The sequence below is a fragment of the Nicotiana tomentosiformis genome, chromosome 9 (assembly GCF_000390325.3).
Source record: "Nicotiana tomentosiformis chromosome 9, ASM39032v3, whole genome shotgun sequence".
Lineage (NCBI taxonomy): Eukaryota > Viridiplantae > Streptophyta > Magnoliopsida > Solanales > Solanaceae > Nicotiana > Nicotiana tomentosiformis.
In genome coordinates this window covers 57,822,760-57,894,848 of record NC_090820.1, presented here as the reverse complement: position 1 = coordinate 57,894,848, position 72,089 = coordinate 57,822,760, and the positions used below count along the sequence as shown (strand labels likewise).

General features: G+C 39.9%; 1 protein-coding gene across 1 annotated transcript; it reads left to right on the top strand.

The window, feature by feature from the left end:
- The first annotated feature begins 45,788 nt into the window (after positions 1 to 45,788).
- Positions 45,789 to 46,558, top strand: LOC104104500 (uncharacterized). Its single transcript, XM_009612606.2, has 2 exons — positions 45,789 to 46,059; positions 46,248 to 46,558. The coding sequence occupies exons 1-2, from the start codon at positions 45,789 to 45,791 to the stop codon at positions 46,556 to 46,558; spliced, it is 582 nt and encodes a 193-aa protein (XP_009610901.2).
- Positions 46,559 to 72,089: the final 25,531 nt, after the last annotated feature.

Genomic DNA, 72,089 nt, shown 5'->3' with positions numbered 1-72,089 from the left:
TTAGCCTTTCATGGGCGCTATGGAATATCCTTGATACAATCTTTTAACAAGTCAATCCCTTGTCTATGACCTGGGATCAATTCTTTCTTTTAACTTATACCGGAGTCTTCTACGGCTGTATGATTGTCAACGTATATGCTGCATGGATAATACTCCGAAATCTTAAGTGCGTTCATAACGTAACTAATTTTGGATCATTGATCGAATAATTCTTTTCGTGCAACTCATATGATCTCGAATCCTAATGTTACTTTTACTTCTCGTTCATTAGCCACGGTAGGTGCCACTTTCTTATAGAGTGCATACGATGTTGTACTAAGTCTGTTTTTACATTACCATTTCCTCTTTAGGTCACTGAGCTTAGGTTGAAGCCTTCTTCCTTATTTCCTCAACTAGTCTTTCATTGTAGTACTTAGGGAGGATCCTCTGATTCTTGTAAAGTTGTGAGCTTATTACATTGTATACTCAACGGACCTTTTGATGTCCTATCCTTGCCTATAATTATTCGTAGTTACTTACCTCCACGCCCTTGTGCATGTAGGGTTGCTTTTGAACTTGATATTTTGACTATCTGCCTAGTGGCACTCTCTATTATTTCCGTAACACTCATACGATACCTTTAACTACCCCAACTCCTATATGAACATTCCTCAAGGGTCACAATATCATTATCTATGAGACTGGATTCACTATGTTAGGGGTTCACTATGTTTATCTTGCACGATCTATTGATTTTCCTGTATCCTCTTGTCTAGCCATAACTAGGCTCTTCCTCGATCAACTACTAACTGCTCGTTGGTCCATTATCATATTTGTATTCCGCGTAATCCCTCTTCGGTTATTCCCTTTGTCTTAACTTATGTCTCACACTCTCTCCTTATTTATCAATAACATCTCGGGTAGAAACCCTTACTTCCTTTCCTTGACATCGTGTTTGCATAATATTCCGCAATCATAGCATATCGGTAGGATTTGAATAAGTGCAATCTCATCCCTTTCTCATTTTTATCGCATTCTTCCTTTACCATTCCATAGTTACTAGAACCACTTAATTCTGACTTAATGCCACATAACTCCATATTCCCCCTTTAAGGAGTACTAAGATTTAGTGCTACAATGATATACGTATAAATGTTTTACCTCTTTATATTTGGCATCTTTCCACACCATCGATGAGGGTGACACTTAGTGTAACTGGCACATACAGTCCCTTAAGCTTAACTTTTCTCTCCTTTCTTGCTTTAGGGAAGCGTCTTACTAAATGACCTTCAAAGATTATTCTTCTGTCATCCATTCTATTATCACCGGAACGCAAATCTGAAATTCTCATAATGCCGACTATTATCAAATCACTCAGTCCCAAATTCATGTTTAACTTATCTTTTTCATCAGTCCATGCTGATTTCTTATTACTCTAGGGTCTAACTTTTACTTTTGGTAATCATGTTGGAGTCACGAACTTATTTCTCGAAATGAGGATATGAATTTATGGCCTATAATCTTTTGTTGTCTCAAGGCCTGTCACCTCTCATCTTTTCCTTCACTTGACTATAGACTCTGTAATACTGTCATCTTTTTGATCTACCGTTGTCATCCATGTATCACATCTTACTTATAATGCTTCATTAACTCTTTTCTTATTTCCCGCTAACATTTATGTCTATTACTTTATTCAGAAAACTTCAACAAGACATCCTTTTGCTTTTAGCTCCCCTTTGCTCTACATCCAGTGGCTCTTCGAGTTGCTTAACGTTCTCACTCTACTAGGGATGCGAGCCACACTAAGGTAATATTTATCCATTCCAGGCTTTCAGTGCATATCTTCTAAATTTTTTTGATCATGCTAGTATTCACATCTAATTATAATATTCTAGAGTGCACCATCTGGGTGCCTCATATCCTTCTTCATCTTGCTTCTTTTACTTGTTGAAACTTGTATCCATCTTCTAAATCTTTCATTGCCTTTCACCATAGAGGTGGATAGATATTCCTGCCTTAAGGCTCCTTATCAAAAGGCTTACACGCTTTAGTACACACATGATCTACTGAAGACCTTACATTTACTCATCATAAGCATCATGCAAAATCGAGTCCCTCTAACTCAACTCTTTCACAGCCACATGCAATCTCTTACCAACCGTCTTTCTAGATGTAGGCATCGTCGTATTATGAATAAGATAGAGTTTAGGAAATTGAGTTCCTACAACTGAGCTATACCACACGATCTAGAGTAAGAAGAAAGAATGACAGTCCTAATGACCTGTAGCCTCCTGCTTATAAGTGTGGTGCACAACACACCCATAAACAAGATTCTACTAGACACGTCTTGTAGACTCCCGAGGACAGAACTGCTCTGATACCACTTTTGTCACGACCCAAACCGATGGGCCGCGAAGGGCATCCGATACCTTACCTAACCGAGTACCAACATAACGTATCTTTTTGTATCATACTATCATAGATAACTGAGTCGGAGAGGCAGATGTGAGATAAGTAGAATACAACATGAAATACCAACTTATACACAAGACATACGGCCTATAAGACCAAAATAAACACTCGTACACTGAACATAGTCCGACAAGGCCATACAATCATTTACGTACATGATGTCTATCTACAAGCCTCTAAGAAAACATAATTGTCATAAAGGTCAGGACGGAGCCTCGCCATACCAAACAATACACGTCTAAATCATACTAACCAAAAAAGCAACTCCGGAGCAAATGGAGCGCACCAACACCTTCCGCTGAGCTGATAGCCTACTTGGAGGACTCTTGGCCTGTCTATCGAGACCTGCTAGCATGAAACGCAGCATCCCCAGGCAAAAGGGACATCAGTACAAATAATGTACCGAGTATTTTAGGAATGAAAATTAGTAAACAATAGACATGAGAAAAACATGGTGTAAAACACTCAACTTGTATATCTGAATAGCTCTATGAATAATTTATATTATAATGTCATGCATATGCATATAAATTCCATACCATGTATAGGTATATGCGTTCATAACATCATCAAGCCTCTGAGGGCATCCTATCATATCATCTCGGCCACTGTGGGAAAATCATCAACGTATACTAGCTGATCAGGTGGTAGTGCGTGTATAACGCCGTAACCTTTTCCCATATCCCATATACATATTATATACATATATACATGTATATAACGCCATCTGATCATGGGTCAATGTACATGTATAAATGCATAAAATGCATAAGAAATACGTTAATAATATTTCTCGGAATGTCATAAAATAAATATGCCTTTCGGATAAACTTTGTCAACTACGTATTTTTTTGATACCCATGAGCAGAAGATATAATAAAAATTCAAATGCGGAATCAAGAATATTGACACCCCTAGTACTTCTATGAATAGAGTCATTTATGAAAATTGTGCGTTTACTTGTTTCGTTTGTACTGTATGGATTATTCCAAAAGGAAAGAAGGGATAGCCTTAACATACCTGAGCTGATTCTCTTGACAATCCTTCCAACACATGTCTTTTGCGACAAATCACATAACGGCGGATCGAAGTATGGAAAAAAATTGCATGATATTCTTGAGAAGGATTGCACCGTACTCCCTTAGAATCGCAAAATCCCGTTGCTATTACATAGTATAACTTCGTATGAAATCTCACATTTTTGAATTCTTGAGGATCCATGAAAGCTCACGTTACTGAATTCTTAAAATCTCACGTTATTGATTTATGCAAGCTCACGTTATTGATTTATGAATAACGTTCGAAGGCTTCACGGCGGTTGAAGCATAATCTGATCGAGTACCCAACTATTACTTGGGCCGACGTGCATAATCGGTACTAGACAAAAATTAGAGTCGAAGACGATCAGTTTTGTTCTGAACCTACTGCGAGAAGGGACACCAATCGAGAACAAGGTCCGATCAGGGACCGATACCGACCATATAGTAGAAACCACAGGATCAATGAATCGAGACGTAACCCCGCACAAGGAAATAATAGAAGTGATCGAGGTCAAGGGTCCCGGGGGCTAATGAACAGAAATGGGTTCGACAGGCCTACCGAACCTAAGGAAGCACCACGCTTATCGGAGTATAACTTCAGCATTGATGCATCCGCCATCGTGTCGGCTATCGAACACATCAAAGACACTAAATGGCCTCGACCCATGCAGATCGATGATGTCTAGAGGAATCCCAATCAAATGTGAGAATATCATGGCACCCATTGCCACAGAACAGAAGATTGCAGGCAACTAAGAGAGGAGGTAGTCCGGTTATTCAATAAAGGTCACCTTCGAGAATTTTTAAGCGAAAGGGCCAAAAACCATTTCAAAAACAGGGATTTCGGTAAACAAAACGAACAGGAAGAACCACAGCACATCATCCACATGATCATCGATGGCTTCGATAGCCCTCAAGGGCCGGTACTTAAATGCACTAAGACATCGATTATGGGAGAAAAGCGACCCCAAACTTAGGATTACGCACCTATAAGAACATTGTCCTTTAATGATGAAGATGCAGAAGGAGTCATGCAGCCTCACAACGATGCACTGGTAATATCCGTACTTATGAATAAAACTAAAGTTAAGCGTGTGTTAGTTGATCTAGGTAGCTCAGCCAACATTATTAGGTCGAAGGTTGTAGAATAGCTCGGTTTACATAACCAGGTCATACCAGCAACCCTAGTTCTAAACGGATTCAATATGGCATGTGAAACCAATTCTGTCGATAAACGTGGCCGGGACCATCCAGGAAATAAAATTCCACGTAATCGAAGGCGACATGAGGTACAATGACCTTTTTGGAAGACCATGGATCCACAATATGAGAGCCGTACATTCGACCCTCCACAAGGTTCTTAAATTCCCAACATTGGAGGGAGTCAAAATAGTGTACGGAGAACAATCGGCCGCGAGAGAAATGTTTGCCGTCAAAGAAGCAATTTCGATGTCCTCACCTTCGTCAACAAAGGGGTCGGACTCAGGAAACGAGATGCCAAATAGCAATCACAGACGTTAGCTTCAACCCAACTAGAAAATCAGAAGATCGACGAAGATGATGATCAAAGGATCCCTCGATCCTCCATGGTCCCCGATGATTCCGACGCTACCCAATCAACGGTTGAAGAACTGGTGCAAGTCATACTAATCGAGCATTTGCCCGAACAAAAGGTATACCTGGGAATGGGATTAACCCCCAAACTCAGGAAACGACATATTCAATTTCTTATCGATAATATAGATTGTTTTGCTTGGTCCCATTTAGATATAATAGGGATCCCACCGGATATAACGACGCATCAGCTAAGCCTGGACCCTAGGTTCAAACCGGTGAGGCAAAATAGAAGGCCCCAGTCCGAGGTAAAGCATACATTCATAAAGGACGAGGTAATTAAACTTCTTAAAATAGGGTCCATTCGGGAGGTGAAATACCCCGAATGGTTAGCCAATGTAGTTAGTCCCTAATAAAGGGAACAAACTTAGAATGTGTGTAGATTATAAGGATTTAAACAAGGCGTGCCCCAAAGATTCTTTTCCGCTGCCCAACATCGATCGCATGATCGATGCCACGGCCGGCCACGAGGTCCTTACTTTTCTCGATGCTTATTTTGGGTATAATCAAATCCAAATAAACCCAGAAGACCAGGAAAAGACTTCATTTGTCACCAACTATGAAACATATTGTTATAATGTGATGCCCTTTGGGCTAAAAAATGCAGGAGCTACTTACCAACTCCTAGTAATTAAAATATTCGAGGAACAAATAGGTAAATCAATGGAAGTTTATATTGATGACATGCTAGTTAAGTCCCTGCGCGTAGAGGACCATTTGGCTCATTTCAAGGAAACATTCGAGATTTTAAGGAAATACAACATGAAGCTCAACCCCATGAAATGTGCTTTCGGGGTCGGTTCGGGCAAGTTCCTCGGCTTCATGGTATTGAATCAGGGGATCGAGATCAACCCTGATAAAATCAAGGCCATCGAAGACATCGCCATCGTGGACAGTGTAAAAGCCGTGCAGAGGCTAACACGATGGATTGCAGCCTTAGGCCGATTCATTTCAAGGTTGTCAGATCGAAGTCACAGATTTTTCTCTGTACTCAAAAAGAAGAATGATTTCGCTTGGACCACGGAATGCCAACAGGAATTAGAGGAATTAAAGTGATACCTATTGATCCCACCACTGCTTCATACTCCAAAAGAAGATGAGAAACTTTGCTTATACTTGGCAGTATCGGAAATCGCGGTAAGTGGTTTCCTTGTTCGAGAAGAGCAAGGTACGCAATTTTCCGTTTATTATGTAAGTGGAACCTTAGGGGAAGCACGAACTAGATATACACACTTAGAGAAATTGGCACTTGCGCTGATAAATGCCTCTAGAAAGTTAAGACCATACTTTCAATGTCACCCCATATGCGTATTAACCACTTACCCACTTCATAATATTTTGCACAAGCCCGAGCCAATCGGCCGTCAAACTCAGTGGGTACGATATCGAATATCAACCCCGGACGACTATCAAATCTCAAATTTTAGCTGATTTTGTGGCCGATTTCATGCCAACCCTCGTACCCGAAGTTGAAAAGGAAATCTTGTTGAAATTGGTTACATCATCGGGGGTATGGACCCTTTTCATAGATGGGGCTTCGAACGTGAAGGGGTCCGGGCTAGGCATCATTTTAAAGCCGCCTACAGGTAGAACTATTAGGCAATCTATCAAAACTACTAGGTTGACTAATAACGAGGTCGAGTATGAGGCCATGATTGTAGTTCTCGAGCTAACTAAAAGTTTGGGACCAGAAGTCGTTGAGGCTCAGACTCTTTACTGGTGGTAAATCAAATAAACAAAACCTTCGAAGTTCGAGAGGATAGAAAGCAAAGGTATTTGGACAAACTGCATGTAACTTTGCACCATTTCAAAGAGTAGACTTTACAGTATGTACCTCAAGAACAAAACAGTGAGGCCGATGCACTTGCAAATTTGGGATCATCGGTCGAGGAATATGAGATCAGCTCGAGGAGTGTCGTTCAACTCTCGAGATCCTTGATCGAGGAAGGTCATGTCGAGATAAATTCTACAAGCTTAACCTGGGATTGGAGGAATAAGTATATTGAATACTTGGTGAAGGGAAAGCTCCCATCAGACCCTAAAAATTCGACGGCCCTACGAACCAATGCTTCTCGATTCACATTAACTGCAGATGGAACATTATACCGAAGGACATTCGATGGACCATTAGCGGTATGCTTAGGCCTAGCAGACACCGACTACATCCTACATGAGATTTATGAGGGTACTTGTGGAAATCATTTCGGTGCTGATTCATTAGTTCAAAAAATAGGCAGAGCAGGATATTATTGGATCGATATGGACAAAGATGCAAAGGAGTTTTTTTGAAAATGTGACAAATGTCAAAGGTTTTCACCGATGATCCATCAGCCCGGAGAGCAACTTCACTCAGTCCTATCCCCATGGCTATTCATGCAATGTTGAATGGATATCGTCGGCCCTCTACCATCGGCCCCAGGTAAAGCTAAGTTCATATTATTTATGATTGACTATTTATCTAAATGGGTTGAAGCACAGGCGTTCAAAAAAATAAGGGAGAAAGAGGTTATAGACTTTATCTAGGATCATATCGTATGTCGATTTGGGATACCTGCCGAAATAGTGTGTGATAATGGTAAACAATTTATCGGCAGCAAAGTGACGAAATTCCCAGAAGACCACAAAATAAAAGGGATATTATCAACACTGTATCACCCTAGTGGGAACGGACATGCCGAATTGACAAACAAGACTAACATTCAAAACCTAAAGAAAAGGTTGAACGACGCTAAGGGAAAATGGAGAGAAATTCTACCCGAAGTTCTTTGGGCATATCGAACGACATCAAAATCTAGTACGGGGGCAACCCCGTTCTGCTTAGCATATGGCTCCAAAGCCTTGATTCTAATCGAAGTCAGGGAACTTAGTGCCAGGTTTCGGTATACAACAGAAGAGTCAAATCACGAGGCTATGAATACTAGCCTCGAATTATTGGATGAAAAATGAGAAGCTACTCTCATCTAATTGGCCGCCCAAAAGCAGCGGATCGAAAGATACTATAATCGAAGAACCAATCTTCGCCATTTTAAAATCGAGGACTTAGTGCATAGGAAAGTCACCCTCAGCACCCGAAAGCCAAATGAAGGAAAACTGGGTCCAAACTGGGAAGGACCATATCAGGTTCTCAAAAACGTCAGTAAAGGATCCTACAAGCTCGGTATTATAAATGGCAAACAACTACCAAGCAATTGGAATGTGTCGCACCTAAAACGATACTACTGCTAAGGTACGACCCTCTCATATTCATTTGTATTTCGAAACTAACCCATGCAGGAGTTCGATCAGGAACAAGGATGGATCATTCAACACGAAGCCCTAGGATTGAAAGTACGCGTTACACTCTTTTTCCCTTAGACCGGTTTTATCCCAAATGGGTTTTTCGGCAAGGTTTTTAATGAGGCAACCATTGATCGTGCTAACTTAGAACAATTCAACAGTATCTGAGTCCACTTTACAATCGACCTCAAATAATGGGGGTGCATGTTCTATGCAAGAAAGTTACTTCATAACAACAGGGTTCCGATAGGAAACATTGTAAGAGCCAAATGGTCAAAACAAACCATGCTCATGTAGTTGGCCCGAGCCCTAACGCAAAACATGAACACATGTATAATGACTTATATCCATGAAAATTTCCTCTATTTCGAGATTTATTATGCAAACAGGCTTAAGGGCCGACCATTACCCCATAAATCGGGGAATGCAAATTGAAAAATCAATGAGTTTGAGCAGCACTTACTCGACTACTAAGCCTATGGGTTACTATTATTTTGAGTTCGAGAAATCACTCACTCAACCATTAAGCCTATGGGCTAGTTACTTCGAGTTCGAGCAAGCACTCACTCGACTACTAAGCCTACGGGCTACTCTTATGTTGAGTTTGAGAAATTACTCACTCAACCATTAAGCCTATGGGCTACCTCACTTCGAGTTCGAATCACTCACTCGACTAATAAGCCTACAGGCTACTCTTATTTTGAGTTCGAGAAATCACTCACTCAACCATTAAGCCTAAGGGCTACATCACTTCGAGTTGAATCACTCACTCGATACTAAGTGTACGGGCTACTCTTACTTCAAGTTCGAGCAATCACTCACTCGACCATTAAAGCATACAGTAGATACTTCGAGTTCAAAATACTCACTTGACCATTAAGCCTATGGGCTACATCACTTCGAGTTCGAGAAAGGACTCACTCAACTACTAAGCCCACGTGCTACTCTTATTTCGAGTTTGAGCAAACACTCACTAGACCATTAAGCCTACGGGCTACATTACTTCGAGTTCGAATCACTCACTCGACTAATAAGCCTACGGGCTACGCCACTTCGAGTTCGAGCAAGCACTCACTCGACTACTAAGCCTATGGGCTACTCTTATTTTGAGTTCGAGAAATCACTCACTCAACCATTAAGCCTACGGGCTACATCACTTCGAGTTTGAATCACTCACTCGACTACTAAGCCTATGGGCTACTCTTATTTCGAGTTTGAGCAATCACTCACTCGACCATTAAGCCTACAGGCTACATCACTTCGAGTTCGAGCAAGCACTCACTCGACTATTAAGCCTACGGGCTACTCTTATTTCGAGTTCGAGAAAACACTCACTCGACTATTAAGCCTACGGGCTACATTACTTTGAGTTCGAATAACTCACTCGACTAATAAGCCTACGGGCTGCGTCACTTCGAGTTCGATCAAGCAATCACTCGACTACTAAGCCTACGGGCTACTCTTATTTCAAGTTCAAGCAAATACTCTCTCGACCATTAAGCCTACGAGCTACATTACTTCGAGTTCGAATCACTCACTCGACTAATAAGCCTACGGGCTATGTCACTTCGAGTTCGAGCAAGCACTCACTCGACTACTAAGCCTACTGGTTACTCTTACTTCGAGTTCGAATCACTCACTCGACTAATAAGCCTACCGGCTACGTCACTTTGAGTTCGAGCAAGCACTCCCTCGACTACTAACCCTACGGTCTACTCTTATTTCGAGTTCAAACAGTCACTCACTCAACTATTAAGCCTACGGGCTACATTACTTCGAGTTCGAATCACCCACTCGACCAATAAGCCTATGGGATATATCACTTCGAGTTCGAACAAGCACTCACTCGACTACTAAGCCTACGGGCTACTCTTATTTCGAGTTCGAGCAGTCACTCACTCGGTTATAAAGGCTACAAAGTCCAAATTCGATCAAAATGACTAAAGCTTTATGAAAACCTTCATAAGGCATGAATGAAATAAAATCTTTGAAAGGCAGAGAATAAAACAGAGGCAAATCGGGAAAAGAAAAGATCTTTATATATATATACAAGAATGTTTACAATATCCGAACAAGACCCTACACAAAAAACCAAAATGGAAACTAAGGGCTAAGTTTCTTGGTTATCTCCGGGGGCGGTCTCTTCTCCATCGGGCTCCTCCCCGCTCTCGAACCCGCTCTTACTCCTGTCATCATCATCATCGGAACCCAAGGCTTCAGTATCAGCTTCGAACTCTTTAGCCCTTTTTATTTCTTCGGCGAGATCAAAACCTCGAGCATGGATCTCTTCGAGGGTCTCCCTACGAGATCGACATTTAGCAAATTCAGTAAACCAATGTGCTCAAGTGTTAGCGGTTTCGGCCGCCTCTCTTGCTTGTACTTGAGCAGCTTTAGCATCACCCCGATTGACGACCACGAATGCATCCGCATTAGCGTTTGCTTCCTCGGTATAAGATTTGCCCTTGGCACGTTCGAAGGCCAATCGAGCCTCGAGTTCCTCTATTCTTCTCGCTTGAACCAAGCTCTTCTCCTTCATGCCTTGAAGTTGGCTTGCAGTCGATGATAATTGGGCCCGAACAGTTTCTTTTTCTGTAGCAAGACGGTCCATGCCATCTTTCCATCCCATGGTCTCTGCCCTTATTATATCAACTTTCTCACGAAGCTGCTCGATCATCTCGAGTTTCTGCTGCAACTGTGAGACCAAAATATTACCCTCAAATCCTGAATCAAGCCCATGAGTTCTTACGATTATCATTACCTGCTCAGTCAGGTCGGTCTGGTCTTTATGAGCCTTGGCCAACTCAGCTCGAAGGCCTTTGATTTCTTCTTCCCTTTGCCCGGAAATGAGTCTAAGGGCGTTCCTCTCCTCCGTAACCCGTCAGAGGTCGGCCTCAAACTGATGCAGCTCAGCTCAAGACCGAGAACATGCTTCTTGATGAACCGCCATGGCCTACAAAGAAAGAAGAAAAAAAGTTAAAAAAGAATAGCAAACATAAAAGTAATATCAACTAAGAGAGTTAAAGCTTACACGATTCAGAGCTTGTTGCACTTCCCAGAAAAGGCCCGACACATTACTAGGGACAGAAACATCCTCGACCCCAGTAAACAAATCACAGAAGGGGTCCTCCCCTTCATGAGACCGGTTTATCTCGAGGGCCCCCAAAGCTTGGGCTTCCCGAATCGCCCCTTCAGAAAAGGCAGGGAGAGTGGGAGAGTCTCCGATTACTATTGCCCCAAGCGCTTGGGGTGTTCTCCTCAGTTTGAAGAGCTTCAGGACCGACCCCTTCTGATATACCCACCGTTTGTTGACTTCGGTGGGAAGCATCCTCGATCTCTAATGATTCGGGGACTCTGCCCGAACCTTCATCCGATATATCCTCAGTTCAAGGCGGAGCTTTATAAATCACCATCGATTCAGCTGCCTTTGGGGCATCGATGGTTTTCTTCATTTGGGCCACCAGCACGGACCCGTCATTTTCTTCTTCTTCTTCTTCTTCTTTTTTTTCTTCTTATTCTTCGTTTTCATCCCTTAGACGCAGAGCTGATTCTATGGTCAAATGGATGGTATTCTTCCTCGGCTTATGAGTCATCCTCGTCTTCGGTTTTGGATCTTCAGAAGCGGAGGCCCTTTTTCGCTTATTATCCTTCACCGGTTTTGGGACAGAGGCCGAAGCCTTTTCCTGGACGGTCGGGGGCCTCAAAACTACATCTTTGCCCACACCTACATACAGGAAAATTGATTTAAGTATATGGAAAACATCTCATTCGAATTACCGAAGATAAGAGAAAAAGGCTTACCATGATTTTAGGCTGCCCATCGGCCCTTTGACAAATCACGCCATGAGCGCTCGGCATATGTGCAGGTCGAAGCTAGATCCCGTACCAGTTCTTGAGGTCGGGAATGACACCAGGCATCCAAGGAACTGCTGCATCACAAAAAGGGGATATCGGTGAGAAATGAAATAAAGAGGCAAAATAATAGGAAATAACAGCCGAATTACACTTACGCTTCATGTTCCACTCCTCGGGAAATGGCATCTTTTCGGTCGGAATCAGGTCCAAAGTCTTCACTCGAATGAACCTTCCCATCCAGCCTCGATCCCTGTCCTCGTCTATGCTCGAGAATAGAACATTGGTAGCCCGGCACTGAAGTTTTATTAACTCACCTCGAAAGAGGCGAGGGCAGTACAATCGAATGAGATGGTCGAGGGTAAAAGGTATCCCCTCGATTTTGTTCACGAAGTAACAGATCAAAATATTGATCCACCAAAAAGAAGGATGGATCTGGCCTAGGGTTATTTGGTATTGATGGCACAAATCAATAATAACAGGGTCGAGGGGACCTAACGTGAAAGGGTAAGTATACACACTTAAAAACCCTTTCACGTAAGTGGTGATATCTTCTTCAGGAGACGAGATTACTATTTCTTTGTTCTCCCAATTGCTATCTTTCTTTAGCTGTTCGAGGTATCCCTGGGTTATCAAATACATATACCTTAATATTGGATCACGTCGATCGGGAATCGACGAGCCTTTGTCAACCTTAAAATCAGAGGTAAGAACACACGCCCCAGGAATGCAGTCCTCAGTTTGTAGGTCCACCGGTGTTTTGTCGGCGGCAGCCTGTGAAGAAGAAGCTTTTTCTTTCTGAGGAATGGTTTTTGATGTTTTCGCCATTTTGGATTTAAAGATCAAAAATAGAAGGAGGTAACAAAGATTTGGTGTTTTTGAAGAAAGATTTTGCAGTGAAAAGTCACTAATTTACAGATAAACTCAGAAGATGTAAGAAAGAACTTTTAAAATTTGGAGATTAGAGATGCAAAAGTGACAAATGGTAAAGACAGAGGCTATTTATAGACTAAGCAATGTCAGTTCAGTATCAACAGTGGCCGACCATCATCTGACACACATTAAATGCCTTGGAAAACTAAATCAACGGGACAGCGATCACATGCGTCATGATCGAGCCCGACGTAAACGTCAGATTATATATGATCGAGTCATTGGGAAATCATATTGTTTCTCGCCACATCCTTCTTGAGAAACGAGGGGACTATCTGTATACGGTCGAAATCGATTTTGGCCTTCATACGTCTGATTGAGATAGGAACATAATGGACCGAAGAATGTCTTCATAATATTGAGGTGAGATCTGAAGAAGGCACGAACAAACTTTGAGTTTCAGAGTCAGATTAAATACCGAGCTCGACGCCATTATCGAGCTCGAGTCCAAATCGAACTATATTAAGAAGTGGCGGAATTGAGCTTAAGAACCAGAGGCCAACCAATACCGAACCCAAAACAATACCGGACTCCCGAGTCAGCATCGAGTTCAAACCCGCATCGAGCTCTAAAACCAATACCGACCAACACCGAGTCCGATCAAGATCGAGCTCACAGACAATAGCCGTTGCAACCGCACTAAGGGGGAGAATCTCGGCGAGAATTAGACAAAAGTTAATTTATCATGGGTTGCCCACTATGTATTTTTAATTATATCAAAAGAAAGATCCCCTACTATAAAGAGGATGGCTACATTTCTGTAAAGGAGAAGTTGGGAATACATTGTAACTCAGATATCATATACTCTCATATTAAAGAATTATCCTTTTTTAGCTCTATAGATTGACTCATCTTGCTCAGTCCTTAAACCATCCTCTTTTCAACTTTGCTTATAAATCATTCTTTATAGTCAATATTCAATATTTGTATTTACTCTTACGATTTGTGTCAAATTATACCACATACCCTTAGAACTACGTACAAATTAACCTCTATCTATTTTTCGGGTAAACAATCCCACACTAACAACCTTCAACGAAACTCATTTTCTTTGATTCGTTTACCCTATCACTTTCACGAATTTACTTATCACTTGTTTGAAATAGCATAATGCTTAAAATCTCAAAATAATCTCATTCCCGAACTTAAGTCGATTAACTTATGACGAAACTTTAACGTACGAAAATACGGGATATAACGTCACATTTATGAGCTTTTATCAATTTACTTATGGCTTACTTTCACGTATGAAAACATGGGGTGTAACAGTTCATTTGCACTTATTTATCAATAACATTCTAGGCGGGAACCCTTACTGCCTCTCCACAGCGTCGTGCTTGCATAATGTTTTGGAGGTTTGACATCTCTGTAGGATCTGAATAATTGCAATATCATTCCTTTCACATTTTTACCGTATTCTTCCTTTACTATTCCACAATGACCTGAATCACATAACTCCAACTTAATACTATATCACACCATCTTTCTCTCTTTAGGGGAGCACTAACATTTAATGCTATGATGATTTACCTATAAATATTTTACCTCTTCATCTTTGGCGTCTTTTCACATTTTCACTGACTCTTACTCACCTTGCGTTAATCCTTCTATACCAGGGATAACTGAATTTATTACGCTCGAAGGTGACACCTAGTGTAACTAGCACACTTAGTCCATTAAGCTTAACTCTGCTCACAGTGCTTGCTTTAGGGAAGCGCCTTCATGAATGACCTTTAAAGGTTATTCTTTTCTTTTCCATTCTATTATTGCCTGAATGCGATCTATGAATTGTCACGATGTCAACTATTATCAAATCCTCTGATCCCTAATTCATGCTCAGTTTTATCTTATTTACTAGACCATAATAATTTATGTTACTACAGGGGATCTAACTTAGCCTTCTGGAAATCACGTTGGAGTCACCAACTCATTTCTCGAAATGAGGATATGACCTTTGGCCTACACTCTTTTATTGTCTTAAGGCCTGTCACCTCTTGTCTTTTCCTTCACTTGACTATAGACTCTGTCGTCGTGTCATATTTTGACTTACCGTTATCACCCATTTAGCACATCTTACTCATAATGCTTTATTTAATCACTTCTTATTCTCCTGCTAATATTTCTATCTATCACCTTATTCTGAAAACATCAACAAAATATTCTTTCACTTTTAGCTCCCCTTGCTCCATCCACTAGCTCTTCGGGTTGCCTAACATTCTCTCTTGACTAGGGACGAGAGCCATACTAAGGTAAATATTTATCCCTTCTACGACTAGTGCCCATCTGCTGAATATTATGAACATGCTAGTATTCATATCTAACTGTACTATTCAAGACTACACCATCTGGGTGTCTCACAAGGAAAAGTATTACCACATTTGCAATATCCCTCCATCTGAATTATGGACTATTCACAACCTTTTGCACTTCAGTATCTCGTACCTTTTTCAACTTGCTTCTTTTACTTGTTGAAAGTTGTATCTACCTTCTGATTCTCTCATTGCTTTTTACCACATGGGCGGATAGATATTCATGCCTTAGGGATCCTATTAGAGAAGCTTACACATCTTAGTACACACATGATCGGCTGAAGACCTCACATTTACTCATCATAAGCATGATGCAAAATTAAGTTCCTCTGACTCAACTCTTCCACAACCACATTCAATCTCTTACCAATGGTCTTTCTAGACGTATGCATCATTGTATTACAAATAAGATAGAATTGAGGAGCTTGAATTCTTACAACTGAGCTTTACTACACGATCTAGAATAAGAAGAAAGAGTGACAACCCTAAATGCCCTGTAGTCTCCTGCTTATAAGTGTGGTGCATAACACACCCATAAACAAGACTCTACTATATACAGTTTGTAGACTCCCTAGGACAAAACTGCTCTGACACCACTTCTGTCACGACCCAAATTGGAGGGCCGCAATGGGAACCCAGTGCCTTACTCAATCGAGTACCAACGTAACGTATCTTTTTATCACACCATCATGGGTAAATGGGCCAGAAGGGGAGTCATGAGATAATCACAATAAAACATATGGCAATACTAGACATAGGACGACCCAACATGATATAGAAAGTTATACATATGACATAGAAGCCTATAAGGCCAACATGATTATTTGTACACTCAAAACATAGGCCGACAAGGCCCTACAACTATCCATATACATGAAATCTATTTACAAGCCTCTAAGAGTACATAAACATCATAATGGTTGGGACAGGGCCCCGTCATACCGATCAATACATGTCCAAATCATACTGACCAAATAGGCAACTCCAGAGCAAGTGGAGTGCACCAACACCTTCCGCTGAGCTGATAGCCTACTAGGAGGACTGCCAACCTGTCTATCGGGAGCTGTGGGCACAAAACACAACGTCCCCAAGCAAAAAGGACGCCAATACAAATAAAGTACCGAGTATGTATGGCATGAAAGAAGTATATAAAGACATGAAAGTAATATGGAGTAAGACACTCAACCTATAAGTCTGAATAGTTATGTGTATCATGAAACATTTATAATGTCATGCATATGCGTATAAATGTCATATCATGCATAGGTATATACGTACATAGCATCATCAAGCCTCTGAGGGTATCCCATCATATCATCTCAGCCTATGTGAGCAAAATTATCAATGTATACCAGCTGATCATGTGGTTGTGCGTATATAATGCCATAACCTTTCCCCATTACCCATATACATATAATATACGCATATATAATGCCATCTGTTCATGGGTCAATGTACATGTATAAATGAATAAAATCCATAAGAAGTAAGTGAATAAGATCTCTCGAGATGTCATAAGATCAATATTCCTTCGGTTAATATCATGAAATAAACTTTATCAACTTACGTATTTTCTAAGACCCATGAACAGACGATATAATAATAGGACACATGGGGAATCAAGAACATAGGCACCCCTAATACTTCTAAGAATAGAGTCATTTGTGAAAGTTTCGCGTTTGCTCATTTCGTTTGTATAGTATGGATCATGCCAAAAGGAAAAAGGGTATAGCCTTAACATACCTTTGCAATCTTCTCTCCAATCATGAACCAAGATCAATATGTTCTTCTTACGTCAACAACGAGTCAACTTACTTCATCTTCATCATATAAGCGTTGTAACTCTCATATTTCAAAACCAATATTCTACAAGAAAATGGACAGCACCTCCCCTATTTTTACTGCATCCCATAAGTTACTAAAAGTCACCAAACAGCCCAAAGAACAACAATACAATTCGCAATAAGTTCTCCGATTACTTCAACAACCATTTTGAGCGACAAGCTCGGTTTATGACCAAACAATTATAGTTTGAAACCCCTTCTTCCTTCCAGAATTTATGAACAACATTTACTGCCACATATTAAATTATCCCTACTAATTTTCAGCCACAATAAAACTTTTAAACGACCCCATAACAGTCCCTCAATTTCAGCAACTCAAAATTTATTTTTATGATTACTAAAATACGTTTCCGACTTGTTTTTTCTTTAAAATCGAGAAACAAAACCAACAATATATAATTAAGACTCTTATCATATAAAACAGCCATGAATTCAACTTAAAATTATGTTCACAACCACCCAATAGTGATGCCACAACAAACAACATACTACTCTTTCGAAACTCGCAAGTTCTAGTCTTTACGATCGAGCTTCAACTGATATAAGCTTAGATAAGGGAAAGAGAAGAATAAACTTACCTTGGAATAAGTATAACCCACAAAAGCTAGTACCTATTCATAAAAAATCAGTCCCCCAATGCAGCTACAAGAAGGAGAAAGGAAAATTAGCAAGCTGTCAGAGTTTTTAGTACTAGAATCGCTTCGTATCACCCGAAATCACCTAATGGGATTTTTGGGGGAGTAGTTGCAGGGGTTTGCTCCTATGTTTTTCTCATGAGATTATTTTGAAAATGTGAGATAATCATCCCATATAAAGGGCCCCTTGACCACCCTCAATCTGCCCCTTTTTGGGGATTTATTTTGTCCCTTCATTTAAGCAAGTAGGTGATGCACCTACTTGTCACGTACCAGTCTGCGCAGTCTCGCGAAAATGCGAATATCTCCTTACTACAATGTCGTATTGATGAATGGTTTAATGTGTTAGAAAGTAGACTCATAGATATTCAATTTTGAATATTTATCATCCCTTAATTCCAAGTATATTGGGATAAAAGCGCAACTACATTTGACCTAATATTTAGCATATTTATGAATGTAACTTGTGATGACCTTTACCAACTTTTGTTCCACAACTCGCTTGACTTCAAAACATAATACATGACTACCATACGACTAATATAACTCATAACATAACCTCATTATTATGTTAATAATCCTAGTATCACCCCAAAGGTACACGTTATAACATTCCCAACTTGTCTATATTCGACGAAACTTATTTTCTTCAATTTGTTAAGATTCTAAGCCTTTCAACCCTCTTGGTACTTGTTATCCATGATCTTAATGATTTGTAACCTCAAAGGTAACATGATTAACTTACTTTATATACTTTCAAAGACGATCTCATTTTTTAGCTTGCATCAATTGACTTAGGACGTACTCTCACGTACGAAAACATGGGGTGTGACATCATTCGCCCCTTTGGAACATTCGTCCTCGAATGTTGACTGATGCGCTTATCAGTATTATTACATTTAGATCTTACACATAATTTAATTTTGTCCTTGCCATCTAGGCAATTGTTCTGTGAATAAATCCAAAGGCCAGGGCATTCCCCCCTTTAGGCCTCTTTATCAACCCACGACTTGTGATCAGAATTCTTCAAATCTCGTAACAGTTACTACCTTTTGTCATGTAGCCCATATGATTCTGGCCTTGTATGTATGCCTATGTGACTCTTCTCTCCTTTTTCCTCCATACTATACCATAACTCTTACTTCAGTTTATTGTTACTGAGGTCTGCTACCCAACTCTAGGTTACTTTCTCACTCTTTATCGTATCTGTATAAATCTAAGTCCTTTAATGCTTTCTCTTTACCATTCATCTTAATAATGACGGTCTAATCTCATGTCATACTTTGGACCTCTATCCCTCTATTGTTGATTCACCTTAAAATTGATCTATAATCTACCACTGATAACTTGAAACCTCTTACATAATACCTTGTAACTAGGACTCATGTCTCATCGGGGAACATCTGAAGTGATTTGCCTGATCCACCTAGGGATGATACTACACTTCAATAACCGTATTTCATAGTATCCCAACACGACTCATCTTATGGGGGTATTCTAATCCCGTGCAATTCATGAAATCCATTTTCTTAAAATCATTACTCAATCAAAGGCCTAAACGTCATCCTCTTATCTATCACCATTACACTCTTATTCTAGTAGCAGGGCAGCATTTCATCTCTTCTAATATTTCCTAGTCTTAGAGTCCTCTGAGTTCATCTAGGTTGTACCAAGCTTTATATAACTTATGAATCATTAGCTCTCTTGTTTTGATGGGTTCAATCTTGAGGACTCACCTATTCTCGTTGCCTCTCTATGATACTTTATCTTGCGACCTACATATATCTATTTATACTACTCACAAGATTTAACTTGCTAGCCTCATAGATTTCCTTTCATGCCTTCTCATTTGTCTTTAAATGTAAGCAATTACATTTCTTGGTCGTTCTGCCACTTGTTGTATGAATCCTTGGCCTATCTTAGTGCCTACAAATACTCGAATTCCCTGTAACTCATATGATCTCAAATATCACTTTTGAAATTTTTTTTCTTCTCGTTCATTTGCCACGATAGGTGCCACTTTCTTATGTAGTGTATACAGTATTGTAGTGAGACTGTTGTTACAAGACCATTTCTTCTTCAAGTTAATATGCTTAGGTTGAAGCCTTCTTCCTTATTTCCTCAGCTAGTCTTTCGTTGTAGTACTTTGGGGAGACCCTCTAACTCTTGTAAAGCTGCTAGCTTATTACATCATATACCTGACGGAATTTTTGATGTTCTTGCTCGCCTATAATTATCCCTAGTTACTTACCTCCACGCCCTTGTGCACGTAGGGTTGCTTATGAACTGCAATTTTTGACTGTCTTCCCAATGACACTCTTTTTTATTTCCGTAACATTTATATGGTACCTTTAACTACCCCTACTTCTATATGAATATTTCTCAAGGATTACGACGTCATATCCGTGAGACTGAATTCCCTGTCTTAGGGTTAACTATGTTTATCTTGCACGATCTGTTGATTTATTTGTATCCTCTTGTCTAGCCATAACTATATTCCGCGTTATCTCTCTTGGGTTGTTTCCTATGTCTTAACATACCTCTCGCAGTGGCTCTTTATGTATCAAGTGATCATTTGCACTTATTTATCAATTACATCCCGGGCGGGAACCCTTACTGCCTTTCCCCAGCATCGTGCTTGCATAATATGTTGGAGTCGTAACATATATGTAGGATCTAAATAATTGCAATCTCATTCCTTTCACCTTTTTACCGTATTCTTCCTTTACTATTCCACAATGACCTGAATCATTTAACTCCAACTTAATACCATATCACACCATCTTTCCCCCTTTAGGGGAGCACTAACATTTAATGCTATATATATTTTACCTCTTCATCTTTGGCGTCTTTTCACATCTTCACTGACTCTTACTCACCTTGCGTTAATCCTTCTATACCAAGAATAACTAAATTTCTTACGCACGAAGGTGACACCTAGTGTAACTGGCATACTTAGTCCCTTAAGCTTAATGCTGCTCACAGTGCTTACTTTAGGGAAGCGCCTTCATGAATGACCTGTAAAGGTTATTCTTTTATTGTCCATTCTATTATTACCGGAACACGATCTCTGCATTGTCACGATGTTGACTATTATCAAATCCTCCGATCCCTAATTCATGTTTAGTTTTATCTTGTTTACTAGACCATACTAATTTATGTTACTACAGAGGGTCTAACTTAGCCTTCTGGTAATTATGTTGGAGTCACCAACTCATTTTTCGAAATGAGGATATGACCTTTGGCCTATACTCTTTTATTGTCTCAAGGACTGTCACCTCTTGTCCTTTCCTTCACTTAACTATAGACTCTGTTGTCGTGTCATATTTTAACTTACTGTTATCACCCATTTATCACATCTTACTCATAATACTTCATTTACTCTCTTCTTATTCTTCTGCTAATATTTCTGTCTATCACCATATTCTGAAAACTTCAACAAAATATTCTTTCACTTTTAGCTCCCCTTGCTCCATCCACTGGGTCTCCGGGTTGCCTAACATTCTCTCTTGACTAGGGACAGGAGCCATACTAAGGTAAATATTTATCCCTTCTATGACTAGTGCCCATCTTCTGAATATTATGAACATTCTAGTATTCATATCTAACTGTACTATTCTAGACTGCACCATCTGGGTGTCTCAAAAGGAGAAGTATTACCACGTTTACAATATCCCTCCATCCGAAGTATGGACTATTCATAACCTTTTGCACTTCAGTATCTTGTACCTTTTTCACCTTGCTTCTTTTACTTGTTGAAAGTTGTATCTACGTTCTGATTCTCTCGTTGCTTTTTACCACATTGGTGGATAGATATTCATGCCTTAAGGATCCTATTAGAGAAGCTTACACATCTTAGTACATACATGATCGGCTGAAGACCTCACATTTACTTATCATAAGCATGATGCAAAATCAAGTTCCTCTGACTCAACTCTTCCACAACCACATTCAATCTCTTACCAATGGTCTTTCTAGACGTAGGTACCATTGTGTTACAGATAAGATAGAATTGAGAAGTTTGAATTCTTACAACTGAGCTTTACCATATGATCTACAGTAAGAAGAAAGAGTGACAATATTAAATGCCCTGTAGCCTCCTGCTTATAAGTGTGGTGCACAACACACCCATAAATAAGACTCTACAAGATATGGCTTGTAGACTCCCTAGGACAGAACTGCTTTGATACCACTTTTGTCATGACCCAAATTGGAGGGTTGCGACTGGAACCCGGTGCCTTACTCAATCGAGTACCAATGTAACGTATCTTTATTATCATACCATCATGGGTAAGTGGGCTAGAAGGGGCGTCATGAGATAACCAGAATAAAATATAAGGGAATACTCGACATAGGATAACACAACATGATATACAAACTTATACATGTGACATACATGCCTATAGGATTGAAATGATCATTTTTACACTCAAAACATAGGTCGAAAAGGACATACAACCATCCATATACATGACATATGTCTACAAGCCTCTAAGAGTACATAAACATCATAAAGACCGGGACCGGGCGCCGCCATACTAATCTATACATGTCTAAAGCATACTGACCAAATATGCAACTCCAGAGCAAGTAGAGTGCACCAACACCTTCAGTACAAATAAAGTATCGAGTATGTAAGGCATGAAAGAAGTATATAAAAGACATGAAAGAAATATGGAGTAAAGAACTCAACCAGTAAGTTCGAATAGCTCTGTGAATCATGAAACATTTATAATGTCATGCATATATGTATAAATGTCATATCATGCATATGTATATGCATACATACCATCATCAAGCCTCTGAGGGAATCCCATCATATCATCTCAGCCTCTGTAGGCGAAATCATCAACGCATACCAGCTAATCGGTTAGTGGTGCATATATAACGCCGTAACCTTTCCCCATATCCCATATACATATAAAATATGCATATATAACGCCATCTTATCATGGGTCAATGTACATGTATAAATGAATGCAATGCATAAGATGTAAGTCAATAAGATCTCTCGGGATGTTATAAGATCAATATGCCTTCGCTTAATATCATGAAATAAACTTTATCAACTTACGTATTTTCTAAGACCCATGAACAGATGATATAATAATAGGACATCCCATCAAGAACATAGACACCCCTAGTACTTCTAAGAATAGAGTCATTTGTGAAAGTTCCGCATTTGCTCGTTTCATTTGTATCATATGGATCATGCCAAAAGGAAAGAAGGGATAGTTTTAACATACTTTAACTCCGTTGTCCTTAATACCTTCCAAGAAAGTTTTCAAACAAAACAACTCAATCTACCATAGCATAAGGAGATTCAAAATCAGTGTTGAGTAAAGGCTAATTCTGCAGCTTAAACTAGTAGCTCATTTATGTAAATTTGGGCAGCATCTCCCTTGTAACAACGGCCTCCTCCAATACCATATACCAACAACAACAACAACCAGAGCAATACAATAAGAACAACATCAAAAATAGGGTACAAATTATTTCATTACCAAGTCATCAACATATCATGATGAGCGGGAAGCTCGGATTGAATACCTTTAGCACTCTTCAACCCGATTATCATTCATTTCTTGAACTTAGTAATATATCCGATATAATAACCAATACCTTTTAAATGATTTCCAACCTTGTACTCAATTTCAAATTTACCCGAAATAGCCTAACACAAGATAATATAACTGTGGACAACTTCCAAGTACTTTATAGCCATTTCTTTTCTAGTTACCTATTTCCTCAACAAGATTGACATGAAAACTAACATAATCACACTAACAATATCATAGCCAACTTATTTTTCATATTTTCCAGCCACTTAAAGTCCATAAGAGCAACTTTCAAAACAATCCATCAAGAACAACAACATCTCAAGCTAATCCAAGTATTATCTTGTAGTTTATCATCCTAACAACTTAACCAATATACAAGAAATCATAAGCACAATTAGTAGGCTGTTATACTCACCTTAGCCAGTGGCAAAAACTAGAAATTTCAGCCAAACACAGCCACAATTATCCTCAATGACAACACAACCTCAAATAGGTGTTGTGCTTTACTAGAACTAACGTTTGATGTTAAAATATGGTGTAATCACTTTGCAATCACTTAAATACTTTATGGTATCTGTTTAGGAGGGTTAGGAGGAGTGTAGGGACGAGGTTGGGTCGAAAAATGAGAAATAAAGGTCGTCCAAATTATTTTTAAAGTGAGGTAGGTCGACCACTGCCTAAGTGGGTCCCATTGGGAGCTGCTTGGGCAGTCGCACAAAAATTAGAATATCTCTCTACTCCAATGTTGTATCAATAAACAGTTTAATGTGCTAAAAACTAGACTCGTAGATCTTCCATTTGGTAGGTGGATCACCCAATAATTCAAAGTACATTGGGACAAAAGCTCAGCTACATTTTACCTAATGTTCAGCACATTTATGAATATAACTTTTTATGACCTTTGCCAACTTTTGTCCCACAACTTGCTTGACTTCAAAACATAACACACGAATATCATACGATTAAAATAACTCATAAAATAACCACCTTATCATGTTAAGAACCCTAGTCTCACCCCAAAGTGCATGTTATAATCCAAACTTATCGATTTTTGACGAAACTTATTTTCTTTAATTTATTTAGCTTCTAAGCCTTCCAACCCTCTTGGTACTTGTTATTCATGATCATTATTATTTGTATCCTTCAAAGTAACATTATTAACTTACTTTATGTACTTTCAAAGAGGATCTCTATTCTGAGGTTACATCAATTAAATTACGATGTACTTTTATGTACGAAAATATGGCGTGTAACATTATTCCCCCCCTTTGGAACATTCGTCCTCTAATATTGACTGATGCTCTTATTGGTATCATAACCAGATAGATCTTACGAATACTTTAGTACTATCCTTTCCATCTGGGCAGCTGTTTTGTGAATAAATCCAAAGGCCAGGGCATCCCTCCATTTAGGCCTCTTTCTCACACCACGACCTGTGGTCAGAATTCTTCCAATCTCATAACTGTTGCTACCTTCTGTCATGTAGTATGTACGACTCCGTCCTTGTATCTGCACCTATGCTATTTTCTCTCCTTTTTCCTCCAGATTTTAGCCAATCTCTTGGCCTCACTTTGTGAATATATGCAATACTATGACAAGCTGGCCCTCTGGGCATCTGTAGGTGTACTAACGTTGTTCGCTCGGTTCTTTGTTGAACTTATGACTATTGTTATAGTTTGTTTCATAGACTCGATTATCTATCCCTATGGCTTTACTGCATCTAGATAGGTCATACTATACCATAACTCTTACTTTGGATTTATTATTATCGAGGTATGCTACCCAACTCCAGGTTACTCTCTTGCTATTTATCCTACATTTATAAATCTAAGTCCATTAATGTTTCCTCATCACTGTTCATCTTAAGAATGACAGTCTAATCTCATCTCATACTTTGGAACTTTTTATTCATCCATTATTGATTCACCTTAATATTGATCCATAATCTACCACTAGTAACTTGAAACCTCTTACGTAATACATTGTCACTTGGGCGATACTATAATTCAATAACCATATTTCATAGCATCCCAATGTGATTCATCTTATGGGGGTATTCTAATCCCGTGCAATTCATGAAATACCTTTTCTTTAAATCATTACTCAATCAAAGGCCTAAGCGTAGTCCTCTTATCTATCACAATTACACCCTTATTCTACTACCAGGAAAGCATTCCATCTCCTCTAAATGTACCTAGTCTTAGACTCCTCCGAGTTAATTCAAGCTATACTGAGCTTTCTATAACTTACGGAAACCATCAACTCTCTTGTTTTGATGGGCTTAATCCCGAGGCCTTACCTATTCTTGTCACCTTCTCACTCATCTTTTCTTATACTTACTCCTATCTACCTAAAACCTTGTCGCTCTACGATACATTAGCTTGCGACCTACACATATCTATTCATACTACTCGCAACCTTCCTTTAACTTGCTAGCACCATAGATTTCCTTTTGTGCCTTCTCAGTTGCCTTTAAACATAAGAAATTACTTTTCCTGGTCATTATGCTACTTGCTGCATGAATGCTTGGCTTATCTTAGTGCCCACGAATACTGGAATTTCCTGTAACTCATATGATCTCAAATATTACTTTTGATTTTTACTTCCCATTCATTAGCCACGATAGGTCCCATTTGTTTATGGAGTGCATACAATATTATAGTGAGACTGTTGTTACAAGATCATTTCCTCTTTAGGTCACTATGCTTAAGTTGAAGCCTTCTTCCTTTATTTCCTCAGCTAGTCTTTTGTTGTAGTACTTAGGGAGACCTTCTGACTATTGTAAAGATGCGAGCTTATTACATCGTATACCCGATGAAGTTTTCGATGTTCTTACTCGCCCCCCCCTATAATTATTCTTAGTTACTTACATCTGCGTCGTTGTCATCGTAAGGTAGCTTCTGAACTAAACTTTTTGACTGTCTTCCCAGTGGCATTCTCTTTTATTTCCATAACACTTATACGATACCTTTAACTACCCCAACTCCTATCTGAATATTACTGAAGGATTACGACGTCATACCTGCGAGACTAAACTCATTATGTTGGGGTTCACTATGTTTATCTTGCATGATCTGTTGATTTATTTATGACCTCTTGTCTAGCCATAATTAGGCTCTTATGGAGTCAAGTAGAGACTACTCATTGATCCATTCTCATATATATATTCTGCGTAATCTCTCTTGGGTTATGTCTTTGTCTTAACTTACCCCTCGCATTGGCTCCTTATGTATCAAGTGTTCATTTGCACTTATTTATCAATAACACCTGGTGTTGGAACCCTTACTGTCTCTCCCCGGTGTCGTGCTTGCATAATGTTCTGGAGTCGTGACATATCTGTTAGATATGAATAATGCAACCTCATCCATGTCGCCTTTTTACCACATTCTTCCTTTATCATTCCACAGTTACCTTAACCACTTAACTCCGACTTAATACCACATCACACCATTTTCCCCCTTTTTGGGGAGTACTAAGATTTAGTGCTACGACGATCTACCTATAGATGTTTTACCTCTTCATCTTTGGCATCATTTCACATCATCAATGACCCTTACTCGCCTTACGCGAACCCTTCTGTACCGGGGATAACAAAATTTCTCATGCACAAGGGTGACACCTAGTGTAACTGGCACACTTAATTCCTTAAGCTTAACTCTGCTCACAGTGCTTGCTTTAGGGAAGCTTCTTCCTGAATGACTTTTAAAGGTTATATTTTTGTTGTCCATTCTATTATTGCTGGAATGCGATCTCTGAAATTGTCATGATGTCGACTATTATCAAATCCTCCGGTCCCTAATTCATGTTTGGTTTTATCTTGTTTGCTAGACCATACTAATTTCTGTTGCTACAGGGGGTCTAACTTAATCTTTGGGTAATAACATTGGAGTTACCAACTTAGTTCTCGAAATGAGGATATGACTTTCAGCCTGTACTCTTTTATTGTCTCAAGGCCTATCACCTCTTGTCTTTTCCTTTACTTGATTATAGACTCTGTCATATTTTGATTTATCGTTATCACCAATTAATAACAACTTACTCATAATGCTTCATTTACTCTCTTCCTATTCTCCTGTTAATATTTTCCTCTATTACCTTATTCTGAAAACTTCAACAAAATGTTCTTTCACTTTTAGCTCCCCTTCATCTCATTGGCTCTTCGAGATGCCTAACTTTCTCTCTTTGTTTTTATACTAGGGACGTGAGCCATACTAACTGTAAGGCCACGTAAACTTTTACCTAAAACTCGGGGTTTCGTGGTGCCGAAACCGGCTTATGTATTATCGATTGTAGGGATTCTTCTACAGTCCATTCTGCAGTGCGTTGAGGAGTTGAAGAATTCTTTTTAGAAATGCAGGGCATTTTCTGCGGTCCATTCTGCGGTCGTAGAACGAATCTGCGAACCGCATATCTGCCGCAGACCGAGGCAAAAATCTGGGTAAAATGTTTTGGACCATTATGTGGCCGCATAATCACTACGGGCCGCATAACACTTGGCAGATCCAGCACAGAAAAATTCTGGAGGAACGTTCTGCGGTGCATTATGCAATCGCATAACAGGTTTACGGACCGTAGACCGGTCGTAGAGTGAGGAAAGTGTGCCCAGTTCCGAAGAGCTATTTTGCGGTTTATTTTGCAGACCACAGAAGCGTTATGCGGTCGCATATGCGACCGCAGACATACATCGGGGCTTTATTTTTTCTAATTTTTGAACCCGACTCCATTCTTATAAAACAACCTTGGGGATCATTTTAAAAGGGAAAACATATATTCTAGAGAGAGGGAGTGCCAAAGAGTGTGAGGGGAAGTTCCTAAGCTCATCATCCATCAATTCTTGCTAAAAGTTGAAGGATTTGCAAGACGAATTCACTAGGTTTTCATCCCAGTTTCTACTCCATAGCCCTCAATTTTGTGATTTTAATTGAAAATAGGTAATAAGCCAAGCAATTCTTGGGTGTGTGAGTTGTTTATTTTACATGCATGTACCATCAAGAGTAGTGGAAAAATTGTTGAGCTTTTTTGGGTGAACTTTGGGTAGTGGGGTGAAAGAATCCACCGTAGGAGGACCTTGAAACCTTAATGCACACCTAGTGTTTGATAAAATGCTTAAGTGAGCTGGAACTATGAACTCCTTCCTAATTTATGTTCAATTTTGCTATATCTTTAAATAGATCGAAGTGGCTAAGATTTTCGGAACATTGTAGTAATTTAAAAAGCTCGAGGCAAGGTATATTTGCTAAACTTCTCTCTTAGAATTGAATTCCCACGATATTCTTGTAAGTCCCGATTTGTCCATTATGAATTGACTTTTATGAATAAGTTTGGTGTCGAAAGATGTATTTATATGAATATGTTCAAAATGTGTTCTAGAATATTCTTATCATGTTATGTTATTCTTCGGGAGCGTGTTCAAAGTATGAGTATGTATTAAAATGTTGTGACTTCAAGTCAAGCCCAAATGAAAGTGATCATATCAAATTGTGTAAGAAATCACATGTGCCTAAGATCCTAAATTGCTCAAATGTGTGCTTAAAGTCTTGAATAGAAATGTTTGTTGTTGACAATCCGTGTTAATGTTTGAAAATGGAATAGTGAGCATGAATTATGAAGTATGACCAATGTGCAAAGAATGATATAGCGTTATGGACAATGATGCGAATAAAATGAATGACATGTAAAAGAATATGAATTGAGTGTTAAATACTTTTAATAATAAATGCCTTGGGAGTATCGTTTACCCACCGAGGAAGGGTAGGTCGGAACAACCTAACCCCTACAGGTTCCGGTGTAGGAGTGATTGAGGGGTAAATCCTCGTGTTAATGTGATGAGACTATTTCCCCTTATATGGGATGAGATTAGTGTGTTGAGATGTTTCCCCTTAAATGGGATGAGATTATTGCTAGCGAGATGTGATGTGATGTTGATCCACACGACATTGTAGTGAGATGGCTTCGCCAATCAGGTTGAGATCAGACGACATGCCGTGCATATGGTGATATTGTGAGTGTGTGTCTCGGGGTGAGACGGCTTAGCCAGTCGGGGCTGAGATCAGACTCCATGCTAAAGCACGATGGTGTATCGGTGCTAAGGATTTCCCAACTTAAATTACTGAAACCTATTTGAAATTTTCCTTTCCCCGAACTTGACACCTTGATACTGTTTGAGTCTCTTATTGATTTCATGTTTTACTCTTTTTTTACTGTTGCTCATTCTATTGAGAGGGTGTTTAGTTTTACATACTAGTATTATTCCATATGTACTAACGTCCCTTTTTCCGGGGGCGCTGCATCTTTAATGGATGAAGGTGGTTCCATAGCAGGTGGTATTGATCAGTGATAGCAGCATACCCTCTCCTCAGCTGATTTGGTGAGCCCCACTTCATTTTGGGGTCCTATATCTTTTATCCTTTGTACATAGCATTTTGAGGTATAGCCGGGGCCTTGTTTGCGGCACTGTTATAACACTCTTTTGTTCCTGTTACAGACTCCAAAAATATAGTGTGGGTTGTATCTGTTTTGGGAAGTTTAAACTAAAAATGTTGTAATCGTATGATCTGTTCCACTTTAACTATGATTGTACAATGTACTATCTTGGAGACTTGTTAATCTCATAACTAATGGAAATGAACTAGTATTTTCCCATGCCTATTACTGTCTAATTAATGAAATGTATTCTTCTCCTTATTCATGGGTGAGTTGGGTAGAAGTTATTGTAAAGGCTTGCTTGACCGGGGTATCTCGGTTGAGCGCCAATAGCGCTCCCCTAGGTCGGGGCGTGACAAACTTGGTATTAGAGCCTAAGGTTTTAATGTGTCCTAGGATGTCCCTGAGCCGTGTCTAATAGAGTCCTTCTTATCGATGTGTTGTCGACCACATCTATAATTAGGAGGCTACTTGGGCATTTTTGAATAATACCTTATTTGATGTTCTAGATCGTGCGATAAAGCTGATTGTAAGATTGTTCCTTCTTTAACTCGTGCTTTGCTCTAACCTTCAGTACATGGTGCCAAGGAAGAAGGCAAGAACTGTCCAAGGAGCCAATGTCACCCGAGGAGTTGCAATTGATTCGATACTTGATGATGCAGGTGAGCACCCGAGGGGTGAGAACATTCCCTCGAATACTACACTGCGTGATTCTACTACACCGGATCAGACCGCACCTGTCCCTACACCTACTGAGGCTGCAACGATCCCTCCAACTGATATTCTAGTTCCAGTTCCACCTCCATCCCCAGCTTCTGGTTCCGGTGTATCTGATGGGGATCTTAGGGGAGCCATACAGATGTTGGCTCAGATAGAGGCTTCCCAGGCCCAGAGATCAAATGTTGCACCCAATTATTCTAGTTAGCTAGGGGATTCCGCTAGTTCCAGGGTGGACAGATTTCTCCAGTTGGATCCTTCAGTGTTCACAGGTACTGATCCTGAGGAGGACCCTCATGACTTCATTGATGAGATGCACCAGACTCTCCGAGTTATGCGTGCTACTGAGACGGAGGGAGCAAAGTTGGCCTCCTACCGCCTGAAAAGAGTGGCCTATTCTTGGTCTGAGATGTGGGAGGACTCCCGTGAGGAGGGCAGCCCTCCAGTCGATCATTTCTTTCCTATCGAGACTAAGGCAGCCAGTGCTGCCGAGTTTGAAAGCCTAAAGCAAGGTAGCATGAGAGTGTGGGAGTATCACATGAGGTTCGCACGCCTGTCCAAATATGCCATCTACATGTTGCCCACTATGGAGACTAGAGTGCGCCGATTTGTGCATGGGCTTAGACCCTTGGTTATTAATGAGGCAGCTACAGCCGCCTTGAATTCTGACTTGAACTATAGTAAGATGGTGGTATTTGCTCAAGCCATAGAGACCCACAAATTGAAGAATAAAATGGAGCGTGAGAGAAGAAGCAAGGTCCGGTCCGCGTGCATCTTTGGTGGTTCTTCTGGTGGTGGTGTTGGTGGTAGGTCAGTATTCAGGGGAAGGTCATTAGGGCCATCCCAGTCATTTGCTCAGTCTTCAGTCAGTGCACCGCCATCGGGGCCCGGTCAGCAGCAGGGGAACCATTTTAGGCCCAGCCAGGGAAACAAGGGATCCTACCAGCATGGTCAGTCTGGTGGGAGATTTCACCAACACCGGAGGCCCCCATGCCCTAGGTGCAGGAAGATGCACTTTGGGGCATGCTTCATGGACCAGTCCTTATGTTACGGGTGTGGTATAAGGGGTCACATTCAAAGGGATTGTAGTTTGTCTCACCAGAGCATGGGCAAGGGTACTCCACAGCCAGCCAGCCAGTTCTGCAGCTACTACATCCGTAGCACCCCCTCCAGCTCGAGGCACCCCAGCACCCGCAGGGCGTGGTGTAGCTTGGGGTGGCATACAGAGTTTGGGAGGACCCAACCGTTTCTATGATATGAGGGGTCGCGAGAGTTTAGAGGCTTCTCCAGATGTTGTCACATGTATATTGACTGTCCAATCTCATGATGTGTATGCTCTTATTGATCCCATTTCTACTTTGTCCTATGTTACTCCATATGTTGCTATGGGATTTGGGATAGAACCGAAAAAGCTCCATGAGCCGTTCTCTATATTCGGTTGGCGAGTCTATTATGGCTGCGCAGGTTTATAGGGATTATGTTGTCACGGTTCGTGGTCAGGACACCATGGTCGATCTCATTGAATTGGGAATGGTTGATTTTGATGAAATAATGGGAATGGCTTGGCTTTATTCATGTTTTGCCTAACTTGATTTTCAAACCAGAACCGTTAGGTTTGAATTTCCAAATGAGTCAGTGATTGAATGGAAGGGGAATGATGTGGTGCCGAAGGGTAGGTTTATTTCTTACCTTAAGGCCACGAAGATGATTAATAATGGGTGTATTTACCATTTGGTCCGGGTTACGGACACCAATGTGGAGGCACCTACACTTGAGTTTGTGCCGGTTGTGAATGAATATCTGGAGGTCTTTCCGGATGTGCTCCCTGAGATCCCACCAGATAGGAGATTGATTTTGGGATTAATGTGATGCCAGGCACACAGCCTATATCTATTCCACTCTACAGAATGGCACCGGCAGAATTGAAAGAGCTAAAGGAACAATTGAAAGATTTGTTAGAGAAGGGTTTCATCCGGCCAAGTGTGTCACCATGGGGCACACTGGTTCTATTTTTAAGAAAGAAGGATGGGTTGCTAAGAATGTGTAGTGACTATCGGCAGCTGAACAAGGTTACAATAAAAAATAAGTAACCATTGCAGGGTGCTACGTACTTCTCTAAGATAGATTTAAGATCCGGGTATCACCAATTGAAGATCAGGGAGCAGGATATTCCGAGAATAGCTTGCAGGACCCGGTATGGGCACTTTGAATTTTTGGTAATGTCTTTTGGGCTAACAAATGCCCTGGTAGCTTTCATGGATCTTATGAATCGAGTCTTCAAGATTTTTCTTGACTCATTCGTGATAGTATTTATCGACGATATCCTTGCATATTCGCAAAGTCGAGAGGACCATGCCGATCATCTCAGGGCAGTTTTACAGACTCTAAATCAACACTAGTTATATGTGAAGTTTTCGAAATGCAAATTTTTGCTTGAATATGTCATGTTCTTGGGTCATGTCATCTCCAGAGAAGGAATTGAGGTTTATCCTCAGGAGATTGCAGTTGTGAAGAATTGGCCTAGACCTACTACCCCAACAGAGATTCGCTGTTTCTTGGGCTTAGCTGGATATTACAGGAAGTTTGTGGAGGGGTTCTCTACTCCTTCCTCTCCGTTGACTAAATTGATGCATAAGGCAGTTATGTTCCAATGGTCAGGTGCTTGTGAAAGAAGCTTCCAAGAATTGAAATCAAGATTGACTACGGCACCGGTGTTAACCCTACCAGAGGGTACAAATGGCTTTGTGGTATATTGTGATGCTTCAAGAATAGGACTTGGGTGTGTATTAATGCAACATGGCAAGGTGATAGCTTATGCTTCTAGGCAACTCAAGAATCATGAAAAGAATTATCCAACACATGACTTAGAGCTTGCAGCGGTGGTCTTTGCATTGAAGATTTGGCGTCATTATTTGTATGGGGTCCATTTGGATATATTCACGGACCATAAGAGCCTTCAATATATTTTCAAACAGAAGGTATTGAATATGAGGTAGAGAAGATGGCTTGAGTTCCAAATGTAGATGGTTTCCGGGAAAGAATCCTGACAGAGGCTCACACTTCTAGCTATTCTGTGTATCCGGGCTCTAGAAAAATGTATCATAATCTTAGGGAAGTCTACTGGTGGAATGATATGAAGAGGAATGTAGCAGACTTTGTGGCAAGGTGTCCAAATTGTCAGCAAGTGAAGGCCGAGCACCAAAGGCCCGGTGGGTTGGCACAAAACATCGAAATTCCTTTGTGGAAATGGGAGATGATAAATATGGACTTTGTGGTAGGACTACCTCGCACTCCTCGCAAGTTCGATTCGATTTAGGTAATTGTGGACCGACTCACGAAATCATCACACTTCTTAGCAGTTAAGGCTACTGACATAGCAGAACAATACTCTCAGTTGTGTATCAAGGAAATAGTCATGTTGCATGGCACTCTAGTTTCTATTATCTCAGATCGAGGGGCACAGTTCACGGCTAATTTTTGGAAGTAGTTTCACCAAGGTTTGGGTACTCAAGTGAATCTTATTACTCAAGAAGGTAAGAACTGGCCAAGGAGACAATGTCACCCCAGGAGTGGCAATTGATTCGATACTTGATGATGCGGGTGAGCACTCGAGGGGTGAGAACATTCCCCCGACTACTACACTGCCCGATTCTACTACACCAGATTATAGTGCACCTGTCCCTACACCTACTAAGGGTGCAACGATCCCTCCAACTAATATTCCAGCTCTACCTCTAGCCCCAGCTTCCGGTTCCGGTGTATTTGATGGGGATCTTAGGGGAGCCATACAGACGTTGGCTCAAATAGTGGCTTCCCAGACCCAGAGATCAAATATTGCACCCAGTTCTTCTAGTCAGCCATGGGATTCCGCTAGTTCCATGGTGAACAGATTTCTCTAGTTGGATCCTCCAGTGTTCACAGGTACTGATCCTGAGGAGGACCCCCAGGACTTCATTGATGAGATGCACAAAACTCTCCGAGTTATGCGTGCTACTGAGACGGAGGGAGCAGAGTTGGCCTCCTACTGCCTGAAAGGAGTGGCCTATTCTTGGTTTGAGATGTGGGAGGACTCACGTGAGGAGGGGAGCCCTCCAGTGAGGTGGAGTGAGTTTGCCGATGCTTTCATTGATCATTTCTTGCCTGCCGAGACTAAGGCAACCCATACCACTGAGTTTGAGAGCCTGAAGCAAGGTAGCATGAGTGTGTGGTAATATAACATGAGGTTCGTGCGCCTATCCAAATATGCCATCTACATGTTGCCCACTATGTAGACTAGAGTGCGCCGGTTTGTGCAGGGCCTTAGCCCATTGGTTATTAATGAGGCCGCTACAGCCGTCTTGAATTTTGACATGAACTATGGTAAGATGGTGGCATTTTCTCAAGCCATAGAGACCCACAAATTGAAGAATATAATAGAGCGTGAGAGCAGCAGCAAGGCCCAGTCCGCGGGAAACTTTAGTGGTTCTTCTGGTGGTGGTGTTGGTGGTAGGTCAGCATTCAGGGGCGGGTCATCAGGGAAATCCCATTCTTTTGCTCAGTCTTCAATAAATGCACCGCCATCGGGGCCTGGTCAGCAGCAGGGGAGCCATTTTAGGCCCAGCCAGGGCAACAGGGGATCCTACCAGCAAGGTCGGTCTAGTGGGAGATTTCAGTAGCAGCGGATGCCCCCGTGCCCTAGGTGCGGGAAGATGCACTTTGGGACCTGCTTCATGGACCAGCCCATATGTTACGGGTGTGGTATGAGGGGTCACATTCAGAGGAATTGTCGTTCGTCTCACCAGATCATGAGCATGGGTACATCAAAGCCATCCCGTTCTGCAGCTACTACATCCGCAACACCCCCTCCAGCTCGAGGCACCCCAGCACCCGCAGGCGTGGTGCAGCCTGGGGTGGCACACAAAGTTATATGTATCAACTCCGGTTGGTGAGTCTATTGTGGCTGCGCAGGTTTATACGGATTATGTTCTCACGGTGTGTGGTCGGGACACCATGGCCAATCTCATTGAATTGGGAATGACTGATTTTGATGAAATAATGGGAATGGATTGGCTTTATTAATGTTTTGCCAAACTTGAATGTTGAACCAGAACCGTTAGGTTTGAATTTCCAATTGAGTCAGTGATTGAATAGAAGGGGGAGGATGTGGTGCCGAAGGGTGGGTTTATTCTTACATTAAGGCCACAAAGATGACTAAAAATTTGTTTATTTACTATTTGGTCCAGTTTACGGACACCAATGTGGAGGCACCTACACTTGATTCCATTCCGGTTGTGAATGAATTTTCGAAGGTCTTTCCGGATGTGCTCCATGGGATCCCGTTATACAGGGAGTTTGATTTTGGGATTGATGTGATGCAAGGCACACATCCTGTATCTATTCCACCCTACAAAATGGCACCAACAGAATTGAAAGAGCTAAAGGAACAATTGAAAGATTTGTTAGAGAAGGGTTTCATCCAGCCAAGTGTGTTGCCTTGGAGCACGCCGATTCTATTTGTAAGAAAGAAGGATGGGTCACTAAGAATGTGTATTGACTATCAGCAACTCAACAAGGTTACAATAAAAAATAAGTACCCATTGCCAAGGATAGATGACTTGTTTGAAAAATTGTAGGGTGATAAGTACTTCTCTAAGATCGGTTGAATATCCAGGTATCACCAATTGAAGATCGGGGAGCAGGATATTATGAAGACAGCTTTCAGGACACGATATGGACACTTTGAATTTCTGGTAATGTCTTTTGGGCTAAAAAATGCTCCGACAACTTTCATGGATCTTATGAATCGAGTCTTCAAGCCTTTTCTTGACCCATTCGTGATAGTGTTTTCGACAATATCCTTGTATATTCGCGAAGTCAAGAGGACCATGCCAATAATATCAGGGCAGGTTTACAAACTATATATCAGTACCAGTTATATGCAAAGTTTTCTAAATGTGAATTTTTGCTTGAATCTGTCACGTTCTTAGGTCATGTCGTCTCTAGAGAAGGAATTGAGGTTGATCCTCAGAAGATTGCAGCTGTGAAGAATTGTCCTAGACCTACTACCCCAACAGAGATTCGCAGTTTCTTGGGCTTAGCTGGATATTACAGGAAGTTTGTGGAGGGGTTCTCTACTCTTCCCTATCCGTTGACTAAATTGACGGAGAAGGCAGTTAAGTTCCAATGGTTAGTTGCTTGTGAAAGAAGCTTCTAGGAATTGAAATCAAGATTGACTACGGTACCGGTGTTGACCCTACTACAGGGTACAAATAGGTTTGTGGTATATTGTAATGCTTCAAGAATCGGATTTGGGTGTGTATTAATGCAACATGGCAAGGTGATAGCTTATGCTTCTAGGCAACTCAAGAATCATGAAAAGAATTATCCAACACATGACTTAGAGCTTGCAACGGTGGTCTTTGCGTTGAAGATTTGGCGTCATTATTTGTATGGGGTCCATGTGGATATATTGACGGACCATAAGATCCTTCAATATATTTTCAAACAGAAGGAATTGAATCTAATGCAGAGAAGATGGCTTGAGTCACTCAAAGATTACGACATCGATATTCTGTATCATCCCGAGAAGGCTAATTTTGTGGCGGATGCTCTTAGACGGAAATCTATGGGTAGTTTGGTTCACTTGGAGGCATATCAAAGGCCGTTGGCCAAGGAGGTTCATTGGGTGGCTAGTTTTGGAGTTCGTCTTGCGGACTCTAGTGAAGGAGGGGTGATTGTGCAAAATAGGGCTGAATCGTCGCTTGTGGTGGAAGGCAAGGAGAACCAGTACAATGATCCATTGTTGGTACAATTGAAGGAGGGAATTCATAAACATAAGACCATGGCCTTTTCTCTTGGTGTGGATGATGGTGCACTAAGGTACCAAGGGCGACTATGTATTCCAAATGTAGATGTTCTCCGGGAAAGAATCATGATCAAGGCTCATACTTCTAGGTATTCAGTGCACCCAGGCTCTACAAAAATTTATCACAATCTTAGGGAAGTCTATTGGTGGAATAATATGAATAGGAATGTAGCGGACTTTGTGGCAAGGTGTCCAAATTGTCAGCAAGTGAAAACCGAGCACCAAAGTCCCGGTGGGTTGGCACAGAACATAGAAATTCCAATGTGGAAATGGGAGATGATCAATATGGACTTTGTGGTAGGAATACCTCGCACTCCTCGCAAGTTCGGTTCGATTTGGGTAATTGTGGACCGACTCACAAAATCAGCACACTTCTTACCCGTTAAGGCTACCGACACAGCAGAACAATACGCTCAGTTGATTATCAAGGAAATAGTCAGGTTTCATGGCACTCCAATTTCTATTATCTCAAATCGAGTGGGAAAAGTTCACGGTTAATTTTTGGAAGAAGTTTCAGCAAGGTTTGGGTACTCAAGTGAATCTTAGTACAGCCTTTCAGCCGCAAACTGACGGGCAGGCAGAGCGGACTATTCAGCCGCTCGAGGATATGTTGCGTGCTTGTGTTCTTGACTTCACGGGTAGCTGGAATGAACAGTTTCCACTCATACAGTTTGCCTACAACAATAGTTATCATGCTAGTATTCAGATGGCACCGTTTGAGGCTTTATATGGTAGGAGATGTAGATCTCCCATTGGGTGGTTCGACATTGAGGAAGCAGAGTTGATAGGGCCATACCTCGTGCATCAGGCTATAGAGAAGGATAAGATTATTATAGAATGGCTGAGAACTGCCCAGAGTTATCAGAAGTCTTATTCGGATATACGTCATAGGGATTTGGAGTTCCAAGAGGATGATTGGGTATTCTTGAAGGTTTCCCCCATGAAGGGGGTAATGCGGTTTGGTAAGAAGGGGAAATTGAGTCCAAGGTATGTCGGGCCATACAAAATTATTCAGAGGGTCAGTCAAGTGGCTTATAGGCTAGAACTACCTCCAGAGATGTCTTTAGTGCACCCGGTATTCCACGTATCCATGTTGAAGAAGGTGGTTGGGGATCCGTCACTTATTGTTCCAGTTGAGACTATCAAGGTTAATGAAGAATTGACTTATGAAGAAATTCCAGTTGCCATTCTTGATAGGCAAGTTCAAAAATTGAGGAATAAAGATATTGCCTCCGTGAAAATACTATGGCGGAACCAATAGGTTCAAGCGGCCACCTGGGAGGCCAAGGAAGAAATGCAGGAAAAAAACCCTCATTTGATTGAATAACTATGTATTTATAAACTTGTATTCTGTAAAAATGTTAAGAATTTACCTTTTATGAATAATGTATCATTTGTACAATTGATGTTAAGGGTGTTTTCTCTTGGTGATATACTGCTCGTAATGCCATTTTGGGGTTAAATAGTGCATTGGGGAGTTGAAGAAAAAATTTTGGAAATGCAGGGCATTTTCTGCGGTCCATTCTGCGGTCACAGAACTGATCTGCAGACCGCATATCTGCCGCAGACCGAGGCAGAAATCTGGGCAAAAAGTTTTGGACCATTATGCGGTCCATTATGCGGTCGCATAATCACTTTGGGTCCGCATAACCCCTCACAGATCCAGCACAAAAAAAATCCAAAGGAACGTTCTGCGGTGCCCAGTTCCATAGGGCCATTATGCGGACCGCAGAAGAGTTATGCGGTCGCATATGTGACCACAGACCTATATCCGGCTTCATTATTTCTAATTTTTTAACACGACCCCATTCTCATAAAACAGCCTTGGGGATCATTTTAAAAGGGAAAACATATATTCTAGAGAGAGGGAGTGCCAAAGAGTGTGAGGGGAAGTTCCTAAGCTCATCATCCACCAATTCTTGCTCAAAGTTGAAGGATTTTCAAGAAGAATTAACTAGGTCATAATCCTAGAGGTAAGGTTCTACTCCATAGCCCTCAATTTCGTGATTTTAATTGAAAATAGGTAATAAGCCAAGCAATTCTTGGGTGTGGGAGTTGTTTATTTTACATGCATGTACCATCCATGGTAGTGGGAAGATTGTTGAGCTCTTTTGGGTGAACTTTGGGAAGTGGGGTGAAAGAATCCACCATATGAGGACCTTGAAACCTTAATGCACACCTAGTGTTTGATAAAATGCTCAAGTGAGCTAGAACTATGAACTCCTTCCTAATTTTTGTTCAGTTTTGCTATATCTCTAAATTGATCGAAGTGGCGAAGATTTTCGGAACATTGTAATAATTTAAAAAGATCGAGGCAAGGTATGTTGGCTAAACTTCTCTCTTAGAATTGAATTCCCACGATGTTTTTGTAAGTCTCGAGTTGTCCATTATGAATTGACTTTTATGAATAAGTTTGGTGTCGAAAGATGTATTTATATGAATATGTTCAAAATGTGTTCTAGAATATTCTTATCATGTTATGTTATTCTTCGAGAGCGTGTTCAAAGTACGAGTATGTATTAAAATGTTGTGACTTCAAGTCAAGCCCAAATGAAAGTGATCATATCAAATTATATAAGAAATCACATGTGCCTACGACCCTAAATTGCTCAAATATGTGTTTAAAGTCTTGAATAGAAATGTTTGTTGTTGACAGTCTGCGTTAATATTTGAAAGTGGAGTAGGGAGCATGAATTATGAAGTACGACCAATGTGCCAAGAATGATATTGTGTTATTGCCAATGATGCCAATAAAATGAATGACATGTAAAATAATATGAATTGAGTGGTAAATATTTTTAATAATAAATGCCTTGGGAGTATCGTTTAGCCATCGAGGAAGGGTAGGTCGGAACAACCTAATCCCGAAACTACATGTTCCGATGTAGGAGTGATTGAGGGGTAAATCCCTGTGTTAATGTGATGAGACTGTTTCCCCTTATATGGCATGAGATTGGTGTGTTGAGATGTTTCCCCTTAAATGGGATGAGATTATTGCTAGAGAGATGTGATGTGATGTCGACCCACACGGCATATGGTGAGATAGCTTAGCCGATCGGGCTAAGATCGGACGCCATGACGCGCACATGGTGGTATTGTGAGTGTATGTCTCGGGGTGAGACGGCTTAGCCGGTCAGGCTGAGATCGGACTCCATGCTAAAATACGGAGGTGTATCAGTGCTAAAAATTTCCCAACTTAAATTACTGAAAACTATTTGAAATTTACCTTTCCCCTAAATTGACACCTTGATACTGTTTGAGTCTCTTATTGATTTCATGTTTTATTCTTCGTTTACTGTTGCTCGTTCTATTGAGAGGGTGTTTAGTTTTACATACTAGTACTATTCCATATGTACTAACGTCCCTTTCGCTGGGGCCGCTGTATCTTTAATGGATGCAAGTGGTTCCATAGCAGGTGGTATTGATCAGTGATAGTAGCACACCCTCTCCTCAGCTGATTTGGTAAGACCCACTTCATTTCGGGGTCTTGTATCTTTTATCCTTTATACATAGCATTTTGAGGTATAACTGGGGCCTTATTGTTGGCACTGTCATAGTACTCTTTTGTTCCTGTTAGAGGCTCCGAAGACATAGTGGGTTGTATCTGTTTTTGGGAAGGTTAAACTAAAAATGGTGTAATCGTATCATATGTTTCACTTTAACTATGATTGTACAATGTACTATTTTGGAGACTTGTTAACCTCGTAACTAATGGAAATGAACTAATATTTTTACATGACATCTTTCTATCTAATTAATGAAATGTATTCTTCTCTTTATTCATGGATGAGTTAGATAGAAGGTATTGTAAAGGCTTGCTTGACGGGGGTATCTCGGTTGAGCTCCAGTCGCAGTCCCCGAGGTCGGGGCGTGATACTAAGGTAAATATTTATCCCTTCTTAGATTCTAGTGCCAATCTTCAAAATTTTTGTTTTGCACATTCTAGTATTTCATATCTAAATGTACTATTCTAGAGTGCACCATCGAGGTGTCTCACAAGGAGAACTATTACCATATTTGCAATATCCTTTGGAAATGTTAGCTAATGCTAACAATCCATCCACCATTTTGGGTTACTCTAACCCCAGCTGGATCCTAATATCCCATCTTTCTCTTAAACAATATTTGTTAGCTCCCATATGGCATAACTAAGATGGGTGTGGCCAATTGTACGTACCTCTGTTACTGTTGAAGGTAACTCAGAATACTTATATTTCTCTGCCTTAATTGTAAAAACTGATAATCCTCACTAACTGGGTACTGTATACCCTTCTTCATCTTGCTTGTTTTACTTGTTGAAAACTGTATCTACCTTCTGATTCTCTTGTTGCTTTTTTAAACCATATGGTTGGATAGATATTCATGCCTTAGGGATCCTTATCAAGAAGCTTACACGTCTTAGTACACACATAATATGCTAAAGACCTCACATTTACTCATCATAAGCATGATGCAAAATCGAGTTCCTCTGACTAAACTCTTCCACAACCACATTTAATCTCTTACCAACTGTCTCTCTAGATGTAGGCATTGTTGTATTATGAATAAAATAGAATTAAGGAGCTTGAACTCTTATAATTGAGCTCTGCCACACGATCTAAAGTAAGAAGAAAGAGTGACAGTCCTAAAAGCCCTGTAGCCTCCTGCTTATAAGTGTGGTGCACAACACACCCATAAACAAGACTCTACTAGAAACAGCTTGTAGACTCCCTAGGACAGAACTGCTCTGATATCAAGTTTGTCACGACCCAAACCGCATGGCCGTGACGGGCACCCAATTCCTTACCCAACCTAGTACCAACGTAACATATCTTTCTTATCATACCATCATGGGTAAGTGAGCCAGATGGGCCGTCATGAGATAACCAGAAAAAACCACAAGGGAACATTCGACATAGGACGACCCAAAATGATATATAAACTTATATATGTGACATACGGGCCTATATGATCGAAATGATTATTTAAACACTCAAAACATAGGCCGATAAGGCCATACAATCATCCATATACATGACATACACAAGCCTCTAAGAGTACATAAACGTCATAAAGTGCGGGATAGGGCCCCGCCATACCAATCTATACATGTCTAAAGCATACTGACCAAATAGGCAACTTCAGAGCAAGTGGAGTGCACCAACACCTTCTGCTGAGCTGATAGCCTACTAGGAGTACTGTCAACCTATCTATCGGGACCTGCAGGCATAAAATGTAGCATCCCCAGGCAAAAGGGACGTCAGTACAAATAAAGTACCAAGTATGTAAGGCATGAAAGAGTATATAAAAGACATGAAAGAAACATGGAGTAAGGAACTCAAAATGTAAGTCTGAATATCTCTGTGAATCATGAAACATTTATAATGTCATGCATATGCGTATAAATGTCATATCATGCATAGGTATATGCATACATAACATCATCAAGCCTCTGAGGGCATCCCATCATATCATCTCAGCCTCTGTGGGAGAGATCATTAATGTATACCAGCTGATCAGGTGGTAGTGTGTATATAACGCCGTAACCTTTCCCCATATCCCATATACATATAATATACACGTATGCGCCATCTGCTCATGGGTCAATGTACATCTATAAATGAATGCAATGCATAAGAAGTAAGTCAATAAGATCTCTCGGGATGTCATAAGATCAATATTCCTTCGGTTAATATCATGAAATAAACTTTATCAACTTACGTATTTTCTCATACACATAAATAGTTGATATAATAATAGGACATATGGTAAATCAAGAACATAGGCACCCCTAGTACTTCTAAGAATATAGTCATTTGTGAAAGTTCCGCATTTGCTTATTTCGTTTGTATTATATGGATAATGCCAAAAGGAAAGAAGGGATAGTCTTAACATACCTTAACTCTGTTGAGTCTTTAATACCTTCCAAGCAATTCTTCATGCAACTCAACTCAATCTACCATAGCATAAGGAGATTCAAAATCAGTGTTGAGTAAAGGCTAAGTCCGCAACTTAAACTAGTAGTTCGTTTATGTAAATTTGGGCAGCATCTCTCCTGTGACAAGGGCCTCCTCTAATACCATATACCAATAACAACAACCAGATCAATACAATAAGAACAACATCAACAATAGTGTAAAAAATATTTCACTAACAAGTCATCGACATATCACGACGAGCGGCAAGCTCGGATTGAATCCCTTTAGCACCCTTCAACATGATTATCATTCATTTCATGAACTTAGTAATATGTCTGATATAATAAAAAATACCTTTTAAAGGATTTCCAACCTTGTACTCAATTTCAAATTTACCCGAAATAGCCTAACACAAGATAATATCACTGTGGACAACTTCCAAGAGCTTTATAACCATTTCTTTTCTAGTTACCCATTTCCTCAACAAGATTGACATGTAAACTAACATGATCACACTAACAATATCATATCCAACTTATTTTACATAATTTCAAGCCACTTAAAGTCCATAAGAGCAACTTTCAAATCAATCCATCAAGAACAACAACATCTCAAGCTAAACCAAGTATTATCTTGTAGTTTATCATCCTAACAACTTAACCAACATACAAGAAAGCTTAAGAACAATTAGTAGGCTGTTATACTCACCTTATATAGTAGCAAGAACTTAAAATTTCGGCCAAACACAGCCCACAATTATCCTCAATGACAACACAACCTCAGAGAGGTGTTTTCTTCACTAGAACTAACTTTTGATGTTGAAATATGGTGTAATCACTTTGGAATCACTTCAAACCCTTATGGTATCTGTTTAGGAGGGTTAGGAGGAGTGTAGGACGAGGTTGGGTCGAAAAATGAGAAATAAAGGTCGTCCAAATCGTTTTTAAAGTGAAATAGGTCGACCACCGCCTACGTGGGTCCCATTAGGAGCTGCTTGTGTAGTCTGGCAAAAATGAGAATATCTCTCTACTCTGATGTCGTATCGATGAACGGTTTAATGCGTTAGAAATTAAACTCTTAGATATTCAATTTGATAGGTGTATCACCCAATAATTCAAAGTACATTGGGAAAAAAGCTTAGCTACGTTTTACCTAATATTCAGCACATTTATGAATGTAACTTGTGATGACCTTTGCCAACTTTTGTTCCACAACTTGCTTGACTTCAAAACATAACACACGAATATCATACGACTAAAAAAACTCATAAAATAACCTCCTTATCATGTTAAGAACCCTAGTCTCACCCCAAAGTGCATGTTATAATCCAAACTTATCGACTTTCGACGAAACGTATTTTCTTCAATTCGTTTAGCTTCCAAGCCTTCCAACCCTCTTGGAACTTGTTATCTATGATATTTAATATTTGTATCCTCCAAATTAATATTATTAACTTACTTTATGTACTTTCAAAGATGATCTCAATTCTGAGCTTACATCAATTGACTTACGTTGTACTTTTACGAAAATATGGGGTGTAACACGAATGGTATGCATCCTCAATTTATTCATGGGTAAGGTTGGGTAAAAGGCATCAAGTAGGCTTGCTTGACTAGGATATCTCAATTGAGCACTGTTCGTATTCCCCAAGGTTGAGGCATGACAACATCGATGTATTTGCTTGTCACCGATCCCGCCAGGCCAACTGTCAAGCAAAAACCCAAAACATTCAAGCCAGATGTAAGTCTAAGGATAAAAGAAGTCACCAAGCATATAGAGGTGAATGTGGTGAAAGTCACCAATTATCCTTCATGGTTGGGAAACATTGTACCAGTACTGAAGAAGGATGGGAAGATTAGGATGTGTGTGGACTATCAAGAACTCAACAAAGCTAGTCCAAAGGACGATTTTCCTCTACCAAATATTCAAATCCTTATCGATAACTGCACAAAGTATGAGTTGCAATTGTTCATGGATTGTTTCGCCGGATACCACTAGATTCTAATGCACGGAAGACGCGTAGAAAATAACATTCACCACACCATGGGGAGTTTATTGCTATAGGGTCATGCCATTTGGTCTCAAGAACGTTAGTGCTACCTACATGAGGGCCATGACGACCCTCTTTCACGACATGATCCACAAAGAAACTGAGGTTTATATGGATGACGTCGTCATCAAGTCTTGGAAAAGTGCGGCTCCTCTGAGTGACTTAACCAAGTTCTTTAAACGTTTGCGGAGGTACATCTTGAAGTTGAATCCTGCGAAGTGTGCATTCGGAGTCCCCACAGGAAAACAGTTAGGTTTCATCGTAAGCAAGAAAGGGATAGAGATGGACCCCTCAAAGATCAAGGCTATTCAATAATTGCCTCAACCCAAAAGCAAGAAGTACGTGATGAGATTCCTCGGTAGACTAAACTATATCAGCAGCTTCATAGCCCAGTCAATAGTAATCTCTGAGCCGATATTCAAATTGTTAAAGAAAGATGCTGCTACAAAATGGACAGAAGAATGTCAGAAAGCTTTCGACAGGATCAAGGAGTATTTATCGAATCCGCCAGTGTTAGTTCCTCCCGAACCTGGAAAGCCACTGCTACTATACCTATCCATTTTGGATAATGCATTTGGGTGTATGTTGATACATCACGACGATACTGGAAAGAGGAGTAAGCTATCTATTACTTGAGCAAGAAATTTACACCATACAAGGCTGAATACACCTTCTTAGAATGGACCTACTGTGCTTTGAGCTGGATCACTCAGAAGTTAAGGCATTACCTGTCAGCGTACACAATGCATCTAATATCCATACTCGACCCGCTTAATTAAATCTTCTAGAAGTATTGGCGTGCAGGAAAGTTGGCCAAATGGAAGATTCTCCTCATTGAATTCGATATTGTGTACGTGATGCAGAAAGCTATCAAGGGACAGGCATTGGTCGATCATCTCATAGAGAACCCAATAGACAAGGATTACGAGCAGCTTACCACATACTTCCCAGACGAAGAAGTGTTATTCGAAGGGGAGGACATTGTAGAGTCATACCCAGGGTGGAGAATATTTTTTGATAGAGTGGCAAATTTCAAAGGTGTAGGGATTGCGGCATTCATAATTTCTGAGTCAGGACAGTGTTATCTGTCTTCAGCCAAGATAGGTTTCCCTTGAACAAAACATATGGTAGAATATGAAGCATGTATCATCGAGATTAGGATGGTAGTCGACATAAACATCAAGGAACTTTTGTTCATAGGAGATTCTGATTTGCTGATACACCAAGTTCAGGGTGGATGGACCACCAAGAATGTTAATATCTTTGCATACTTGCACATCGTAAAAGAGTTTTGTAAGAAGTTCACCAAGATCAGGTTCAAGCATGTTCCCAGAATCCAGAATGAGTTTGTTGATGCTCTCGCAACATTGTCGTCTATGATTTAGCATCCAGACAAGAATTAAACTGACCCTATTGATGTAGAGGTTCGAGATCAACATGCATATTATTTCTATGTAGATGAAGAGCCAGATAGTAAGCCTTGGTACTACGACATCAAACGGTTTGTCAAAGTAAGAGAATACCTAAAGAATGCCTCCAATGGTCAAAAGCAAGCACTAAGAAGACTAGCAAATCACTTTTTGCTTAACAGGGAAGTCCTATATAGGAGGACCCCGGACTTGGGTCTTTTAAGGTGTGTAGATGTTGTTAAGGCAACAAGATTATTGGAAGAGATACATGCAGGAACATGCGGCCCTCACATGAATAGTTTCATTTTAGCCATGGAACATGATAGTAGACGTTATGTGTAGAAGTGCCACCAGTGCCTGTTTCACAGGGATTTCATCTGGGTTCCACCTAATGAGTTGAACATAATTGTAACTACTTCGTCGTTCGCCGCTTGGGGCATTGATGTGGTTGGACCTATCGAACCCATCGCATCAAACAGACATTGTTTCATCCTTGTAGCCATCAACTACTTCACCAAATGGGATGAAGGCTGTACATACAAGGCCGTCACAAAGAAATTAATGGCAGATTTTGTTTGCATCAACATAGTCTGCAGATTCGGGATCCCAGAGTCAATCATAATTGACAATGCAACCAATCTCAACAGCGATCTCACGAGGGAGATTTGCGAGAAGTTCAGAATCATCCACTGTAATTCCATGGCCTATAGGCCACAAATGAATGGAGCAGTTGAAGCAACCAACAAAAACATCAAGGCGATATTACAGAAGATAGTGGACAATCACAGGGAGTGGCACGCCATACATGTTGGCATATGGCACAGAAATTGTGATACCCGCAGAGGTCGAGATAGCATCTCTAGAGTCATTTAGAAAGCCAAACTAGATGACGCAGAATGGAGTGTCAGGAAAGTACAAGTAATGCACATCGATGAAAAGAGAATGGATGCAGTATGTCATCGTAAGCTGTAACAAAATAAGATGGCCACCGCGTTGAACAGAAAGGTGAAACCTCGACAATTCACATCAGGGCATTCATCTAGAGGAGCATTGATCCTAGAAGAAATTAACGGCAGAGTCAGCACGAAGCCCATCAACTCAAATGCAATCAATAGATACTACATTTGAAGACAATAGAATTAGGGTTTGATTGTAACTGAACTACGCTTGACCTGACTTCCCATAGTGGGATACGTAGGCAACCCACGTATGGTCCGGTCTCCCTCTCTCTTTTGTAATGAAAAATCAAAATATTATTTTTTATGTATTCGAAACTACGTCGCGACTTGATTTCCTTTGGTGGGAATACGTAGGCAATCCACATCGGATTCAGTCATCTACTATAATCGAACTATATTTTGGACTGATCCCATTTGGATGCGTAGGCAGTCTGAGTCAAACTCAGCCACTTCATTTTAATTTCTTATCATTTTGTGTCACGCCCTGACCTCGGGGGGGAGGGGGGACCAGTGATCAACAGAGTTACCCCGGTCGAGCAAGCCTATACAATGTCGTCTATCTAACTCACCCATGAATAAAGAGAGGAATACATTTCATTAATTAGACGGTAAGATGTCATGTGTACAACACCGGTTCATTTCCGTTAGTTATGTCATTAACAAGTCTAAAAAATAGTACATTGTACATACGTGGTTGAAGTGGAACATGTGGTACGATTACAACAAATCTAGTTTAACTTTCCCAAAACAAGATATAATCCACACTATGTCTACGGAGCCTCTAACAGAAACATAAGAGTGCTAAGACAGTGCTGCCAATAAGGCCCCTGGCTATACCTCAAAATGCTATGTACAAAGGATAAAAGATACAGGACCACGAAATGAAGTGGGGCTCACCAAGTCAGCTGAGGAGAGGGTGTGTTGCTGTCACTGATCAACACCACCTGCTATGGAACCACCTGCATTCATTAAAGATGCAGCGCCCCCGGCAAAAGGGACATAAGTACATATGGAATTGTACTAGTATGTAAAACAAAACACTCTCGCATTAGAATGTATAACAGTAAACAGAGAAGGAAACATGAAATCATTAGGAGATTGAACAATATCAAGGTGTCAAGTTAGGGGAAAGGTACATTTCAAGTAAGTTTCAATCTTTTTAAGTTGGGAGATCTTTAGCACTGATACACCACCATATTTTTGGCACGGAGACCGATCTCAACCTGATCGGCTATGCCGTCTCACCCCGAGACATTCACTCACAATAACACCATGTGCGCAGCATGGCGTTTGATCTTAGCCCGACCGGCTAAGCGGTCTCACCACAATGTTGTGTGGGTCGATATCACATCACATCACATCTCGCTAGCAATAATCTCATCCCATTCAAGGGGAAACATCTCAACACATCATTATCATCCCATATAAGGGGAAACAACCTCATCACATTAACACTGGGACTTACCCCTCAATCACTCCTACACTAGCACGTGTAGTTTTGGGGTTAGGTTATTTTGACTTACCCTTCCTCGGTGACCAAACGATACTCCCAAATCATTTATTATTAAAAGGATTCACAACTCATTTCAACATCTTGTTCTCGCCTCTTTGTTTCATTGACACAATGGCCCCAAATGTAATATGATTGTTGGCACGTTGGCCGTATTTCATATTCTATACTTACTGTTTCACTTTCAAACATCATCATGGATTCTATTCAAGACTTTAAGTACACATTTGAGCATTAAGGGTATTAGGCACATGTGATTTCTTACACAATTAGACATGATAACTGTTACAACCCAAATTTGTGTACCTTAGATCACGCCATAAGTTAGTCGACGTAAATCCAAGAAGAGATTCTCTTTGAGATGATAAGAAGTTAATCCTATTGGTATTAAACGATACAAGGATGTATAAGAGTGGTTAACAAGTATTAGAAGTTAAACGAATCAAGGATGTTGTAACCCGTATTTTTGAGTAACACTAGAGGTGATTAATTGTCCCAAGAGGTCATGTTTTAATGTATTTGAATCATATAATATCCGTATCATAAGTCTTGAAGTCAAGCGAGTTATGAAACAAAGTCGATAAAAGTTGTCGCAACTTACGTTTATAATTTTACTTAAACTTTAGGTCAAATATTACTACATTTTTCTTCCAATATACTTGGAATTATGGGGTTATCTACCTATAAAATTGAACATCTATGAGTCTAGTTTCCAACACATTAAACCGTTTGTCGATACGATCTCAGAATAGATAGATATTCGCGTTTTTGTGAGAGTGCGCCAAGCAGCTCTCTATGGGGGCCACAAAGACGGTTTAAGACATATGGATATATATAAGATACCCCAACCCCGTTTTAAGTCATTATTATTCAGTATATTCAGACCTTAGAACCCTAAAAACACTCTCTCAAGGTTCTCTCATGATCCAAGACCCAAACAAAGGGCAAACAACACAAATCAAGTGTCAGAAATCCCGTGGCGCTAGTAAGTTTCTTGTTCTTCTTGTTGTTGCTGATTTTTCTGTTGTTCCAGCTCGTGTGGGAGGTTTTTTTAAGTTTTTTATGTTCTGTAAATACTCCTTCAAGTTTTTAATATCAACCCTAGGTGATTTGAAGTCTTCTAAAGTAATTCTAGTGCCGAAAAACCCGAATTGATTGCTAGTTTCGCTTCCTTGTTCTTGTGGCAGAATTGGAGAGATATTTCGTGGGAAATTAAGGTCAAATTGGAGTTTTTATTTATGTTTAAAGGTAAGGAACCTCTTACTCTCTATATATATATTTAAGATTATCCAAGTTGCGGCTAAGTTGTTAAAGTTAGAACTTGTGAAATATATATCGAAAGGCTTCGTAGTAATGTTGTTGGTTGGTGGACTGTTTTGGGAGGCTCAATATGATTATTAATGATGTTGTTTGGGCTGTTTGGTGATTGTAATGACTTGTGTGAAGTCATATAAATAGGGGAGGTGCTGTCCGTTTCATCGTAAAATAGGTTGCGGTCGATACATAATTGTTACGACGCTTAAACGATAATGATAGTGTCATTTCTCTTATTGTAGACTAAGGAGTCGTGACATTTGCATACCTTGAGGTTGGGCAGTATATACAAGGTATGTGAGGCTATCACCTTCATTCTTTTTCACGACTCCGATTGTACATAATATAATGAACGAGCTCCCAAAGGTACTCTACTCTTAGAAGCTAGCAGTACTTACATTGCTGCCCTTCTTATGAAACGATTGATATTGATGTTACTTCTCTTATTCTTATATTATCAATGTTGTTGGTAGTTCCTGATACTTATAAGATTCTTGATGAAGATTTAATCCTAATAACGTGTACGAAGGATACCGACCTTACGTCACTCCGAAAGGTTCAAAATGTGATTCCAATGAGTGCAGCATGCATCATATATATGTATCTATTTTACTCTACCGAGCCACGCTATAGTTGGCCGGGTACGGCACCTATTGTGCAACCACTGATCAATTGGATTCTACCGAGCCCTATGATGGGCCAGGTACGTTTTACCGAGCCTATTACGGCCGGGTACGATATGATGATAGTGATGCCCACAAAGGCATATATTTTAAAAGTTTATGTATATATATATATGTATCTATCATGTGTTTCATGTCAGTAGCCCTCAGAGGTACCCAGATGTCACGGGTTGTATATTCCCTATCCCTGTTTACATTACTGTTCTTACTTATGATTTCCTGCCTTACATACTCAGTACTTTATATTTACTGACGTCCCTTTTATTTGTGGACGCTGCATGTCGTGCTGCAGGTCCTGATAGACGGGTAGACGCAGCTCCCCCACCACAGTAGGCTGTCCAGTTCAGCGGTTATTGGCGAGATCCCTTCTCCGGACTTGCCGTGGTCTTGGTATGCATTTTTGTTATAGACATTATGGGTATGTCGGGGCCCTGTTCCGGCAATGTTGTAGAACTTATGTTCCTTTAGAGGCTCATAGACAGGTGTCGACTCATGGTAGCTCGTACCTTATATATAGTTTCTTGACAGTCTTGTCGTCCCATGTTATGTATGTTCATGACATTATCTTTCATTGTTGGATGTTCATGATCCATGTCTACCATTTATATTGATCTTGTCGGCCCTTAAAGATAATAAGGAAGGTTAGATAAAATGTACGTTGGTGCTCGGCAAGTATGGCCCGGGTGCTAGTCATGACCCTCCAGTTGGGTCGTGACAAACTTGGTATCAGAGCAAGTCTGTCCTAGGGGTTGTCTATGAGCCGTATCTAGTAGAGTTTTGATTATGGATGTGTAGCGCGCCACATTTATAATCAGAAGGCTACGTGACATCTAGGGTTGTTACCTTTTTCCTGAATCTAGATCGTGCGCAGCATTGAGTCGTAAGTGTTCATATCTAATATTCACCTTGTTTTCTTTTAGCGATGCCTTCGACTAGGAAGCAAGCGATTAGTAAACGGCTTGATACAGCTGTGGGAGAGGGTAACATTCAGGTGCCTCCAGCCATAGCAGGCCAAAGTGAGCCTCAGAGTGAGATGTCGTCTCATACCTCTCTGTCTCCTCCAGAGGATATTAGGAGGCACCCAGTACATCCAGTTCCTCTGTATTGCACTACAGACCATGATATACACAGTGCGGTGCAGTTGTTGACTAGCTTGGTAGCTGCTCAGGCTTAGAGGCAGAATACCGGTGCTGCTGATAAACCAGTTAGTGCGAGAGTTCGTGATTTTATTAATCTAGACCCTCCAGTGTTTACCGGATCATACCCCAAGGAGGACCCGCAAACATTTATTGATCAGGTTCATTGTACATTGCGGGTTATGCATGCTAGTGATACGGAGGCAGTAGAGTTGGCTTCTTATCAGTTACGAGATTTAGCGATTTTATGGTATGATAGTTGAGAGAGATCTAGGGGTCCGAACGCTCCTCCAGCCGTGTGGAAGGAATTTTCTGAGGCCTTTCTTCGTCACTACTTGCCAGCTGAGATACGAAGAGCTAGAGCTGATAAGTTCTTGAACCTTCGACAGGGTAATATGAGTGTACGAGAGTATAGTATACTGTTTGATTCTTTAGCAAGGTATACTCCCCATATGGTGGCCGAGATGAGTGATAGGGTGCACCTGTTCGTGAACGGGTTGGGACCACATCTGATAAATAAGTGCACAACAGCCTCTTTGGTAGAGGGCATGGATATTTCTCGTATTCAGGCTTATGCCCAGACCCTTCAGGATCATAAGTTATATGCTAAGCTCTCTAAATGTGAATTCTTGCTGAACTCAGTAGCATTCCTTGGCCATGTGATATCTGATGAGGGTATTAGTGTCGACACTCATAAGATCGATTCAGTGAAGAATTGGCCAAGCCCTACAACACCGTCACAAGTCCGCAGCTTCCTGGGGCTAGCAGGATATTATAGGCGGTTTGTAGAAGGGTTTTCCTCTATATCAGCACCATTGACAAAGTTAACACAAAAAACTACCAAGTTCCAGTGGTCTGATGCTTGTGAACATAGTTTTCAGGAGCTAAAGAATCGATTGACATCTGCGCCAGTGCTCACTCTCCCAGAAGGAACAGAAGGTTATGTGGTATATTGTGATGCCTCAGGTATAGGTTTGGGGTGCGTATTGATGCAACGTGGGAAGGTGATTGCTTATGCATCAAGACAATTAAAGAAGCATGAAAAGAATTACCCGACTCATGATTTGGAATTGGCTGCAGTAATATATGCTTTGAAGATATGGCGACACTACTTATACGGCGTCCATGTTGACATCTACACAGATCACAAGAGTTTACAATACATCTTCAAGCAGAAGGAGTTGAATTTGAGGCAGCGTAGGTGGCTTGAATTACTGAAAAACTACGACGTCGAGATATTGTACCATCCCGGTAAAGCCAATGTTGTGGCAGACGCTCTCAGCCGTAAGTCAATGGGAAGCTTAATACATATTGAGGCAGGTAGAAAAGGGTTGACCAAAGAGCTTCACCAGCTGGCCAATATGAGAATCAGATTGTTGGACTCTGATGACGGAGGTGTTACTGTACATAATACAACAGAATCATCTTTGGTAGCCGAGGTAAAAGCACGGCAATATGAAGATCCTACCTTAGTAAGATTGAGAGAGGAAATTCAACAGTGTAAGATTACAGCTTTCAAGATCGGAGGAGATGGGACACTGAAATACCAGGGCCGATTATGTGTGCCTAGTGTGTGGCAGGGTTGCGAGAGAAGATTATGATTGAGATTCATCAGTCCCGATATTCTATCCATCCCAGCTCGACAAAGATGTATCATGACGTTAAGGAGCAGTATTTGTGGGATAACATGAAGGAGTCTATTGCAGAATTTATAGCTCAGTGTCCTAATTGTCAACAAGTAAAGATTGAGCATCAGAAACCCAGTGGATTGATTCAGAATATAGAGATTCCGACCTGGAAATGGGAAGTGATTAACATGGACTTCATTATTGGATTAGCTCACTCTTATCATAAGTTTGACTCCATCTGGGTGATAGTTCATCGACTTACAAAATCTGCCCATTTTCTACCAGTTAAGACAACTTACACGGCTGAAGATTATGTGAAGTTGTATATCAAGGAGATTGTTAGGCTTCATGGTGTGCCGGTATCTATTATATCAGACCGAGGAGCTCAATTTATGGCTAACTTTTGGAGGTCTTTTCAGAAGGGTTTAGGCACACAAGTAAATATCAGCACTGCATTCCATTCGCAGACTGATGGACAGGCTGAACATACCATTCAGACGCTTGAAGATATGCTACAAGCATATGTTCTAGATTTCAAGGGGAATTGGGATGACCATCTGGCACTTATAGAATTTGCCTACAATAATAGCTACCATTCCAGTATTAAAATGGCCCCGTATGAGGCACTGTACGTGAGGAGATGTAGATCACCAGTTAGATGGTTCGAAGTCGGTGAGACAGAATTATATGGGCAAGATTTGATTCACCAAGCCATTGAGAAGGTGAAAGTGATATAAGAGCGACTGAGGACGGCACAAAGCAGGCAAAAGTCTTATTCCGATGTCCGACATCGTGATCTAGAATTTGAGGTTGGTGATTGGGTTTTCCTGAAGATCTCGCCGATGAAGGGTGTTATGCGTTTTGGGAAGAATGGTAAGTTGAGTCCGCGGTATATTGGGTCGTACAAAATTCTTCGACGAATTGGACAGGTTGCTTATGAGTTAGAATTGCCATCCGAATTGGAATTTGTACACCCGGTATTCCATGTATCTATGTTGAGGAAATGTATTAGAGACCCTTCTCGGGTCGTCCCTATCAAAGATGTACAAGTTATAGAGGATCTATCATATGATGAAGTGCCAGTGGCTATATTAGATCGACAAGTCCGCAAGCTGAGAATAGAGGATGTAGCTTCCGTCAAAGTATTATGGAGGAACAAGAATATAGAAGAAATGACATATGAAGCAGAAGAGGAGATGAAGTCTAAATACCCTTACCTATTCAAGAGTGAAGATAACGAGGATGCCGGGGGAAAGAAGGACGCATTATAAGGTGGAACGGCTCTATGAGGTAAGCAATAGCTTGTGAATACTTTTTTTAATACAAAATGGTGATATGCAGATAATGTACATATCCATAATGCTTTGTATAGTCTTGTAAGGCCATAGGTTGGGTTTAACTGTTTGCAAGTTTGGCTAGTGTCCATTTTATAGGGGAAGCTCAGCCGGAAATTTCCGTCGGAATCCATGATGAGTTAGACACCCCATAAACCCTTACATTCGAGGACGATTGTTACTAAGGGGGGAGGGTGTTACAAACAAAATTTGTGTACCTTAGATCACGCCGTAAGTTAGTCGATGTAAATCCAAGAAGAGATTATCTTTGAGATGATAAGAAGTTAATCCTATTGGTCTTAAACGATACAAGGGTGTATAAGAGTAATTAACAAGTATTAGAAGTTAAACGAATCAAGGATGTTGTAACCCGTATTTTCGGGTAACACTAAAGGTGATTAATTATCCCAAGAGGTCATGTTTTAATGTATTTGAATCATATAATATCCGTATCATAAGTCTTGAAGTCAAGCGAGTTATGAAACAAAGTCGATAAAAGTTGTCACAACTTACGTTTATAATTTTACTTAAACTTTAGGTCAAATGTTACTACATTTTTCTCCCAATATACTTGGAATTATGGGGTTATATACCTATCAAATTGAATATCTATTAGTCTAGTTTCCAACGCATTAAACCGTTTGTCGATACGATCTCGGAATAGAGAGATATTCGCGTTTTCGTGAGAGTGCGCCAAGCAGCTCTCTACGGGGCCCACATAGGCGGTTTAAGACATATGGATATATATAAGATAACTCAACCCCATTTTAAGTCATTATGTTTCAGTATATTCAGACCTTAGAACCCTAAAAACACTCTCTCAAGGTTCTCTCATGATCCAAGACCCAAACAAAGGGCAAACAACACAAATCAAGTGTCGGGAATCCCATGGCGCTAGTAAGTTTCTTGTTTTTCTTGTTGTTACTGATTTTTGTGTTGTTCCAGCTCGTGTGGGAGGTTTTTTTAAGTGTTTTATGTTCTGTAAATACTACTTCAAGTTTTTAATATCAACCCTAGGTGATTTCAAGTCTTCTAAAGTAATTCTAGTGCCGAAAAACCCGAATTGATTGCTAGTTTCGCTTCCTTGTTCTTGTGGTAGAATTGGAGGGATATTTCGTGGAAAATTAAGGTCAAATTGGAGTTGTTCTTTCTGTTTAAAGGTAAGTAACCTCTTACTCTATATATATTTAAGATTATCCAAGTTGCAGCTAAGTCGTTGAAGCTAGAACTTGTGAAATATATATCGAAAAGCTTGGTAGTAATGTTGTTGGTTGGTGGACTGTTTTGGAGGCTCAATATGATTATTAATGATGTTGTTTGGGCTGTTTGGTGATTGTATTGACTTGTGGGAAGTCATATAAATAGGGGAGGTGCTGTCCGTTTCATCGTAAAATAGGTTGCGGTCGATACATAATAGTTACGACGCTTAAACGATAATGATAGTGTCATTTCTCTTATTGTAGACTAAGGAGTCGTGACATTTGCATAGCTTGAGGTTGGGCAGTATATACAAGGTATGTGAGGCTATCCCCTTCATTCTTTTGCACGACTCCGATTGTACATAATGTAATGAACGAGCTCCCAAAGATACTCTACTCTTAGAAGCTAGCAGTACTTACATTGCTGCCCTTCTTATGAAACGATTGATATTGATGTTACTTCTCTTATTCTTATATTATCAATGTTGTTGGTAGTTCCTGATTCTTATAAGATTCTTGATGAAGATTTAATCTTAATAACGTGTACGAAGGATACCGACCTTACGTCACTTCGAAAGGTTCAAAATGTGATTCCAATGAGTCCAGCATGCATCATATATATGTATCTATTTTACTCTACCAAGCCGCGCTATAGTTGTCCGGGTACGGCACCTATTGTGCAACCACTGATCAGTTGGGTTTTACCGAGCTCCACGTGGCCGGGTATGATTCTACCGAGCCCTATGATGGCCAGGTACGTTTTACCGAGCCTATTACGGCCGGGTACAATATGATGATAGTGATGCCCACAAAGGCGTATATTTTAAAAGTTTATGTATATATATGTATGTATCATGTGTTTCATGTCAGTATCCCTCAGAGGTATCCAGATGTCACAGGTTGTATATTCCCTATCCCTGTTTGCATTAATGTTCTTACTTATGCTTTCCTGCCTTACTTACTCAGTACTTTATTCGTACTGACGCCCCTTTTATTTGTGGACGCTGCATGTCGTGCTGCAGGTCCTGATAGACGGGTAGACGTAGCTCCCCCACCACAGTAGGCTGTCCAGTTCAGCGGTTATTGGCGAGATCCCTTATCTGGACTTGTCGTGGTCTTGGTATGCATTTTTGTTATAGACATTATAGGTATGTCGGGGCCCTATTCCAGCAATGTTGTAGAACTTATGTTCCTTTAGAGGCTCATAGACAGGTGTCGACTCATGGTAGCTCGTACCTTATATATAGTTTCTTGACAGTCTTGTCGTCCCATGTTATGTATGTTCATGATATTATCTTTTATTGTTGGATGTTCATGATCCATGTCTACCATTTATATTGATCTTGTCGGCCCTTAAATATAATAAGGAAGGTTAGATAAAATGTACGTTGGTGCTCGGCAAGTATGGCCCGGGTACTAGTCATGACCCTCCAGTTGGGTCGTGACAATAACTTTCATTAGAATCACGTTTTCAAGTCATAATTTATTAACACACAACCCATACTTAAATCACCTCAAATAGTAACTCAACATAACAAGAACATTTGGAATACATATTGAATGCATATATCTTTTGACACGAGGCTTATTCAGAATAATCAATTTATAATGAGCAACACGGGACTTACAAGGCCATTGTGGGGCTCAATTCTAAAAGAGGAGTTTAGCAAACATAGCTCGCTTTGAGCTTTCCTTAATTCACTACATAGTTCCGGAAGTCTTAGCACTTTGATCTATTGAGAGATATAGCAAGATTGAACACAAATTAGGAAGGAGTTCATGGTTCCAGCTCATTTGAGCATTTTATCAAACACTAGGTGGGTATTATGATTTCAAGGTCCTCCTATGGTGGATTCCTTCACCCCCAAAACCCAAGGTCTACCCATTTGAGCTCAACTACCTTCCCACAACTCATGATTGTACATGCATGCATAGATACATTCCCACACTCAAGAATCACACCCCTCATTAACTATTTTCTACCCCAAATTCGAAATTGAGACTAGGACGTGGAACCTTACCTCTTGGATGAAGAACTTGTGAGTTTCTCCTTGTGAATTCTCCAACTTTGAGCAAGAATTGATGGACATTAATCTTAGGAACTTTCCCTCTCACTCTATGGCACTCCCTGTCTCTAAAAATATCAGGTTTTACCTTACAAATGGTCTTCAACGACTATATATCGAAATAGGGTCGGGTTAAAAAAATTAAAAAAATGAAGACCCGATGCAGATCTGCTGTCGCATATGCGACCGCATAACGCTTTTGCTGCCCGTAGAATAAACCGTATAATGGCCCTCTGAAACTGAGCATTTTTGCTTCACCATACGACATGTCTGCGGTCCGCAGACCAAATATGGGGTACACATACCAAATATGTGGTCGCATAATACGCCGCAGAACATTTCTCTGGAAATTTTTATGTTAGATCTGTGATGGATTGTGCGGCCCGCGAAATGATTATATGGCCGCATAATGGTCCTAAAATTAGCTCAAGTGTCTGTTTCATTCAGTGATAGTTATGCGGTCGAGTATTCATGGACCGCAGAAAATACCTTGCACTGCCAAAAACAAATCAACTCTCTAACACACTGTTTAACCCAAAAAATTCGTACAACGGCGAGATCTACAATCATCAACGCATAATCTTCCTAGGCACCACGAAATCTCGAATTTTAGGTAAAAGTTTACGGGGCCTTACATTTTTCAGCTATAGTAATCGAACTACATTTTGACCTGATTCCATTTGGATACGTAGGCTGCCTGAGTCAGGCTCAGTCATTCCATTCATTCCATCACCCTCGAACTAAGTTCAGACCTGATTCCGGAGCCTTGTCACCGGCACTTTCATACTACTCCTCTGTTTCATTTAGAGGCTCCATAGACATAGTGTGAGTTGTGTTTTGATTTGGGAAATAGACTATAAATATTGTAGTTATGGGATGTTCCCTTTTCAAATGTGAACTTGTAATCTTTTGGAACTTGTTAGTGAAACCCCTTTAAGTAATAGAAAAAGGATGTTGTACGCTTTATTTTTCACATGTTTATCTCTTGTACTGATTATTAAATTGTTCATGGTAATGTTGGGTAGAAGACATCAAGTAGGCTTGCTTGAGTGGGATGTCTCCATCGAGTGCCGACTGCGCTCCCCAAGGTCGAGGCATGACAAAACCACTGTGAACTCTTCTTAACCCATCAGCACACAACCAAGCCATCAGAACTTGACCTATCTAAATCAATCTAGTCATGTAGATTGCAAAACCCCAAAGTAACTCAAAGTGAAATGCTCACTCTAAAGAGACCTTCTGCGAATCCAAAGATATTTCTTCCATCTCTCTAATATTTTCATGTAGGATCAACAATGATATGGAAATACTGTAAGTCTCGGCACCATTCTAGGCAAAATCAAGTTCTTAGCCAAACAACAATATTCGGTAAATCCTTAAGATACCACACTTGAATCTTGAACTCGCTAAGGCCTCCTCGAGAATCATCCACTTTGCTCAATATCCGACTACATAGCCAAGCATGCCGAATGACTAGTGCTCCGTTAGCACATGAATATTCCAAAAAGCAACTTCACCCTTAGGAAACTCAGTAAATCTTTTCCCTTGCTTAGTCTCCAATGAATATCAAATATGTGTCATTCCATAACCTTCATACATCAATAAAGTATATTGCTTCAATACCCCCAGCAAGTTCCTTTCCCTAAGTCATCCTCAATTACCCCCTTTTAAAACCATATCCAATTTACAAGCGAATACAAGTCCAGGAATTACAGCAACACATGCCCATATGACCCGATTGTTGATGGTAGACTCACCCACTTGGCTCAGAACCATAAAACGCATCACCTAATAACCAACAATACTCGTTCTCCTTGACTACGATGATCTCACAATATTATTCAGCTAAATTCCTTATATGCTCATATAATACGGGTCAAAACACACTCTAATTCATCTGCCGAGTGCATACTCATCCTCGTGACAGTCGTGTGAACTCCCTCAAGTGATACAAACTCTAATAATAGAACATACATCCCGTTGTACATAACAATGCTCCAATTCCATATTCATTTCCAAATACCATGTATATGAGACCTTTACATAAAATCCAACATATCAATGCGTGACGATAACTCTCTGTTTACATCAATCAGATGCCTTACCATCCACTCAACAAAACATGAGGTACCAACTCATCATAGGTAAATCTATCTTGACAATCAAATCATAAAATAATATTATAGGGATGGGATAACATGTTAAATTCAACGTGAAAATATGCAAAACGCATGACAAAGCAGAAAGAATTCACTTGCATGATCAAGAATGCCATCCTTATACTCCACACATCATTAATATAGAATGCCACCCTTATGTTCCACACACCATCAATATAGAATGCCACACTTATGCTCCACACATCATCAATATAGAATGTTACCCTTATGCTTCACATATCATCACACTAGAACAATCCGTGTGTACGCCATCAAGAGAGACACATGAGAGGGAGACCTTCGTGCCGAAAATCATACATATTGTATGGCAAAGACCTCATTCCAAAAATCATATCAATCGCACAGCAAAGACCTCGTTCCAAAAATCATATCAATCGCATAGCAAAGACCTTCTTCCACAAATCATATCAATTGCACGGCAAAAACCTTTTGCCAAAAATCAATATCACATCATAATACGCACGACAAAAACCTCGTGCCAACACCTCCGTCCATATCCCAATACCATATGCAGTGATGTATGCATATGAATGAAACATGAGCATGTATGATTCACAAGGACATATAAATAACCATAGATGGATGCATGTAAGGTGTACGCCGATATGTACACATGACTACGGACCCAACAAATAATACGTCAACCAAACAATAAATCAAGCCTCCAATAAGCATCAAAAGACAAAATCATAGTCTTTAACGTAGGTAAGAAATTCAAGTAGTCATTTATCAATTAAAGGCATAACATAATAATGACAAGTATATATGTGTGTTCATAATATACCTTTGACTATGTCTAATTCATGTAGTTCAATAATCTCATGAATAGCTCATAATGCTCAAAATAAGGTTTCATCAACCAATATCTTATTTCAAGAATTGCTTATTGTTCTCACGTAGTCATTCCATCAAGTAAAAGCATAGAACACATAGAATCACACAGCCAAACAAGGCATAGAGTATTCTAGAATCTACCCCGAGCATGAATAACTATGGTACATGTATATATGCTCGTCACCTCGCATATGTATCAACCGGCATGTAGAAAATAATAGAAATTATTAGGAAAATTCTCTCAAGCAACGCTAGGCAAGACACTTACCTTATATGGGCTAGTCCAAAGCTCCAAAATTGCATTTCCTTAAAAAATAACCTCTAACGCTCAAATCTAGCCGAACATCAACCAAGCAAGTCAAGCAACGCCATAGGAAGTAATCCCAATCAATAAAGCTTTGATCTTTAAAAACTTTTCCAAAAGTCAACCAGGGCATGGTGCCCGAAATCCAGAACTAATACCAAAATTCGATGATCCATATCCTGCGGAGTCCAAATATGATTAGATTCCAAAATCGAGTCCAAGTCAGTACTCAAATACTCAAAATACACTTTCTTAAAGTGTAGTCAAAACTCCCAAATTTCACATTGAAATTCTATGTTTTTGGTGTAGAAATCCATGTAGATCATGAAATATAATCACAAATAGGTAGAAGCCACTTACCCTCTTGCCTTGTATGAAAATCCACATGAACAATTATCCATCTCCAAGTCTAGGGTTCAAAATATGGAATAATGAGCTAAAATCCCAAAATTCCAACTCTTAACTCTACCGAAATGTCGCATTCGTGACCAAAAAGTTCGCAATTGGGGATATTCGCTATTGTGACCAAAGTTTCGCAATTGTGAATATTCGCAATTGCGACAACATGTCCACAATTACGACCAGATGTTTGCAAATGTGACGCTCGCAATTGCAACAAAAAGTTAACAATTACAACGTAGCATCACCAACAATCCCATACTCAACCAAAATGGGCCAAAACCACCCACGAAACTCATCCGGAACCTTCTCGACACAAACCATATATGTATTTCAATCAAACAATACACTACGAACCCGCTCGTGCACTCAAAACACCAAAAAGAGGTTGTATTTACCTGATGTTGGTCATGGTAAAATTCCAAATCCTTAACTTAACTAGTCTCACAACCAATGACCCAAAACACACCCGAGCCCCTCGGGACCCCATCCAATCAAACCACAAAGAATAAATGCCTTATTATAACTTGTCCAAAGTCTCAAAACTTGAATAACAACATCAAAACCAAGAATTGAAACCTAGTAGCACCACACTTTGCACGCAAGTTTCAATAAACCAAATGGACATATTCAAAGTCTCGGACACCAATTAAAGCTCAGTAATACCAAAGTCGATTCCCGGTCAAACTTATGTACTCTACAAACCTTCAAATTTCCAACTCTCGGCAAATAGATCCAAAATATTGTAGAAACCTCCAAATCCAAATCTGAACGTAAGACCAAGTTCAAAATAACCATACGAACCTATTGCAATCCTCAAATCTCGATTCCAAGTACGTTTACTTAAAAGTCAAACCTTGGCCAACTCTTCCAACTTAAAGCTTCCAAATTGAGAATCACTCTTACAAATCAATCTTAAACCTCTCAAACATCAAAGCCAACCATACACGTAAGACATAATGCATAATATGAAGCTACTAAATATCTCAAATTGTCAAATGGCAATGTTAAATCTTAAAATGACCGGTCGGGTCATTACATGGTGTGTGCATCTCAAAATCAGTCGAGGTTCCAAATCCCTCCACAAAAGAAACATAAAATTTAAGCATGATATATAACACAATAAATAATAATTTAACTGATAGTAATAAAAAGTAGATATTAAGTTAGTTAAAATATAGTCGATTTTATTTTATGAGTTACTAAAGATATTTTGTCTTTAGCTATTCTCGTCCAATCCTTCATTAAGAAGCATACCTTGTTACTTTAAACTAATAATGAATTATAATTATATACATATATTTTTCATCTAATTATGGATTACAATAAGACAAATATATGATAGATCTGATTCCAAATTGTATTTATGGATTACAATGAGACACTTATGTGATACCTCTAATTAAAATTACATTTACCTATATATATACATATATACAAGGCACCTATATTTTGTTAATTAAAATTACATACATATATGTCTTATCGTATTATGGATTACAATGAGATACCTATATGATACTGTCACGACCCAAAATTCCACCAAGTCGTGATGACACCTAACCCAACCCGCTAGCTAAGACTAATAACAATTAGTACAACTCGAATGAAAGATCATCAATAATCAATAAATAAAATGGCTAAATTTCATGCACAAGTGGTATCTTGAGTCTAGATCGTAGCTAATAATCATCAATAATCAATTATAAGTCTGAAACTACCATGAACAAGTGGTATCTTGAGTCTGGATTGCAGCTACAACTTCAATGCTAGTCTTCGTCATTAACAGTAGCTCAACTCCAAGATCTACACGCAAGGTGCTAAAGTATAGTATGAGTACAAACGACCCCATGTAGTTAGTAAATATCCTGACCAATCTCGGTGAAGTAGTGACGATGGTTTCAAGTCACAAGACACTCACTTTACTCAACCTGTACAGCTCAATAACATATGAATATACATAGTAACAATATCGAAAACTAATCCTGAAGTATAGATAAGGACATCGGTGCACATAGAGAAGATATACATAAATAAGCAAGCCAAGTTACCCAGGTTGACATATAAAGAAAATATGTACTGCGATTTAATTCTTCAATCATGTGGCATATAGAGAAGATATGCATAAATATCAAATAACCGTCAGCAATTGCATATAGAGTAATATATACATGGATAACAAGTCAAGTTGCACAGACTAACATATAGAGAAGATATGTACCGTGGATCATTTCATCAAGTAAAGTAGCATATAAAGAAGATATGCATAAAAGGCATGTACACACTTCATAGCTAGCAAATAGAGAAGATACATAAAATCCAACCACTGATCAGTTTTCCATAATCTACGTGTACGCCATCAAGAAGAAAACCTGAGAGGGAAACCCTAGGGGATAGATCCTTATCCACACGCTATACGGATAACTCATGTGTCATAGTCATAATCACCGCATAAATAACTCACCTGCTATAATCATAACAACTGCACGGATAACTCACGTGCTATAATCATGTGAACCGCATGAATAACTCATGTGCCATAATCGTAATAATTGCACAGATAACTCACATGCCATATTCATAATTACCACACAGACAAATCATGTGTTGTCTAATCAGTCCATATGTATAGGCCCAACCGGTTGTTTTGAGAATTTTCATCATGTTCAGTTGCTTAAGGTCTCGAGTAGCTTCATATTTTGTATTATAACTTGTATGTGTGACCGGGTTCATTATTCGGATTATTCGGGATCGATTTAGAAGAATGATTCTTGTTTTAGAAGCTTAAGTGGCAAGAGTTGACCGAAATTTAAATTTTTAACATACGACTCTAAAATCGTATTTTGATTATTCTAATAGTTTCATGTGATGATTTTGGATATAGGCGTATGCCTGGATTTGGATTTGGAGGACCGTAGGTTGATTTGACATATTTTGGAGAAAGTTGGAAAAGTTAAAGGTTTGAAGGTTGAGAGGTTTGACCGAGAGTTACCTTTGTTGATTTCGGGTTTGGATTGCGAATCTGGGAGTTGGAATAGCTCTGTTATTTCATTTGGAACTTGCATACAAATTTTAACGTCATTCTGGGTTGATTTGATATGATTCAGCGTAAGTTGTTGAGGTTGAAAGTTCATAAGTTTATTAAGTTCGATTTGAGATGCGATTCGTAGCTTTGATGTTGTTTAATGTGATTTGAGGCCTTGGACAGGTCTGTATTATGTTATGAAACTTTTTGATATGTTTGGACATGGTCCCGAGGGCCTCGGGTATGTTTTGGATGGTCTACGGGCTATTTCCTCCCATTTTAGATTGTTGTTCTGTCATCTGGTGTATCTTTATTCGCATTTGCGACCATACTTTCGCGTTCGTGTAGAGTTTCCAGTGGAGGCTGCATTTTGTTCTTCATGGTTGTGAAGATGAGACCGTGTTCACGAAGCTTTGAGGACTTTAGTCTATGCATTCACGTTGCGGCATCAGGGCTTGCTCTCCGCATTTGCGGGAGAGCAGACACGTTCGCGATGTTACTGTGGTCCTAGTCACCGCGTCCGCGATCGCATCGTCACGTTCGCATAGAGGTAATGTTGGTAGTTCATCCTTCATGCTTCGTGATCGCAATGGGTTTTTTGCGATCGCGATGAGTAAATCACTGGGCAGCAGATGTTTAATTTCTAAATCGAGGGTTTTGTTCTATCTTTTAACTTTTGAGCTAGAGACCTCGGCTTTGGGCGATTTTTGAAAAGGTTTTCAAGGAGTTGATCGGGGTAAGTAATTTTGACTCGGATTTAATTATTATACATGAATCTATCATTGTTTTTACCATTTAATTAGTGTTTAGACTTGGAATAATTGGGAAAACTTGTGAAAACCTCATATAAGTTATTGAATGGGTGTTCAGATTTTGTAAGTTTGGTCGGATTCGAGGCACGGGCCCGGGATTAACTTTTTTAGTTGACTTTTTAGTTTTCATTAAATATCGAAACTTTATTATCCAGAATTATTTCCTATAATTTTTATTTAAGATATTGAGTTATTTTGGGTAGATTTGAGTCGTTCGGAGGTTTATTTAACACGGGAAGCTCATTTAGAGTATTGATTTGGTTTCTTTGAGGTAAGTATCTTGCCAAACTTTGTGTGGGAAAACTACCTCTTAGGATTTGAGTCGTTTGTGCTAATTTTTATCATGTGAAAGCCGTGTACGCGAGGTGACGAGTACGTAATCGGGCTTATATGTGGAAATTGACCGATTTAGACTCTTGGGCTTATTTTATGTATTCATTTGGAATTGTTAGCACATATTATATCTTTTATTCGTCACGTTTACTATCAAATGATTTATTTGAAGTTGTCGTTACATGTCACATCCTTTACTTGTCAAGTTTACTCTTATATGCTTTATTTGAAGCTGTTACCTCTTTTATCATTAAACGGCTTCTTTTATTGTTGAGTTACTCTTAGTTGAAATTGTTATTATATGATATCATTTTGTTGCCGAGTTATTCTCATACATTTAGACGTATTTCTAGTTCGTTTCATCCCTTTTGTTATTAGCCTATTTCATACACTAGTATCCGAAGTTTACCATTTCATGGAAATACCTTCATTATCGAGTTTATCCTTAAGAAATTAATTGAAGTTGAAGTTATTGAAAGTCATTAATCTATTTTAATTGAAGTTGTCATTAAAGGGGGTGTTGTTCATTGTTAAGTTACTTTCCCGTTCATTTTGTTGTTATTGAAATTTTATACACATTGTGTGTCATGGGCTATTTGTTGTTGAAATATTGATATTGTTGGTTCTTTCGGAAAGGTTGTGACCTATGGGAACTTATGGTACGTGATATGTCATATTATTGTGATGTTAGCACATGTGAATTGTTGTGAAGATTGGTTGTTGTTATTGTCACGCCCCAAAATCCGAGGAGCGCGATCGGCGCTCAACCGAGTGAACCTGACCGAGCAAGCCTGTTAGATTTCATTCTACCCAAACTCATCCACAAATGGAGATAATACATATTTTCATTAATTAGACAAAAAGGTGTTCATGTCTACCATACCAATTCATTTCCAATAGTCACATCATTTTTAAAGTCTCAAATGGACAAATAATACAACCACAACATATTCTATCTTTCCCGGCACCAATACACAACCTACACTATATCTACGGAGCCTCTATAGATAAAGATAAGTATAGTGATAATGCCGGCAACAAGGCCCCGGCTATACCTCAAACAGAATACACAAAGAACAAAAGATACATGACCTCGGGAAGAAGTGGGGCTCACCAAGTCAGTTGGGAAGAAGGTGTGCTTCTATCACTGCTCAATGCCTCCTACTGTGAAACCACCTGCATCTATTTAAAGATGCAGCACCCCCGGAAAAAGGGACGTTAGTACCGTCGAATAGTACAAGTATGAAAACCAAACACCAATTTAAGAATTTAGAAATACAATATGAATATGATGAATCAGGGCGACAATGGCCTGATATAGCTAACCGTTTAAACCAGAGCAATCTTATTAAGAGCTATCAATATCATTTATAAGATTTAAGATGAGATTCTCTGTAACCATATTCATACAAAGCGGCCCCGCCGCCTCACCCAATGTATGCAGGTGGAGGTGTAAGTACAATACCACAATTCTACTCAAGCGGCACCGCCGCCTCACCCCAATGTATGAGGGTGGATATATAACCACAATACCAAGAACCTACACAAAGCGGCTATGCCACCTCACTCCAATGTATGCGGGTGGAAATGCATCAACTATACTAAAACCAACACAAAGCGGCTATGCCGCCTCACCCCAATGTATGCGGGTGGTGGTGCCACAACAATACCAAAATTATACACAAAGAAGTCGTACCGACTCACCCCAATGTATACGGGTGGTGGTTCCACAACAATACCAAAACTATACACAAAGCGGTCGTACCGCCTCACCCCAATGTAAGCGGGTGGAGGTGCAGGCCCACAATACCATAATCCCTACACAAAGCGGTTATGCCGCCTCACCCCAATATATATGCGGGTGGAAGTGTATCACAATCACAATCTCTATATCATAATCCCCACACAAAGCGGTCATGCCGCCTCACCCCAATGTATGTGGGTAGAGTATCACAATCTCTACATAAATTGGCATAATAACTTTCACATAAATCACGACTAGAAATTATAACATGTGGATACATAATCCATAGTTTGGGACACATCCTCAATTTATAATGCAATATGATAAGAGCATTTGAAACACGAATTGAACATATATCTTCATCACAAAACTTATCGGAATACTCCATTTATAATCAACATCTCGGAACTTACAAGGATATTGGGAATTCCAATTTTTAAAGAAGAGTTTAGCCAACATACCTCACTTGAGCTTCCTTAAACTCTAAAATATTCCGAAAATCTTAGCAACTTCCATCTATTGTAGAAATATAACAAATTGAACCAAAATTAGGAAGATGCTCATGGTTCTAGCTCATTTGAGCATTTTATCAAACACTAGGTGTGCATTAAGGATTCAAGCTCCTTTTATGGAGGTAGGGTGTAGAATCTTACCTCTAGGATGAAGATCTAGTGAGTTTTCCTTCTTAATCTTCCAAAACATGGGCAAGAATTGAAGAACAATTATTGGAGAATACCTTCTCACTCTAGGGCTCCCTCTCTCACCCTAACATGTCAGATAATAGCTCAAAAATGACCCAAAGAGTGTATTTAACGAAATAGGGTCGGGTTTTAAAAACCCAAAAATGAAGCTCCAGAACAGTTCTACGATCGCATAATGAATATGCGGACCGCATATCGGTCGCATAATTGCTGACAAGTATGAGGTCACTATGCGGTCCGCATAACAGTTATGCGGTCGCATAGTCGACCGTATAGCTGCTGCCAGATTTGGCCCTCTCCTGCTCACTTCGGCGGCCATTATGCGGCCCGCAGAGTGATTATGCGGTCGCATAATGGACCGCATAAATGCACTTTTCCGCCAAAAAATTTCCTTTACTTTTCCGTACATTGTTCAACCCAAAAAGTACGAGCACCATGAAATATTATTTTCTTTGCAAATTTTACCTGGTTTTATACTTAAGTACTTCGAAATTTTTTGGGGTGTTACAGTTATTCGGAGCATAAGGGTGGCATCTCACTGTTGTTGTTATGTGGCGTATAAGGGTGGCATCTCACTATTGTTGTTATATGGGGCATAAGGGTGACATCTCACTGTTGTTGATTGTGCGGGGTGATACAGGTGGCTATTGTATTATTGTCCGGGCGGAGCGATAAGGGTGGATATTATGCGGAGTGATATGGGTGGCTATCGGAGTGATATGGGTGGCTAATGAGATCACGCCCTGAACTTGGGGAGTGCAACCGACGCTCAACCGAGATATCCAGATCATGCAAGCCTACTTGATGCCTGTTACCCCAACCATACCCATGAATACAGTGAAGATGTGAACCATTCATTAGACAATGAGAAGATTTCATGAACAACACCAATTTCATTACCTTTAGTTACTTCATTTACAATTTCAAAAAATATATTACACATTCATAGTTTAGAAGTGGGAACATGTGATACAAATACAACATGTCTAGTTTGACTTTCCAAAATCAAGATACAACCCACACTATGTCTAGGGAGCCGCTAATGGATACAAAAGAGTAATATGATTATGTCGGCAACAAGGATTCGACTATACCTCAAAACACTATATATGAGGAACAAAAGATGCAAGACCCCGATATGAAGTGGGGCTCACCAAGACAGCTGGGAAGAGGGTGTGCCGCTATCACTGATCGATGCCGCCTGCTATGGAACCACTTGCATCCATTAAAAATGTAGCGCCCCCGGCAAAAGGGATGTTAGTACATATGGAATAGTACTAGTATGTAAGACTAAACACCCTCTGAATGAATCGAGTAACAGTACAAGGAGAAAGAGACACGGAATCAATGAGAGCCTCAAACAATATTAAAGCATCAACTTAAGAGAAAGATAATTTTTCAAGTAAATATCAATTTTTTTATGTTGGCAGATCTTTAGTACCGATACACCACCGTGCTTTTAGCACGATCTCGGCCCGATCAGCTAAGCCGTCTCATCCAAGACATCCAATCACAACACCCCCATATGCGCGATATGGCGTCCGATCTCGGCTCGATTGGCTAAGCCGTCTCACCACAATGTTGTGTGGGTTGACATCACGTTCCGCGAGCACTCATCTCATCCCAATTAAGGAAAATAATCTCAACACATCAATCTCATCCCATTTAAGGGAAATAATCTCAACACATCAATACGGGGATTTACCCCTCAATCACTCCTACACCGGCACATGTAGTTTTGGGTTTAGGTTATTTCAACCTACCCTTCTTCGGTAACTAAACGATGCTCCCAAAACATCTATATATGAATATAAAAAAGGCAAATAAAGAAGTGATGTGGCACCTCTATATGATCAAAAAGACCATTTATCTTTTTCCTCATTTTTTTTCTTTTTTAATTTCATTTTGCATGTTCAATATCTGTTTTCTACTTCCAATCCAATACGAAAAATGTAACGGTTATTGTAACAGTGCATGCATCCTCAATATAATTCAAGACGACACCATTCAATTTTGTTTGAAACGGTGTATTAAAGAATATCTAAAGTAGCCTTTCACATAAAAAGTAAAGCGAGCCTCTTCGTTTTCCATTTGAATCCATATATAAAATGAGAATGTATCCACAAAGACAAGAAATATCATCTATTTATGCACAAGAAATTTACCGACAAACCAAACCCCCAATATCCGTTAGGCTTCCATTCCTTCTCAACTTAGACACTATTAAGAAATACCTGGAAATTGACAATCATTATATTTTTTGCTAAGTTTTACAATGGACAAACTTCTTTGAAATATGAGGCCTCCAATGGCAGACCAATGCTATGTACAATAAAGTGCTTCTAAGCTTGGTATAATAAAGTTATCAGGTTTTTCGGAGTTTTTCTTGAGTTGGCTTGATCAAGTAATATGTTGTTTGATTGTATTGAATATGTAAAAAGTTAGTAGTTCGTTTCCTATTGACAGTGACAAGCTTTTTCAGTGTCTTTGTATCAATTTTTATTAAATATATAGGATCCGTTTGAACATACATTTCCAAATATTTTTAAAAAACGTTGATTTGGGTGAAGTTTAATTTGAAGTTAAAAATGTGTTTAGACATGAATATTGGGGCAAGTTTTGATATGTTAAAAAGTCTCGAATAGTCATGATTTGGCCCAAAAAGATGTCTTAAGTTATATTTGGAATTTGAATTTTTGGTTTTCAAAATCTCCCAAAAACTAGATTAATTCTACAAACAAACACATATTCGAATTATATATTTATTTTTTTAAAACTTTCAAAAGTTATGGTCAAACGCATACATAGTATTTTTTATTGTTAATTAATTTGATATATTCGATAGCCGAGGGTCTATCGCAAAAAGTTTATCTACCTCCACAAGGTATGGATAAGATTTGCGTACACACTACTCTTTTCAGACCTTATTTGTGGGATTACATTAGGTTTGTTGTTGTTGTGATTAATTTGGTATATATATATATATATATATAATGGTATATGGTATGATCAAATTACAAACTAAAAGTTTTCTATTTTACTATGTTAATCAGTCAGATGTAATAATATGGCATAT

Excerpts from the sequence above, each read along its gene's own strand:
- LOC104104500 (XM_009612606.2), top strand. The coding sequence starts at position 45,789 with ATGAGATTCCTCGGTAGACTAAACTATATCAGCAGCTTCATAGCCCAG. Across the intron at positions 46,060-46,247 it reads CGACGATACTGGAAAGAGGA|GAAAGTTGGCCAAATGGAAG; the intron begins GTAAGCTATCTA and ends ATTGGCGTGCAG.